This window comes from Elephas maximus, chromosome 7 (genome assembly GCF_024166365.1).
Source record: "Elephas maximus indicus isolate mEleMax1 chromosome 7, mEleMax1 primary haplotype, whole genome shotgun sequence".
NCBI lineage: Eukaryota > Metazoa > Chordata > Mammalia > Proboscidea > Elephantidae > Elephas > Elephas maximus.
The window spans coordinates 117,133,800-117,205,888 of NC_064825.1; the positions used below are offsets into that span (position 1 = coordinate 117,133,800).

A 72,089-nucleotide genomic window follows, 5' to 3' on the forward strand; every position below is an offset into this window, starting at 1 on the left:
AGAGCTAACATCAATTCGGTATTTTTGTTGTGTCAAGTGCTTAGTGCAGTGCTTTAAGTCGACTTTCTCAGTTTATTTTCATAATACCCAACAAAGAGATATAATTCTCTATTCTACCAAAAGAATTGTCAAAGTAGCATTTGTAATTTACTTACATACACATAGCTAACATCTGGAAGAACAAAGATATGAATCTAGTTTTGTCAAACCAGAAAGCTCAATTTTTAATAACTTTTCCATATTTCCAAGTACCTGTACAACGCTGGGATTTTTTTTTTAAATTAGAACTAATTGAATGTAGACTTTTTTTTTTTTACATCAGTACTGAATAATGCAGGGGACTTCAGATGACTAGCAATCGTGCACCATGGAGGCTAAAAAGTAACACTCGGTGACCATGAAGGCAAGAAATGAGCCCAGAAGTGTTACAAAAGCATGAAAAGGAACAGTGTTGCCTTTCAGAACAAAGTTCGCCATCATCTTTGCAGTAATGGCAGAGGAGTAGCAGAGGCCTACCATGGCCTGGTGACTGAGAAAATAGTTCATAGGTATGTGGAGTAGAGTGTCCTTCCTGATTAAGATAATCAATCCAATGTTCCCCAGGACTGTGACCAGATAGATAACTAAAAATACCACAATGCCTTTGAGAATGAATTCAGTGATTTAAGTGATATTAACAGTAGCCATTTATGCCAGCGGACGTTGCAGATTTGAAGAATAAAAATGACAACTCTCGTGGTCCCTGCCAGCGTTGAGGGAAGATGATCACTGATGTCTTATCAGCCTTGAATTAGGTCATCCAATGGGCAAAAAGTGCACCTTAGCTTTTACCTTCTATTCTTGCCCATGGAAGGTTGTCTTTCTTTAATTTCAGAATAGCCTTCTTAAAAGTTATTTTTTGAAGAGGCAGGGCCAAGATGGCAGAATTGCCAGACACTTCCAGCAATCCCTCTTACAACAAAGACCCAAAGAAATGGTGAAAGGATTATGACAAGCTAGGAGCCCTGAACATCAAAGGCAAAGTTTGAAAACAGACTGAGCTGAAGGGGGAGGGAGAGACTGTTCAGAAGTGGAGAGGAGTTACTGGACCTGAATCTCCAGGAAACCTCAGGCACTATGCCCAGAAACAGCTGGGGAGGCTGGTGGTAGTGTTCGGCCGCAGTTTCCTCAGGTAGGAAGAGCCAGCTGCACAGCCTACTCACAACTCCAGAACCAGAGAAGAACAGCGCTCTCGGCAAAAGCTAAGTACTTATGTGTATTTTATTATGTACTTGCCCCCAAGCCTCAATCAGTGGCTGTTAAGTTTCCTGAGCCTGATATAGGTGCTATTGAGCTCCCTGAGCCATCCTCCCAGTCATGGAGAAGGAATAAATTCACAATTAGGGGAAAAGACAATATGCCAGCTCCACTAACCTGGGGAGCTCAGGACAGAAGAGGCTCCTGTCCGGGCATAAAGAGTCTGTGGGCTTTGAATACCTTTCCCCCACGCATGGACATGTGTGGGCTGATTTCAGGAGAATAGCCCTTTTCAGCAGACTGCACCCGTTTTAGCTGTGTGGAGAGTTGGGTGTTAGATGTTTGACACCGCTTTGCCTATTAAACAGGGTCCTCACCTACTCACATCAGGGACCTAAGGGCTAGTGGCTCCACTCAGGTTACCCAGCCACCCATGACAGAGGTCCAAGGATAACTGGTACCTCCCAGTTCTTACAAACAAAAGCATTGGGTGCCCATGGCCCATCTGCAAAACCCACCCACCTGTATGCACTAGGGAACAGGGATGCACTTTCCTCGCAGATACTCGGGGGATGGTTCTCAGCCCCCTGCCTTGTTCAGAGCGTGACCTCCTGCTGCAACCAGATACTGGTACCTACACTGATCATCCCTGCCCCTCTAAGACTGTGGGACAGAAGCGTACCACACACTTGATGACCAACTACCTGGACAACTGAGCTGAATCCATACAAAAAAAGTGAATGGACTCCTAGACTGATACACCTGATAACAGCTCTAGTCATCTGGTGACAGGACATCAGAGCTTCAAAGGTGAAAATAGTCAAGCTAGCTTATTCAAGCAAACCACTTTGGCATATCAAAACAAAACAAAGCAAAAAGCTAGGATGTTGTTCTTGTTGTTAGGTGCCATCAAGTCAGTTCCAACTCATAGCGACACTCTGCACAACAGAATGAAACACTGCCCTGTCCTGAGCCATCCTTACAATCGTTGTTATGCTTGAGCTCATTTTTGCAGCCATTGTGTCAATCTACCTCGTTGACGGTCTTCCTCTCTTCCGCTGACCCTGTACTCTGCCAAGCATGATGTCTTTCTCCAGGGACTGATCCCTCCTGACAACATGTCGAAAGTATGTAAAACACAGCTTGGCCATCATTGCCTGTAAGGAGCATTCTGGTTGTATTCCTTCTAATGCAGATTTGTTCATTCTTTTCGCAGTCCATGGTATATTCAATATTCTTCACAAACACCACAATTCAAAAGCATCAATTCTTCTTCGCTCTTCCTATTCCTTATTCATTGTCCAGCTTTCACATGCATATGATGTGATTGAAAATACCATGGCTTGAATCAGGCACACCTTAGTCTTCAGGGAGACATCTTTGCTCTTCAACTCTTTGAAGAGGTCCTTTGCAGCAGATTTACCCAATGCAACGCATCTTTTAATTTCTTGACTGCTGCTTCCATGGCTCTTGATTGTGGATCCAAGTAAAATGAAATCCTTCACGACGTCAATCTTTTCTCCATTTATCATGATGTTGCTCATTGGTCCAGTTGTGAGGGTTTTTGTTTTCTTTATGTGGAGGTGCAATCCATACTGAAGGCTGTGGTCTTTGATCTTCATTAGTAAGTGCTTCAAGTCCTCTTCACTTTCAGCAAGCAAGGTTGTGTCATTGGCATAAAGAAGGTTGTTAATGAGTCTTCCTCCAATCCTGATGCCCTGTTCTTCTTCTCGTATGGTAAAAGAATACAACCCTGATGCACACCTTTCCTGACTTTAAACCAATCAGTATCGCCTTGTTCTGTCCAAACAACTGCCTCTTGACCTACGTAAAGGTTCCTCATGAGCACAATTAAGTGTTCTGGAATCCCCATTCTTTGCAAACTTATCCATAGTTTGTTAGGATCCACACAGTCGAATGCCTTTGCATAGTCCATAAAACACAGGTAAACATCCTTCTGATATTCTCTGATTTCAGCCAGGATCCATCTGACATCAGCAATGATATTCCTGGTTCCATATCCTCTTCTGAAACCAGCCTGAATTTCTGGCAGTTCCCTGTCGATATACTGCTGCAGCCATTTCTGAATGATCTTCAGCAGAATTTTGCTTGCATGTGATATGAATGATATTGTTCTATAATTTCCACATTCAGTTGGATCACCTTTCTTGGGAATAGGCATAAATATGGATCTCTTCCAGTCAGTTGGCCAGGAAGCTGGCTTCCACATTTCTTGGCGTAGACAAGTGACCACCTCCAGCGCTGCATTTGTTTGTTGAAACATTTCAGTTGATATTCCATCAATTCCTGGAGCCTTGTTTTTCACCAGTGCCTTCAGAGCAGTTTGGAATTCTTCCTTCAGTACCATCGGTTTCTGATCATATGCCACCTCTTGAAATGGTTGAACATCGACTAAATCTTTTTAGTATAATGGCCCTGTGTATTCCTTCCATCTTCTTTTGATGTTTCCTGCATCATTTAGTGTTTTCCCCATGGAATCCTTCACTACTGCAACTCAAGGCTTGAATTTTTTCTTCAGTTCTTTTATCTTGAAAAATGCCAAGAGTGTTCTTTCCTTTTGGTTTTCCATCTCCAGCTCTTTGCACATGTCATTATAATACTTTGTCTTCTGGTGAGGCCCTTTGAAATCTTCTGTTCAGTTCTTTCACTTCATCAATTCTTCCTTTTGCTTTAGCTGCTCGACACTCAAGAGCAAGTTTCAGAGTCTCCTCTGACATCCATCTTGGTCTTTCTTTCTTCCTGTCTTTTCAATGACTTCTTGCTTTCTTCTTGGGTGACGTTCTTGATGTCATTCCACAACTCGTCTGGTCTTTGGTCACTAGTGTTCAATGCATCAAATCTTTTCTTCAGATGGTCTCTAAATTCAGGTGGGATGTATTCAAGGTCATATTTTGTCTCTCGTGGACTTGCTCTGATTTTCTTCAGTTTCAGCTTCAACTTGCATATGAGCAATTGATGGTCTGTTCCACAGTCATCCCCTGGCCTTGTTCTGACTGATGATATTGAGCTTTTCCATCGTCTCTTTCCACAGATATAGTCAATTTGATTTCTGTGTATTCCATCTGGTGAGGTCCATGTGTATAGTCACTGTTTATATTGGTGAAAGAAGGTATTTGCAATGAAGAAGTCGTTGATAGTGTGCAAAAACTCAACTACAGAAAGACAAATAACCCAATTAAAAAATGGGGAAAAGATATGAACGTGTCCTTTGCTTAAGACATTCAGGTAGCAAACAGATAGATACTTGAGGAAATGCTCATGATCATTTGCCATCAGAGAAATGCAAATCAAAAGTATAGTGAGATTCCATCTCACTCCAACAAGGGTGGCATTAATCCAAAAAACACAAAATAATAAATGTTGGAGAGGTTGTGGAGAGACTGGAATACTTATACACTGCTGGTGGGAATGTAAAATGGTACTACCACTTTGGAAATCGATTTGGCACTAAAAAGCTAGAAATAGAACTGCCATACAATCCAGCAATCCCACTCCTTGGAATATATCTTAGAGAAATAAGAGGCTTTACACGAACAGATATATGCACACCCATGTTCACTGCAGCACTGTTTACAACAGCAAAAAGATGGAAGCAACCAAGGTGCCCATCAAACCATGAATGGATAAATAAATTATGGTATATTCACACAATGGAATATTCTGCATCGATAAAGAACAATGATGAATCCGTGAAACATTTTATAACATGGAGGAATCTGGAAGGCATTATGCTGAGTGAAATTAGTCAGTTTCAAAAGGACAAATATTGTATAAGACCACTATTACAAGAGCTGGAGAAATGGTTTAAACAGAGAAGAAAATATTATTTGATGGTTAAGAGATGGGGGAGGGAGAGGGCTTTTCACTAGATAGTAGATAAGAACTATTGTAGGTGAAAAGAAAGACAACACACAATACAGGAGAGGTCAGCACAACTGTACTAAACCAAAAGCAAAGAAGTTTCCTGAATAAACTGAACCCTTTGAAGGCCAGCATAGCAGGGGAGGGGGTTTGGGGACCATGGTTTCAGGGTACATCTATGTCAATTGGCATAATAAAATCTATTTAGAAAACATTCTGTATCCCACTTTGGAGAGTGGTATCTGAGATCTTAAACGATAGCAAGCGACCATCTAAGTTGCATCAATTGTTCTTAACCCACGTGGACCAAAGGAGAATGAAGAACACCAAAGACACAAGATAATTATGAGCCCAAGAGATAGAAAGGACCACATAAACCAGAGACTGCATTAGCCTGAGACCAGAAGAGCCAGATGGTGCCCAGCTACAACCAGTGACTGCCCTGACAGGGAACACAACAGAGAAGCCCTGAGGGAGCAGGAGAGTAGTGGGATGCAGACACCAAATTCTCATAAAAAGACCAGACTTAATGACCTGACTGAGACTAGAAGACCCCAAAGGTCATGGTCCTCATATCTTCTGTTTGCCTAAGACAGCAACCATTCCCAAAGCCAACTCTTCAGACAGGGATTCTACTGGACTGTGGGATAGAAAATGATACTGGTGAAGAATGAGCTTCTTGGATCAAGTAGACATATGAGACTATGTTGGCATCTCCAGTCTGGAGGGAAGATGAGAGGCCAGAGGGTGTCAGAAGCTGGCGGAATGGACATGACAAGAGAGAGTGGAGGGAAGGAATGTGCTATCTCATTAGGGGGAGTGCAATTAGGAGTATATAGCAAGGTTTATATGAATTTTTGTATGAGAGACTGACTTGATTCGTAAACATCCACTTAAAGCACAATAAAAAAAACTTTAAGTTACTTTTCTTTCTAATTTTAGAAAATAAGGGATGATCTTGATTGAAACAAATTATGTATTATCTAATTTAAACCACTTGAGTCAACCACAGCTAGTATGTCAGTATTTTTGCCACCATTATCTTTTCTAGGCTCATAAAAATTTAATGGGAGTTCCTTGGTGTTGCCAATGGTTAATGTACTTGGCTGATAATCGTAAGGTTGAAGGTTCAAATCCATCAAGACGTGCCTCAGAAGAAAAGCCGAATGAGCCATTGCTCAATCTGCTATCGAAGACCCTATGGAGATATACTCTGACACACTCATGGTCACGGTGATTCAGAATCTACTGAATGGTGACTGGCTTTTTTTATGCAAATATGATATTTAAACACATTCAATTTTTTATCACAAAGTCTTTTCTTTCAATTCCAATAATGAAGTTATGATTTGAACCCTAATTGAGGATAATTATAAGGCTACCATTAAAAAAAAAAAAAAAAACTCACTGCTGTCGAGTCAATTCCGACTCATAGAGACCCTACAGGACCGGGTAGAACTGCCCCATAGAGTTTCCAAGGAGCGCCTGGCAGATTTGAACTTAGGCTACCATATAATATAGTAATTAACTAGACAGTCTTCACTGAAAGATGGTGGCAGGGAAGAGGTATATTTACAATGTATCTCTTTTTTTTGTTTGTTTTTGCTTAAAAGAGAGTACACAAGTTTTTCTTTTATTGCTCTTATAAAACTTCAAGATTTATTGTGGTTTTTGTCAAACCAATATCAGAGGAAACCATATGGGGAGATAAAGGTATCAATGAGAACTTTAACTATGGTAGATATTTACTACTAAGTCCTGGTGGCGTGGTGGTTAAGAGATCAGCTGTTAACCAAAAAAGTCAACAGTTCAAATTCACCAGTTGCTCACTAAAAACCCTATGGAGCAGTTCTACTCTGTTCTATATGGTCACTATGAGTCAGAAATGACACGAGGGCAACAGGTTTGTTTTGGTGGCACAAGCACTTTGCAATCATTTGCTAGCCTAAACTTTGGAGGTTCGAATCCACCCAAGGGTACAATGGAAGAAAGTCCTGGGCATCAGCTTCTATAAAGATTACAGTCAAGAAAAATGTATGGAGCAGTTTTACTCTGTAACATATAGAGTTGTCATGAGCTGGAATCGATTTGAGGGAAACAGGTTTGGTTTGGTTTAATAGAGAGAGAGAAAGTAGAGAGATAGACAGACAGACATAATCAGCATATAGATGCCTATTGAGGACATTGGAATGAATAAAACCAAGAAAGTATAAAATGGTAAGGGCAGAAGAGCTTTGGGGAGAACAAAAAAACAGATCATCTAAAGCACAGATAATAGAAAAGGAACTTCTAAGTTAGAGAATCAAAGAAATAGTAAATAAACTCAGCTACCACTTTGCTTGTAGAAACCAAAGGTATATTCGACAGAATCTAATGCTACAGAGCTGCCAAAGGGAAAAAACAAACAGATAAACTAAAAGCCTTCATTGGACTTGGGAACAGGAAGGTTGATAGTGAACTTGGTGAAGGAATTTCAGTGGAATGATGGAAAAGGAAGGTAAATTACACTAGGTTGAGTTCTAAGTATAACTGAGAAAGTGGAGGTAGATGTTACAAGATATTTAATTGAAAAGTGGCAAAGGGGAGACAAAAATTAAAAAAGTAACTGTGATAAAGGTTCTGAGCAGATGGCAGTCAAAGGTTAAGGGAGTGGGATTTTGTTTTATTTTATTATATTTTCTCTGTCTTACAGATCTATGGAAACCCTGGTGACATAATGGTTAAGTGCTACAGCTGCTAACCAGAAGGTCCACAGTTCAAATCCACCAGGCACTCCTTGGAAACTCTATGGGGCAGTTCTACTCTGTCCTATAGGGTCACTATGAGTCGAATCCACTTAATGGCAATGGGTTTTTATGGATCTGTAAGGTGGATGTTGAAGTAATCTGAGACAATGTAATAATAAAGAAAAGTCAAGTCAACTTATCTTCTGCTCTGAATGGGAGTGATTTCAATTCTGTTTGCTTTCAAAATTCAGAACCCAGTTTAAAGAAAAGAAAAACACCCACTGCCATTGAGTCAATTCTGACTGACAGCAACTCTGTAGGACAGAATAGACTGCCCCATAGGGTTCCCAAGGAACACCTGGTGGATTAGAACTGCCGACAGTTTGGTTAACAGCTGTAGCACTTAGCCACTACACCACCAGTGTTTCCTTAGGTTTGTGGAAACATTCTGTGGAATTTAGCTATTTTAAAACACCATCCAAATGCTGTACACTTTATATCATATAGTTGCTTAAAGATAGAGGGTAAAATAATGTGCCTTCAACATCTGAAACTGTTTACAATCTGGAAAATTATTTACTAATATTTATGTTGTAAAAGAGCTAAAGACAGAAAATTAACAATCATTTTTTTTCCTAATATTAGTCTTATAAGTCTATTGAATGAAAAAAAAAAAAAAGAAATTGAAGTAAGCAAAAAAAAAAAGTTTTTTTTGAATGTTTAAAAGTTATACCTAAAGATAAATAGTATTTTGCTTTTGAATTGTCACACTACATTTTCCACACTTAATTCTGGTAATTCATAATTTACTTGCAAGTTAGTGTATTCAATCCATAATATTTTGAGATAAACTTACAGCACAAAAAATCGTTTATATAATATTTTTGAACACCATTCACATTCTTAATGCTCCAATTTTTTTTTTACTATTTTTTGAAGAAAATGCAATATGAGTTTTGCTATATTATTGTTATTTGAAACAGTCTATATCTTCTTTTACAACTCCCCAGTGGATTGGAATTTCTGACTGAACAAAATCCCTTCACACTGACAGCAGAAGTAATGTTTAAACATAACAGAATTCTCCTTCACCAGAATTTAACATAACATCCTGATGAGCCAGGGCCACCTTCTCCTACCCGAATTGATCATTTTCTATAGAATCAAAATTATTCAGACCATACAGCCTGGTGGGTTTTCCTGTAAAATATCTATTGCATGGCCAAAGGCAATTACTCAGCAGTGACTGACTTCATCTTCTTGGAACTTGCAGGCAATCCAGAGGGTCAGATCATCCACTTGGCTGCCTTCCTAGTGACCTCCTTAGTTTTTAGTCATGCATAATCTTGGTTTGGCTGTACTAGTTTCAATTAGCCCTCAGCTTCACACACCCATGTATTTTTTCCACTGTCATCTGGCTTTTGTTGATTTTTATGGTACCTCCTCTATTACCCCAAACATTCTGGTGACCTTTTGGGGTGAATTCAAAAGTACCTTTTTTAAATGTGCAACTCAGGTGTGTTGTTTTATCACATTTTCATTTTGGGAATTATTACCACTGTCATGGTATATGATCAGTATGTGGCCATCTGTAACACTTTATTCTATGTAGTTCTCATGCCTGCAAAACTCTGCATTCCAGTTGGCACTCCAAAAAAAAAAAAAAAAAAAAAAATCATCGAGTTGATTCCAACCCCTAGCAACCCCATAGGATAGATTAGAACTGGCCCGTAGGGTTTCCAAGCAGCTGGTGGTTTAGAATTGCTGACCTTTTGGTTAGCACTGGAGCTCTTTACCACTGCACCGCCAGGAATCCAAATGTTCACTGGTACATATATTTATGGATTTACGGTGGGAGTTATACAGGTGGTGGTTACGTTCCATACGTTTTTCTGTGACTTTAATGTAGTCAACCAGTTCTACTGTGATGATGTTCCCTTGATTGTTTTAGCTTATTCTGATTCACATGTCAAAGAGCTAATGCTGTTAATTATTGCTGGATTCAATGTGTTTTGCTCTCTTATCTTTGTTCGCATATCCTTTGTCTTTATTCTCTTTGCCATCCTGAGGATCCACTCAGCTGAAGGAGGACAGAAAGCCTTTTCCAACTGTGCTCCTCTATGTTCTATTACTATGTACAATGGGACCTTAATGTTTATGTACCACTGGATAAAGACAAATGTGCCTCAGTGTTCTATGCCGTGACGATCCCCACTTTAAGCCTGTTAATCTACAGTTTGAGGAATCGGGAGGTAAGAAAGGCCTTAAATAGAATTATTGAAAAAACGTATTCTAATAATCAGTACTGAGATTCATAGTCACTAAAAAAAAATGCAAGATATAGAGTTAGGAAATTTTTGAGTCAAGGCTTGTACAATGTGGGAACACTTGTCCACTGGAGTTCAGTTTCCTAATGTCTAGTTCCTTGAAAACAGGTGTTTTTCTTGTCCTTTGTTTTATCCTTTTGGATTTACAGACAGTAGGCATTTCACAAATGTCTGTCTAGTTGTTGAATACTAAAATAGAAAAAAGGTGTCAACGCTCTTTGACCATCAGATGTTTCAACAATAGAGATGAAAAATATAGTATCTTGAAATAAGGAATTTTCTTACTTCACTGTGATTGACCATCCACTTCGTGTTTAACATCAATTTATGTGTGGTCATGTTAAACTTTTAATGTTGTAAAATGTATTTCTTCTGAAGCAATATTGTGTAGATTACCTTACCAATGAATATGGCTGTTTTTAAGTGATTGGAGCCCTGGTTGCACAGTGGTTAAGTGCTACAGCTATTAACCTAAGGGTCAACATTACAAATCCAAAGTTAACCAGAAGGTCAGCTGCTCCAAGGAAACTTACGAGGCAGTTCTACTGTTTTTATAGGGGTCTCTTTGAGTCAGAATTGACTCCACGGCAATGGGATTAAGCCATTGGAAGATTCTACTCCCTGGGACACTGCAGTTAGGGAAGGCAGATTCGTATACAAAATGTGTATCAATTCTGTACACTGGTGGATTCCTAGTGATTCATAAATAGTGAGAAATACCCCTGGAGAGTTGGATAAAATACTGGGAGTAATAGAACATGACATTCTGTGAAAGAGAAGAGAAGAGAAGGTGATTTCCATCCATAAAGCAGATCCTCTAATCCTGCTCAAGGTTGCAAATCCCCTCTGCTACACCTGTTCTTTAGTAGTCAAAAATTTATATCAACATGGTTTGTGCCAAGTTCTCTTCCTCAGAATTCCATGTTTTGCAGACTTGTTACTCCAAGTACCCTAACCAATTGTCCAGGTCTGTTTACCACTGTCTATGAATCAGTAAGTCTCCATGCCTTAGGCCATAAGTTCTCCAGCTCAAGTGGGCAGCTAAACGTTTTACCCACTGGGACTATCACATCTAAGTGGATATGGGATGAGACACCAGTTTATTTCTAACCAGTTCTTACATAATGTAACAACCATCTGTGGACTAGGCCCAAATACTAACCGCATCAGTTGGTTGTAGGGAATCCCTAACCCATGAAGTGGATTGACAGAAAGAACTTTGCACAACAAACAACACTTGAGAGATAGATGATATAAACATTTTGACTGCCTGTCCATACAATGTTTCCATATAATCCTGGAAATAGACTTAGTAGTTTTGATAGACAGAGAGAAATTTAAAATATCTTCCTAAAACAATCAAGAGATTCTCAGACCCAAGTGTTTTTCAAGCTTCCTTGAAGTTCTCTCACGTATCTGTGGAAAAACTACAATTAGTGCAATCATTACAGGTTAATTAGAAATTTAAAAAAAGGAAAAAATATATAGTGACTTCTGTAAAATTTCTGTTCAAGATATCTTTGTTCTGGTTGCTAAATCCATGATACCAAGAAAGAAAAACCAAACCTGTTGCCGTCAGTTCCAACTTATAACAACCCTTGTAGGACAGAGTGGATTTGTCCCATAGAGTTTTCCAAGGCTATAATTTTTACAGAAGCAGACTGCCACTTCTTTCTCCCATGTAGCAGCTGCTGGGTTTGAGCAGTGGATCTTAAATTTAGCAGCCAAGCACTTAATCACAGTGCCACCCAGAATACTGTTATTAAGAACCAGAAGAATGTTTCTTACACAAAATATTCACAATAAATAAGATTCATTGTGTGTGTGCGAGTTTGTATAAAAAGAAGGTGTTGATTATGATTTTTCTATCTTCTATTCATTTTTCTACTTATTATTCTATATATACATATATGTCTGAAATGAAATGGAGTTCATTAGTGGATTTGATTTGTATACCATTAAATGTTTTCCAGCACAGTGCAAGAAATAAAATGAGTTCTTTTGAAGTTATTACCATTTGTGACCAGAACTTTCAAGAGTGATTCTCTGAAATTGAACTAAATACACCAGTAGGCCAATAAGAAATTCATGCTAATTGTTAATTGCAACAGGTTCAGTTTCTCATCCAATGTTGGATCTTTGGTACAATCCAAATCATTACTTAGGATTGGGTTAATATACTTTGATCTAATGCATAACATGACCATTTATTGAATTCATAAATTTAATAAGACCAATATTAAAGTCTAAAAAGGTAAACCAAGTACAATTAAACATTTTTCATGTTGTTTTCCAAAGCATTAAAATGATCTTTGTTAATTAATTATTCATTATTAGACTTGGGCTCAGCAAGGTGATCTGCCATTTCAAGTAGATGTTCCTTGACTGTGAGGCAAATTGGATTCCAACAGATCGATCATAAGGTAATTTGTTACGCTCTTGAGACATCATTACTTTGTTTTTCATAAAGTTGAAAGAATGATGTAATACAAGGAAAAGGCCCTAGAGGGACTAACAAACCATACAAAATGTACTAACAGTGCTTAAGTAATAGTAAGTACTGTTGGCTTTCCTGGAATTGGCTTCAACCTTGACTGAATTATTTTTGGATTTGTTGTAGATTACTGAAAGACAGCAAAACAGTAGGAAAAAAATATTGAAGGTAATTAAGATAGTAAAAAAGGGTTTGGAGTAACACAAAATTTGAATTTGTTTGTTCAATTATTCTACAAGTACATCTGCAGTATCTACTAATTGCTGAGTCATACTACGTATTGGAGATAAAACTGGGGAAAACACAGGAGCATCTTGGCTTACCAAGAATTTGAAACTTTGAGTAGTTTACAGACAAATTAACTGGTGGGTCAATTGCTCAGGTGAACACTTGAGAGATAATAAAAGGCTTATAGAAAGAAGTAAAATTTCACATAGGATTGGAAGAAGAAGTTGAAAGAAAGTAGCCAACCAGAGGAGTGAAGGTAAAGAAAGGAGTATTCTGACAAAACTAAGTACAAAATATGTGGTCATATCTGAGAAACTAAAGCCACATGGCTGAGGCATGGAGATTACACGAGGGATGTTACAAGAAATGAGATTAGTATGCAAAGCAGGGGCTTATTTTTCAAGGGTTGATTTAGCCACCTTAAGGACTTTGAACTTTATCCTAAGGTCAGTTGCAGAACAAGCTAAGATTTGCAAGTTGGGAAGAACTTCCAGGCTGCCGTATGTACAGAGGATTCTAAAACTAGACACTAGTGTAAAGGTTACACAGTAATATTTGGGCTTTTCCTCCAGGAAAGACATAATAGAAGTCTAAATAAAGAAAAGAATACATAATACAGAGGACATTAGAGAAAAATCTGGCCTAAATATTTAGATTTGTGCATCATCAGTACATAAATGACAATCGTCTTCGTATCATTAAAGGAGGGCTCTGAACAAGAATGCTCAAAAGGAAAATGAGTCAGCTTAGGGTAGAGCTCTAAAGCAAGAGAGTCATTTAAAATATGGACAAAGAAAGCATAGCCCTCAAAGAGAGTAAAAGTGGACAAGAGTGGAAAAACCCAGAGATTCTGGTGACGTGAAAGCCAAAAGGATAAAAGGAAATGTCAGTGGTGTCCAATGCTACAGAGAAGTCAATATGAAGTCCTCATCGAATTTGGAAATAAGGAGAGTGTTGGTGTACTTGATGAAAGCAATTTCAAAGCAACACTGAGAAAAAACATGACAATAATACAGTAGGTCAAGATATGAATGTGAAAGACAGGGTAAGTGTTGGTGACTTTTCTAGGGTGTTTGGCAATGAAGGAGTGAAGGCAAGAGCAGGGATAGAGGGGTAACTTAGGTAAAGGGAGAGAAACAGAAATGAAAGAACGCTGGTGAGGTTTGACCATATACTTTATTTATAGATCAATGTGAATGGTTGAATAAATTTGCAAATGGAATGCAAAAGAGTATGTGATCAAAATATAAGTTTCGGTATTAGAAATAGAGGTGGGTCTGATCCCAAGCAATGGTATTTTCAGTTGCCTTATAGGTATGTGAAAGTTGGACAATAAATAAGGAAGACTGAAGGAGAATTGGTGCATTTGAATTATGGCAGAGATAGATTGACACAGTGGCTGCAACAATGGGCTCAAACATAGCAATTATCGTGAGGATGGTACAAGACCAGGCAGTGTTTGTTCTGTTGTAAATAGCGCCACTATGAGTAGGACCTGACTTAATGGCACCTAACAACAACATTAGCAATAGAACATTCCCTCCCCTAAAAAAAAAAAAAAAAAAAAAAAAGGAAATGAAAAATGGGGAAGCAGGTAGGTTTGTGGAAATTTTCAAAAGAAGTTGATTTTTTTTTTGTTCTGTTGTTACTTTAAATTTCTCTCTTATCTTGGAATTTTGGCATCTACTGGAAGTAAGGGGCATGGCATAGAAGTGTATGAAGAAATTCAAAGAGTCTAAAATAATAAAAAAAAAAATGGCATAGAAGTGTATGAAGAAATTCAAAGAGTCTAAAATAATAGCTACCTAAAAAGTAAGAGATAGTCGATTTAGGAAAAAAACAATCTTCTGGACACAAGTAAGTAGGTACTTTTGAGTGTGATAAGCTTGTAATTGTTCCCTTTTGTCTGATTGGTTTCTTGGTACTTCAGGCACAATTGTGAAGAGAACATTTCAAAACACTTAGATTTTGGAGTATCTTGAGAAAAATAAGACAAGGGTATTTAGGATGTTGATAAGAATAATTGTAGTAATAAATCATGGAATCTAAGCTATGTAGGGGAAGAATTAAATATAGGAGATGACAAAATAAAAGACAAATAACTAGTGGGAAATAGTGATACGAGTAGAGCTTTGGTATGAAAAGTTGTATTGTCATACTGTGATGTTTATAAAAAAAGCGATGTTTATAGGGAAGAGTAAATGCTTGTGATCTTAAGATAATGTCTTAATTTTGGATATTTAGCATTTAATCAATTTTCAGCTAAAACAAGATCCAAGATGGAGCCATGAGAATGGGAAGTTCAAGGGTATTGGTTTTGGGGTCACTGATACCAAGATTTCAAGAATTCAAGAAGCAATGCATTAAAAGTGTGGTCTGTGTGGGCACTGATGCCAACTTTATGGAAAAGGGACAGAATGATCCTGGTGTTAAAATCTTCAGTACATAAGAAGGAGTGACCTAGGAACACATAAGTGATAACAACGATGATGGGTATTAGCCTCAAAGATTCAGGAGAGTTTACTCAAATGCAAGACGTAACAATAAATAAAAAACAAAGCTCTGAGCATGAATCACGCCTTATCTCACCTCCAAATTAGAAATATGTGGAGAGTTAGAAATTGAGCAGCCTGTACAGAGGTGGCCTGGAGAGAAGTAGGTCTTCAAGGGGGAGACAACTTTTAGTTTAAGCAACCCCCAACCCACCCACTGCCGTCAAGTCGATTCTGACTCATAGCGACCCTATAGGACAGAGTAGAACTGCCCCATAGATTTTCCAAGGAGCGCCTGGTGGATTTAAACTGCCGACCTCTTGGATTGTAGCTGTAGCACAAGCAAGGGAGGATAAAATGATTGAAGATGTTGGAGAATTTGGTCACATCAAAGCAAGGTCTACACATATTTGCAAATACCACAGAGATGTTAGTATTAGAGAGAATAAGAACCAGGAGGGGCAGTGATTCAAGATCAAAAGTTAGCGAGGCAAATGGAGAACAGTTATCAAAATATTGCAAAACAAACTCATACATCCATAACTATGATGAGATTGCACACGTTTCTGCAGAGTAAGCCTCAATGTAAATAATATTAATACTCTTAAGAGCTAAATTTTATTTAGCACATAGTTTTTTGTTTTTGTTTTTTTTTTTATGAGATAGGCACTGTTCTAAGCATTTGACATGGATGTGGGACGCCTTTCCAAAGCTGCTTTGTTTCTGGTCAATGGGGCAATTCTTTCCTCTCTGAAAGGAAATCATTTGAATTAATTATGAGTTGACGTTAGGGATTCAAGGCTGGGACTAGTTAGTGAGTTATTCTTTTTCATGTCATGCTGGTCAAGAGCCATAAATAAAACCTAAATTATCTGCCTGAGTTTGTATATCTCAAAATAAAGATAGCTATATTATCAATCTATAATCTTGATATAAATAAATATAGGGTCGCTATGAGTTTTTTTTATGAGTTGGAATGGACTCAATGGCAATGAGTTCAGTTCAGTTCAGTTGAAATATAATCTGAGACAAAAGTTAGAAAGGCAAATCGCTTTGTGCTCATGCAAAGTTCATTAAAATTGATTGCATTTTAATTAGCTAGAAGGCAGCTTGCATTTCTACAAACTCATCTTGGGATGTTTTTCTTTCCTTGTTTTGCATTTGGACATTGGAAGATCCACCATAAATGAGCTTTCTGAATCATTTAATGCATGTCTAACTTGGTTATACAATTTTCAAATTGAAAGATGCTATCCATATTTCTATGCTATTTTTCTCCTTTAATTCAAAAAGAGAAAAAATACACAACTGAACAAAAAACTAAGAATTACAGGGAAGAGAAAAAAAAAGTATCCTGAATTTATGGTCCAGAGAACAACAGTAGTCAAAATTTTAAATCTGACCTTTTATATGAACTATTTTGGGATGATTTTTTAAATTAATTTCCTTTTAACTGAAATTTATTTTTATTTATTATACTTTTATTAAAGGTATTTCAATAACTTAAAAAAAATTCTGACATCTGTGTTCAAAAAACTCTCCTCCTATTAAAAACAGATAAAAAATAGATTTTTCAGTTATATAAAATTTTAAATAAAATACTACTTTTCTACTTTTATAATTTACAATAATTTCATGTTTTGGAATTTCTGCCTAGAACAGGTGCTTTATTTTGAATGCAGAACTAGCGTGAAGATTCTCCTGGGGGGTCAGAACCAACTTCTAACATCTGCTCGATCTTTGCCAACAGACTCAAGATTACTCGTAACCCTGTTCTGGAGGGGTTTATTGTGATATTTCCATGGCCAAAGGCAACCATTCATCTGTGACTGAGTTCATCCTCTTGGGACTCACAGATAACCCAGACCTTCAAGCCATTCTCTTTAGTGTCTTCCTAGTGATCTACTTAGTTAGTGTCCTGGGTAATCTTGGTTTGATTGTGCTAATCCAAATCAGTCCTCAGCTTCACACACCCATGTACTTTTTTCTCAAACACCTGGCTTTTGTTGATTTTTCTTTTACTTCATCTGTCACCCCAAACACCTTAGTGAACTTTTTGTGTGAAGTGAAAAGTATAACGTTTTATGCGTGTGCCACCCAGGTATGTTGCTTTATCACATTTGTAGTTTGTGAAGTCTACTTGCTTTCCATCATGGCGTATGATCGGTACGTTGCCATCTGCTACCCTTTACTCTATGCCGTTCTCATGCCTAGAAAACTCTGTTTTCAACTGGTTGTTATTACATATGTGTATGCTTTTACTGTGGCTCTTGTACAGACAGTGGTGACGTTCCACTTGTCTTTTTGTGACTCCAATATGGTCAACCACTTCTACTGTGACGATGTCCCTTTGGTTGCTTTGGCCTGCTCTGACACCCAAGTCAAAGAGCTGATGTTGTTAATCATTGCTGGGTTCAATACACTTTTCTCTCTACTGATTGTGTTAATTTCCTATGGCTTCATTGTCTTAGCCATCCTTAGGATCCACTCTGCTGAAGGAAGACAGAAAGCCTTTTCCACCTGTGTGTCCCACCTGACCTCCATCACAATATTTTATGGGACCATCATTTTTATGTACCTACGACCCAAGTCAAGCCATTCTCTGATCACAGATAAAGTTGCTTCAGTTTTTTATGTAGTGGTGATTCCCATGCTAAACCCACTGATCTATAGCCTGAGAAACCAGGAGGTAAAAAATGCACTGAGAAGAATTATAGAAAAGTTGTGTTTGGCTATCAGATAAATGAAGAATCATAGGACAGAGATCTGTAAACTTAGAGTTATGTCTTGTCTAGTGTCACAGTGTTGGTTAATGACAAATCCAAATATCTTACTTCGAGTATTCAAGCACACTTTTTGAGGAATAGCTCTGTAAACTCAAAGCGAGTCTCATATACTGCTTATTCACAATATTTTCCCCATGAAATATATTTTGTAAATTTTATTTTGTTGTTGAAAGAAGGGAGAAAAAGAGAGGGAGGTAAAAAGAAGGAGAGAGAGAAATCCTTTTGCCCATGAAGTGCTTCCTCAACAGAGTATTGGGAAATAGTTATTTTGTCTGAAATCCATGTAATACTGAGAAATTTGTGTTTTAGTAAAATTGACATCTGGTATCTTACACTGAAAAACTGCTGCATAGGTAATCTGGAAAACATGCCAAAATTTAATAGCAGGAATATTGAGTTGGAACACCCTGCATAATTTTCCTAACACTCCACTTTCTCTGCTTCTAGCTGGGAATCGTAACACTAGCAGAGTTATCATGACACTGAACATTTAATGGCACTGATCCTGTATCAGTTTAGCTCATTAGAGGCACTTCAGACCATTAAAATTCACTGCTTGCTATATATGAATGTGTGGTTAGGCCTATTCTATACAAGTGTGTGCTTAGAACTTGGATTCTTCATTCAAACAGTTTGGCTAACAATTTTAGCTTTTCCAATTAATGTGATGAGAGAGAGAGTTCACATTTCTGTATCTCAACTGCTTCATGCACAAAAGGCAGTAAGAGTTCCTCTCTCTTAGAATGATTGTGAGTAGAACTGCACCAGAGAGTTTTCAAGAAGCAGCTGGTGGATTCAAACTGTGGACCTTTTGGTTGGCAGCCAAGCTCTTAAACACAGCACCACCAGGGCTCCGATTGTGTGAATTAGATCAGGTTATAAATTGCACAGTTTCAAGCATAAAAGAAGCAATTTATATATTTTGGCTATTACATTTATTAATATTATAATTGCCTTAATGGTTCCTTTGATTTTGTCTTAGAAAATGGAGTAGCCTTTTTGGAAACAGCTTACCAACATGATATACTTTACTTTAAAATCTACAAAATGAAAGTATAAAAGCTAAAAAATTATTATTTTTTTGCAATCTTTTAAAGCAATGCTATGCTTTTAAATTTCTTTTTGTGTGTATTGATGAACTTATTTTGAATTGATTTTTTATTTTGGGAGGGGCAGTTTCCTCATACCTGATTCTCAATGTTACTCAGTGTTTTCTTCAAAAAAAAAAATCATTTCACTCCTGTCACATCTAGTAAAGTTTAGGTTAATAAATTATTAATTTATTCAGTTATAAATTTTTTAAATAAAATTCGAGCTAGCATCAATTGAGTGTTTTGCTGTAGGGTGTTTAGTGCAGTGCTTTAAATCTATTTTCTCAGTTAACTCTCCATTTTATCAAGAGAATTGTCAAAGTAGTTTATGTAATTTACAAACATACACATAGTTAATATCTGGAAGAACAAAGGATTGAATATAATTTTGTCAAACCAGAAAGCTCAATTTTTAACTACTTTTCTATACTTCTGAGGACAGTTGTATGATGTTGGGATATTTTTAAAGATTGGAACTAATTGAAGGCAGACTCTTTTTGACATCAGTATTGAGTAATGCAGGGGACTTCAGATGACTATGTAGGGGTCATATGCGATGATCATGAAGGTAAGAAAGCAGCCCCGTTGTCTTGCACAAGCATGGAAATGAATAGTGTTGCCTTCCACAGCAAAGTTCATCATCATCTTCCAGGTAATGACAGAAGAGTAGCAAAGGTCTGCAAAGGCTAGGTGACTGAGGAAATAGTGCATAGGTTTGTGGAATCAAGCGACAATCCTAATTAAGATAATCAGTCTAACGTTCTCCAGAACCGGGACCAGAGAGATGACTGAAAATACCACAAAATAATGGGGCCTGGAGCCCTGGCTGGTCTGTAATGCCTTTGAGAATGAATTCAGTGACTTAAGTGAATATTAACAGCAGACATTTATGCCAGTGGATGTTGCTGCATTTGAAGAATAAAAATGGCAACTCTAATGGCTCCTGACAGTGTTGAGGGAAGATAATCATTATTGTCTTATCAGCCTTGAATTATGTCATCAGAGAGGCCAAAAGTGCGCCTTAGCTTTTCCCTGCTATTCTTGCCCAGGGAAGGGGGCGTCTTTCTTTTACTTTCAGAATAGTCTTCTTAAAAGTTGTTTTTCTTTCTAATTTTAGAAAATAAGGAACAATCTTGATTAAAATAAATTAAATATTTTCTAATTTAAACCTCTTTTATCAACCACAGCTAGTATTTCAGTATTTTTGCCACCATTATCTTTTCCATGCCCATATAAATATGATGGGAGTCCCTGGGTGGTGCAGACGGTTAGGTTAATTTACTTGGCTGATAAACATAAGGTTGAAGATTCGAATCCATCAAGAGATGCCTCAGAAGAAAGATCGAATGAGACATTGCTCAATAAGCTGTTGAAGACCCTGTGGAGGTCTAGAACTGCCCCATAGGGTTTCCAAGGAGAGGCTGGTGGATTAGAACTGCCGATCTTTAGGTTATCGGCTGAACTCTTAACCGCTGCATCACCAGGGATCCAAATGTTCACTAGCACATATATTTATGGATTCACCATAGGAGTTGTACAGGCAGTGGGTACATTCCACATGTCTTTCTGTGACTTTAATGTGGTCAACCAGTTCTGCTGTGGTGATGTTCTCTTGGTTGCTCTGGCTTGTTCACATACACATATCAAAGAGCTGTTAATTGTTGCTGGCTTCAATGTGTTTTGCTCTCTTATCATTGTTCTCATATCCTTTGTCTTCATTCTCTTTGCCTTCCTGAGGATCCACTCTGCTGAAGGAAGACAGAAAGTCTTCGCTACCTGTGCTTCTCACCTATTTTCTATTACTATGTGCAATGGAACCTTAAGGCTTATGTACCTATAGCCCAAGTCAAGCCATTCACTGGATAATGACAAATTTGCCTTAGTGTTCTATGCAGTGGTGATTCCCATGCTAAATCCATTAATCTACAGTTGGAGGAATCAGAAGATAAAAAATGCCCTGAAAGGAATTACTGAAAAAATGTATTCTAATGATCAATAGTGAGATTTGTTGTCAAATTCTGGATACAGAGTTAAGAGCTTTTTGAGTCATGGCTTATACAAAGGTACAACTTTGATAAGAGTGGGAACACTTGTCCACTTGAGCTCAGTTTCCTAATGTTTAGTTCCTTGAAAACAGGTATTTTTCTTGTCCTTTGTTTTATCCTTTTGTGTTTACACGTAATAGGCATTTCATAAATGTCTGTTGAGTTGTTGAATTCGAAAATACAAAAAAAGAAAACCAATTATCAGCCCTCTTTGATCATCAGATGTTTCAACAATAGAGATAAAAAATACAATATCTTGAAATAATGAATTTATCTTATTTCACTGTGATTGGCCATCCACTTCATGTTAACATTAATTTATGTGCAGTCATGTGAAACTTTTACTGTGGAAAAATGTATTTCTTCTGAAGCAATATTCTGTAGATTAACTTACCAATGAAAATGGGTGTTTTAAGGGATTGGAGCCTTGGGGGCATAGTGGTTAAGTGCTATGGCTATTAACCAAAAGGTTAGCAGTACGAATCCAAAGTTAACCAAAAGTAAGACAGCACACAATACTGGGGAAGCCAGTGCAACTTGTACAAGACAAGGTCACGAAAGCTCCATAGACACATCCAAACTCCCTGAGGGAATGAATTGCTGGGCTGAAGGCTGTGGGTACCATTGTCTTGGGGAACACCTAGCTTAATTGGCATAACATAGTTTATAAAGAAAATATTCTATATTCTACTTTGGTGAGTAGAGTCTAGGGTCTTAAAAGTCTGTGAGCAGTCATCTAGGATACTCCACTGGTCTCACCCCTTCGGGAGCAAGGAAGAATGAAGAAAGCTAAAGATACAAGGGAAAGATTAGTCCAAAGGACTAATAGGCCACATCAACCACGGCCTCCACCAGACTGAGTCCAGGACAAATAGATGGTGCCCAGCTTCCACCACCAAATGCTCTGACATGGATCACAATAGAGGGTCCCAGACAGAGTTGGAAAAAATGTAGAAAAAAAAACTCTAACTCATAAAGAAAGACCAGACTTGCCAGCCTGACACAGACTGGAGAAATCCTGAGAGCATGGCCCCCGGACACCCTTTCAGCTCATTAATGATGTCACTCGTGAGCTTCACCCTTCTGCCAAAGTTCGGACAGGCCCATAAAACAAAATGAGACTAAAGGGGCACACCAGTCCAAGGGCAAGGACTAGAAGGCAGTAGGGAACAGGAAAGCTGGTAATAGGGAACCCAAGGTTGAGAAGGGAGAGTGTTGACATGTCATGCGGTTGTTAACCTATGTCATAAAACAATATGGGTAAAAAAAAAAAGTACTAACTGTTTAATGAGAAACTGGTTTGTTCATCTAAAGTACAAGAAAAAAAAGAAAAAGTTAACCAAAAAGCCAGCTGTTCTACTCTTTCACAGGGTCTCTATGACTCAGAATTGACTCCATGGCAATCAGATTAAGCCATTGGAAGATTTTATTCCCTGGGACACTGCAGTTAGGGAAGACAAATTCGTATACAAAATATTAATTGATTCGGTATGCTGATGGCTTCGTTGTGATTCATAGACAGTGGGAAATAGCCCTGGAAAGTTGGATAAAGTATTGGTAATATCAGAACATGACATTCTGGGAAAGAGACAGGAAGGTGATTTCCATCTACAAGGCAGATTCCCTAATCCTGCACAAGGTTGTAAACCTCCTCTGCTGTACCTACTCTTTAACCTGTTGTGTCTAGTCAATTCAGACTCATAGTGACCCTATAGGACAGAGAAGACCTGCCCCATAGAGTGGGCAGCTAAATGTTCTACCCACTGGGACTATTCTACCTAAGTGGAGATGGGATGAGACCCCAGTTTTTTTCTAACTAGTCCTTATATAATATAACATCCATCTGTGGATTAGGCCCAAATACAAAGCCCATCATTTGGTTTTAGGGAATCCCTAACCCATGCAACCATGGCATGGATCGACAGATAAAACCTTGTGCAACAAACAACACTTGAGAGATAGTTGATATAAACATCTGGACTACCTGTCATATAATATTTTCACAGAATCCTGGAAATAGACTTTGTGGTTTTGACAGAGGGAAAGAAATTTAAAATATCTTCCCAAAACAATCAAGGAACAGATTCTCAGGCCCAAGTTTCCTTGAAATTCTCTCACATTTCTGTGGAAAAACTACAATTAGTGTAATCATTACAGATTAATTAGGAAAAAAAAAAGAAAATACAAAAATATATAGTGACTTCTGTAAAATTTCCCTTCAAGATATTTTTGTTGTGGTTGTTAAATCCATGACACCGAAAAAGAAATATCAAATCTGTTGCCATCAATTCCAACTCAGAGTGACCCTTGTAGGACAGAGCAGAGCTGCCCTTGAGGGTTCTCAAGTCTGTAATCTTTATAGAAGAAGAAAGCCACATCTTTCTTGCATGGAGTGGCTGGGAGGTTTGAACAGTAGACCTTAAGGTTTGCAGTTGAGCACTTAATCACTGTGTCACCCAAAACGGTATTATTAAGAACCAGAAGAATAATGTTTCTTGCACAAAATAGTCACATTAAATACTATTGATTTTGTGTGTGTGTGTCTGCGTCTGTATACAAAGAAGGCATTGATTATGATTTTTCTATCTATTCCTTTTCCTGTTTATTATTCTATACACATATGTACATGTGAGATGGAACCAATGGAGTTCATTAGAAGGTTTGATTTTTATACCTTTAAATGTTTTCCAGCAAAGCGCAGGAAATATAGTAAGTTCTTTTTAACTTATTATTCTCTGCTACCAGAACTTTCAAGCAGATCTAAATACACCGGTGGCAAAAAAGAAAATCATGCAAATTGTCAATTGCAACAGATTCAGTTTCTCACCTAGTGTTGGATTTTTGGCACAATCCAAATCATTACTTAGTGGTGGGTTAATATACCCTTATCTAATTCATACCAGTACCACTTATTGAAATTCATAAATTTAATAAGATAATATTAAAGTATTAAAAAAAAAGTACAACTAAACATTGTCCATGTTGGTTTCCCAAATGTTAGAATGATTTTTGTTAAGTAATTCTGCTTTATTAGACTTGGGCTCATCAAGGTGATCTGCCTTTCAGGTAGTTGTGCCTTGACTGTGAGGCAAATTGGATCCCAACAGATTAACCATAAGGTAATTTTTATGCTTGTGAGAAGTCATTACGTTGTTTTTCATAAATTTTAAAGAATGATGTAATGCAAGGAAAAGGCTCTAGAGGGACTACAAACCATACAACATGTACTGACAATACTTAAGTACTGGTAAGTATTGTTGGCATTCCCAGAATTGGCTTCAAGATTGATTGAATTATTTGTGGTTTTGTTGTAGGTTACTCAAAAACAGCAAAGCAGTAGGAAAAAAAATATTGAAGGTAATTGAGGCAGTAAAAAAGGGTTTGGAGTAACACAAACTTTGGATATGTTTGTTCAGTTATTCTACAAGTACATTTGGAGTGTCTACTAATTGCTGAGTCTTGCTGGGTATTGGAGACAAAAGTGGAGAAAATATAGAACCATCTGGATTTACCAAGAATTTGAAATTTAGGATAGGTTACAGACAAATTAACTGGTTGGGTGAATTGTTCAGAACAGCACTTGAGAGATAATAAAAGACGACGTGTACTGTAAAAAAAAAATTTTTTTTTTTTTTTAGGAACTGAAATTTCAAATGGGATTGGAAGGAGAACTTGAAAGAAAGTTGCCAACCACAGGGGTGAAGGTAAAGAAGGGAGTATTCTGACAAAGCTATGTACAAAATATGTGGTCATGTCTGAGAAACTGAGGCAACGTGGCCGAGGTATGAATATTACATGAGGGATGTCACAAGAGATGAGACTAGACTGCAAAGCAAGGCTTGTTTATCAAGGGTTGATTTAGCTACCTTATTTTTTTTTTTAAGGACTTTGAACTTTATCCTAAGGTGAGTTGGAGAACAGGTTAGATTTGCAAGTAGGAAGAAACCATACGTACAGAAAAAACCCACTGCCATGGAGCCGATTCCAACTCATAGCGACCCTATGTACACAGAGGGTTGTAAAACTGGAGCCCAGGATAAATGAGAGCAGTATTTAGGCTTTTCCTCCAAAAATGGTGTGATAGAAGTCTAAAGAAAAGGATACATAATATACAGGATATTAGAAGCAGACGCATTGGAAAAAAATTGATTAAACACTTACAAGTGTTCAATAAATATTTTTTGGTGGGGGAAAGAAGGTTCATGAAGTTTTTCTTGGTTTCTCACCAAAATAAATGGCTGGGAGATGGCACCATTCCCTGAGGTAGAAAATATATGCTGTAAGGCATATGAGTGGGTGGGGTCATTTTTGAATCTCTGTTTTTTCTTTTGACCTTGTTAAATTTAGGTGTCTTTGAAATATCTAATTAATGTTTTCTGGAAAATTGTTGAATATATATACCTGGAGCTTAGAGAAAAATCTGGCCAAGATATTTAGATTTGTGCATCATCAGTATATACATGACAGATGTCCTCATATCATGAATGAAAGCTCGCAACAAGAATGCTCAGAAATGAAATGAGTTGGCTTAGGGTAGAGCTCTAAAGTAAGAGTGTGGTTGGAGTAGAGAATAATGAAAGACAGCCATCAAGGGAGAGTATAAATGAACAAAAAGTTGGAAAAACCAAGAGATTCAGGTGACTTGGAAATTTAAAAACTTTTTTTTTTTTTTTTTAGGATAAGGAAATGTCAGCAGTGTTCAATCTACAGAGAAAACAAATATGAAACCTTCATTGTGTTGGAAACAAGGAGAGGGCTGGTGTGCTTGAAATTAATTTCAAGGCAATGCTGAGAAAAACATACCAATAATACAATAGGTCGAGATATGAATGTGAGAGAGGAGGTAAGTTGTTGAAGACTTACCTACGGTGTTCAGTAATGAAGGGGGTAAAGAGAAGAGCAGAGGTAGAGGGGTAACTTAGGTAAAGGTAAAGGCATAGAAAACTAAAATCTCTGCATCGGTTTGTGTGTCTCAAAATAAAGATGATAATTACATTATCAGTCTATCCCAGAACCCAGTGGCGTCGGGCTGATTCTGAATCATAGCGACTGTATAGGACAGACTAGAACTGCCCCATTGAGTTTCCAAGGAGCGCCTGGCAGATTCGAACTGCTGACCCTTTGGTTAACAGCCACTATGCCACCAGGGTTCCTTATCAATCTATAGGCTTGATATAAAGATAATGTAAGAAAAAATAGAAAGGCAAATCACTTTGTGCTCATTAAAAGAGACCTCATTTTAATTAGCTAGAAGCCAGCATGCATTTCTACAAACTCATCTTAGGATGTTTTTCTTTTCCTGCTTTATATTTGGCTCTTGGAAGATAAATAATAAATGTGCTTTCTGAATCACTTAATGCATCTTTAACCTTGTTATGGTATTTTTGTTCTCTAATTCCAAATACTACACAATTGAAGAAAAAACTAAAAATTACATAGAAAAAAATAAAAATCATCCTGCATTTATGCTCTAGAGATGAACAGTATTCAAAATTTTCTCTATGACTTTTTATATTAACTACTCTGATGTCAGTTTTTGGAATTTATTTCCTTTTAGTTATTTTTTTTTGAAAGAATTTAGTATATATTTATTTAAGGTATTCCAATAACTTTAAAAAATATTTTGACATGTGTGTTCAAAAATCTCTCAATATTTATATTCTCTTATTAAAAATAGCTATGGCATAAATTTTTCAATTATATAAAATTTTAAATAAATTGCTATCTTTCTACTTGTAGAATTCCCCTCATAATTTCACGTTTTTGAATTTCTACCTAAAATAGATACTTCATTATAAAATGTGGAACTAGGATGAAGATTTTCCTGGTGGGTCAGAACCAACTTCTAACATCTGCTTGATCTTTGCCAACAGACTCAAGAATGCTCAGAACTGTGCTCTGGAGGGGTTTATTGTAATTTTTCCATGGCCAAAGGCAACCTTTCAGCCCTGACTGAGTTTATCCTCTTGGGACTCACAGATAACCCAGACCTTCAAGCCATTCTCTTTAGTGTCTTCCTAGTGATCTACTTAGTTAGTTTCATAGATAATCTAGGTTTGATTGTGCTAATCCAAATCAGTCCTCAGCTTCACACACCCATGTACTTTTTTCTCAAACACCTGGCCCTTGTTGATTTTTCTCTTACTTCAACGGTCACCCCAAACACTTTAGTGAATTTTTTGTGTGAAGTTAAAAGTATAACATTTTATGCATGTGCCACCCAGGTATGTTGTTTTATCACATTTGTAGTTTGCGAACTCTACTTGCTTTCCATCATGGCATATGATCGGTACGTTGCCATCTGCAACCCTTTACTCTATGCCGTTATCATGCCTGGAAAACTCTGTACTCAACTGGTTGCTAGCACATATGTTTATGGTTTTATTGTGGGTCTTGTACAAACAGTGGTGACATTCCGTTTGTCTTTTTGTGACTCCAATATGGTCAACCACTTCTACTGTGATGATGTTCCTTTGATTGCTTTGGCCTGCTCTGACACCCAAGTCAAGGAGCTGATGTTGTTAATCATTGCTGGGTTTAATGCTCTTTGCTCTCTACTGATTGTGTCAATTTCTTATGGTTTCATTGTCTTAGCCATCCTTAGGATCCACTCTGTTGAAGGAAGACAGAAAGCCTTTTCCACCTGCGTGTCCCACCTGATTTCCATCACAACATTTTATGGAACCTTTATTTTTATGTACCTCCAGCCCAAGTCAAGCCATTTTCTGAACAGAGATAAATTTGCTTCAGTGTTTTATGTGGTGGTGATTCCCATGCTAAACCCACTGATCTACAGCTTGAGAAACCAGGAGGTAAAAAATGCACTGAAGAGAATTATAGAAAAGTTGTGTTTGGCTATAAGGTAAATGAAAAGTCATATGACAGGTATCAGGAAATTTAGAGTTAAGTCTTGTCAAGTGTCACAGTGCTGGTAAATGACAAAGCCAAATCCCTTATTTCAAGTGCTCAAAACTACTTTTGGGGGTATAGCTCTATAGACCCAAGGTGAGTCTCATCCACTGTTTATTCCCAATGACTTCCACATGAAATGTATTTTGTAAATTTTGTTTGGATTGTTGAAAGAAGAGAGAAAGGGAAAGGGAGAGAGTGAGGGAGACAGAGAGAGAGAAATCCATTTTGGCCATGATATTCTTCATCAATAAAGTATTGTGAAATACTAATTTTATCTTAAATTCACGTGATATTGAAAAATTTGGTATATAGTAAAATAGGTCAACATCTCGTATTTTATATTGGAAACCTGCTGCATAGATAATCTGGAAAACATGCTGTCATGGATTGAACTGTTTCCCCTCAAAAATATGTGTCAACTTTGTTAGACCATGATTCCCCATATTATGTGGTTGACCTCCATTTTGTGATTGTAATTTTATATTTAAGAGGATTAAGGTGGAATTATAACACCATCCTTACCCAGGTCCTGTGCTTGAGCCGATGTAAAAGGCAGTTTCCCTAGGGTGTAGCCTGCACCATCTTTTTTTTTTTTTTTTTAATCTTAAAAGAAATAAAAGGAAAGGAAAACAAGCAGGGAGTTGGGAACCTCATACCACCCAGAAAGCAGCACCAGGAGCAGAGCACATCCTTTGGACCTGAGGTTTCTGTGCTGAGATGCTCCCAGACCAAGGGAAGACTGATGACATGGACCTTCTTCCAGAGCCAGCAAAGAAAGAAAGACTTCCCCTGGAACTGACACCCTGAATTAGAACTTTTGGCCTACCTTACTGTGAGGAAATAAATCTGGTGGTGTAGTGGTTAAGTGCTAGGGCTGCTAAGCAAAAGGTTGGCAGTTTGAATCCACCAGGCCCTCCTTGGAAACCCTATGGGGCAGCTCTACTTCGTCCTTATAGGGTTGCAATGAGTCGGAATCTACTTGACGGCAAAGGGTTTGGTTTGTCTTTTTATTTGTCAAAGCCGGCATTTGTGGTATTTCTGTTATAGCAGCACTAGACAACTAAGATACGTGCCAAAGTTTAATAATAGGAGTTTTGGGTTGGAACACTGTGGATAATTATCCTGAAGCACTCTACTTTCTCTGCATTCCACTGGGAAGGATAATGCTATCAGAGTTACCATGACATCAAACATTTAGTGGTACCAAATCTGTATCAGTTTAGATCATTGGAGCCACTTCATACCACTATAATTAACTGCCTGTTATATATGAATATGTGGTTAGGCCTATTGTATATAAGTGTATGTGGGTAGGAACTTAGATTCTTCATTCAGTTTGGCTAACCATTTTAGCTTTTCCAATTAATGTGATAAGAGAGTCAGTTCACATTTCTGTATTTCAACTGCTTCATCTGCAGAAGGCAGTAAGAGTTTCTTTTTCTCAGACTGACTGTAAGTAGAACGGTAACATAGAGTTTCCAAGAAGCAGCTGGTGGATTCAAACTTCAGATCTTTTGTGCTCTTCACTACTGTGCTACTGTCATGGAATGAGTTATGTCCCCCCAGAAATGTGTATCAACTTGGTTAAGCCATGATTCCCAGCATTGTATGGTTGTCCTCCATTTTGTGATTGTAATTTTATGTTTAGAGGATTAGGGTAGGATTATAACACCACCCTCACTCAGGTCAGCTCCCTGATCCAAGGTAAGGGAGCTCCCCTGGAGTGTGGCCTGCACCAACTTTTATCTCTCAAGAGATAAAAGGAAAGGGAAGCAAGCAGAGAGTTGGGGACCTTGTACCACCAAGAAAGCAGTACCAGGAGCAGAGTGTGTCCTTTGGACACAGGGTCCCTGTGCCTGAGAAGCTCCTTGACCAGGGGAAGATTGAGGACAGGGACTTTTCTCCAGAGCCTACAAAGAGAGAAAGCCTTCCCCTGGAGCTGACACCCTGAATTTGGACTTGTAACCTACTAGACTGTAGAAAATAAATTTCTCTTTGTTAAAGCCATCCACTTGTGGTATTTCTGTTATGGCAGCACTAGATGACTAAGAAAGCCACTAAGGCTCTGATTGTGAGGATTAGACCAGGTTATAAATATGAAGGGTATTGCACAGTTCTTAGCACATAGCAAGCAATCATAAATGTTGACTATTACATTTAATTATTAACATTATAATTGCATTAATGATTCCTTTGATTTGGTCTTAGAAAATGGAGTAACCTTTTTGTAAATAATTGCCAGAATGATGTACTTCATTTTAAAAATCCTCAAAATGGTACTATAAAAGCCAAAAAGTTATTTTGTAGTGATCTCTTAAAGCAATGCAATGCTTTTAAATTAATTTTTATGTGAGTTGATGAACATATTGTCAATTGATTTTTTTATTGGAGAAAGCAGTTCCCTCATACCTTCTACTCAATGTTATTAATTATATGCATCATTTTCTAAAAAAAATCATTAATTATAAATTATTAATATACTCAGATACAAACATTTAAAATAAAATTAAAACAAACATCCAGTGAATCTTTTTGTTGTTTCAAGTGCTTAGTGCAGTGCTTTAAATTAACTTTCTCAGTTAATGTTCATAATACCCAGCTGTGTTATGAACAAGTTATTATTCTCATTCTATCAAGAGAACAAAGTAGTTTATGTAATGTACTAATATTCACATAGCTAATATCTGGAAGAACCAAGATTTGAATTTAGTTTTTTTCAAACCAGAAAGTTCAATTTTTAATTACTTTCCTATACTTGCAAGTACAGTTGTAGAAGGTTGGAATTTTTCTTTTTTTTTTTAATTGAATGCCGAGTCACAGAACATATATTTCTATAAAAATTTTTTGTAAGTTTGAATGCTCAAAAAGGTATGTGAGCCTGAGTCTGGTACAGAATCTAGACTCTTCCCCCATGTAGCTTATATATTCACAAAAAATAAATAAAGGGGAAGGTCACCACACATAGGGGCAGAGAACTTCTGCCTTTATCATTCTTTTGTCTATCAGTGACGTTAATTTCAAATGTGTCTCGGAATCTCCCACTTGTTTCCACAGCCAGATTCTTAGCTGTTGCTATAACGTATAACCAAATTCCACCTTGACACTTTGATGTCACTGGGTCCCGCTGCTCAACTGTCTTTGTTTAGAACATGAGAAAAGGACCCTAAACAACTCTGAGGTACAATTTTCTTAACTATAAATTGGGTCCTTAGGAGAAATAATCTCAAATGGGTCTCAACCTGTGTGATCAGTAATCTAGTAAAATGCCAACTTCCTATGCTTAGTAACAGACCAAACTGAATGCCAAGAGGAAGGAATCAATATATATGTATAGTATATATGTTATCACCAGTAGTTTGAACCCATCCAATGGCTTTTCAGGAAAAAGACCCGGAGTCTGCTCCCATAAAAACTAAGATTACAGGCAACAAAATCCTATGGGGCAATTCTACTCTGACACAGGGTGTCTATGAGTTGGAATCGACTTGAAGGTACCTGACAACAACAGCAACACTAGTTATTCATTGTCTATAATACTGAATATACCACGGACTGCCAAAAGAACAAACAAATCTGTCTTAGAAGAAGTACAGCCAGAATGCTCCTTAGAGGCAAGGATGGTGAGACTTCGTCTTACAAACTTTGGTCATGTTGTCAGGAGGGTTCAGGCCGTGAAGAAGGACATCATGCTTGGCAGAGTGCCGGGTCAGTGGAAAAGAGGAAGACCCTTAACAAGGTGGATCGACACAGTGGTTGCAACAATGAGCTCAAGCATAGCAACGATTGTAAGGTTGGCTCAGGACCAGGCAGTGTTTCGTTCTGTTGTGCATAGGGTCGCTATGAGTTGGAACCGACTCGACGGCACCTAACAACAACAACAACAATACTCCAATATTACTTTGAGGGGATAAAAAATCTGTACAAAGAATATGGGCTTCTCTAAACTAATTCTTAAATAAGAAATATATTTGAAGGAATATGAAGGCGTTACAAACTAGTCCACAAAAAAGGTGTAAATGAAACTCTATGAGAATAGTTACATTCTAAAATATTCCCAAAAAATTATCTTAAAATAATTTTATAATTATATTAGAGCATACTTTTAAGGAATTTTAACCTCATGCATTTTTAGATTATATATTTTTTGATAAACAGGTTAAAGACCACTTAATTTATCTATCCTGTTAATCCTATTTTTCACATATTGAGTTTGAATATGTGACTATGATTTATCAGCTGTGTAATGTTAGATAACTTCTTTACTTTGTCCATATTTACTTTCACATTTATAAAATTGTAAATAATAGCTGTATATACTTCTTAGTATTAATAAGAGGATTAAATGATTTGATAAATGCTACCCACTTAGAATGGAGCCAAATAATGGCGAACATTGAATGAATGTTAGCAATTTTATTATTATTATTACAAATAGTACAAAAATTTTAGCACTTGGTGATGCTCTTTTACGCAAATATGATATTTAAGAATCTTATGTTGTATGGGGAGGAATCTGTTCTGTTTAGAACAAGGCAGTCTTTATTCAACCAGCTGATAAGGGTTGAAAACCAGCTAAGGCTAAAAAAAAATCTAATACAAAGTCTAAAACTTTTAACATCAATATCCAAAAACTATCACTTTGACTTTTATTCATATTATACTACTAAACCATTGTAGATACAAAATAATAATACTTTCATTTACAAGAAAATTTCATTGTGATATGGTTAATGAAGCAGGCAATATTGATAATAAAGTTATTTATTTAAGTCTCTCTTAGTTTTCATCCATTTTGCTAAGGTATTTACATAGATTTCTATCTGAATTTTTACACCCGGACATGAGTTGAAATCAACTGCAGACTCCACAGGAAGAGATTACATCTCACTGAACTCTCAGGCTTGTTTGATTAGAATTAGTAGGACTGCTTGATTAAATACCTGGCGTTAGAATGCCACCAGGTTGTGTCCCTCTTAGTTAAATACTGATAAATGTTTGAGAGGTCAATGAGCTCATCTATTATTACATGTAACAAACATTTACATATCTAACATTCATTTAAAGGACATTTACATAGCACTTTTTATCACAGATTTTGTTCTAAGCAATTCATAGATTAGCCTATTTAATCCTTAAAAGAAACAACTGAGTCGAGCCTTATTATTTCCAAAACTGGGTACAGAGGACAGTACAGTTTAAGTCAGTTCTCCAAGAATACGCAGCCAATAAGGAGAGGAAATGGCAGTCAAACTCGGTCAGCCTTATTCCTGAGCACAGAGGTCTTACAAAAACATGCTGCTCCCTTTGTTTTGGATACACTTGTGTGTTTTTCTTTTCATGTCTGTGTTTGTATTTGACCACAATTTCACTAGCCTGTAAAGGTGTTGGTGGCTGGAACAGGAATCTAAAGTATACTGACTATCCAAGTGTGACCCTGATAGCTACAGATAATGACGATGTCTGTTGAAATAACAGTCAAATTTTCAGTCAGTTGGGAAAGAATTATAAAAAATAAAAGCAAGAGATTCCTTTCCCTACTTTTATGTAACAAAGATTTTTATTATTATTTTCTTAATTGCAACATCTTTAAAGTTTCATAGCCTTTATCTAAGACTTACTTCAAGGCTTCTTTTACCTCCTCGTTCCTTAGACTATAGATGAGAGGTTTGACACAGGGATCACCACAGTGTAAAAGACAGAAGCCATTTTGTCTGTGTCCAGGGAGTGATTTGATTTAGGCTGTAGGTACAAAAAGACTAATGTGCCACAGAAAATAGTGACAGCCACTATATGACAGCTACAGGTGGAGATGGCCTTGCATCACCCCTGAGTGGAACAAATACTTATGATGCAGATAATGATAAAGGTGTAGAAGAGTACAATCGAAAAGTAAGGGGTCATATAAAGCCAGTGAAAGAAAAGGTCAGAATTTCCTTCATATGTGTGTCTGAACAGGACAGAGCTAAGAGAGGAACGTCATTGTAATAGAAACCTCAATTTTATTGGGGCCACTGTAAGTTAGACAGAAGGCGATAATGGCATGGAAAAGGGCAACTAGAAAGCTATATATATATAAAATGGAACAACAATTAACTGAATGCAGGCTCTTTTTGACATCAATATTGAATAATCCAGAGGACTAGAGATGGCCATGTAGCTATCAGAAGCCATAGACACTCAAAGGACTCACTCAGAGATCATGCATCAAGTAGCCCAGTTGTGTTTCACAAACATGGAAAGGAATAGTGTTGTGTTCAACAACAAAGTTCACCATCATCTTTAGGGTAATGGCAGAAGAATAAAAAAGTACTACAGATTTCCAGCCAACATGGCGTTATAGAAAGAACCACCAGGCCGTCCCTCCACAGAAAAGACTTGAAAAACTAAATGAAACAGAGACAAGCATCAATCCTGGAACCTGAAGTGTCAAATGAAGAGAATAAGAACTCAGCCAAGCACTGAATGGAATAAGAAACTGACAGAGAACCGGGAGCAAGGAGAGATACGTGCAGAGGTACCCCGTCTGCTAATGAAGCTCGGGTTCCCCAGCCTGGACTCCTGTTGGAGATCAGCGGACAGGGAGCATAGGAAAGCAACTTCACAGAGCTCTCAGCAGGAGACAGAGCACCAGGTAACTAGTGATACAGACATTTCCACCTCCCATCCTCTTCCCTGCTGTTCCTTTACACTTTCCGGCTGGCAGCAGTGGCTTGGCCAGCCAGGAAGTGCAGCACCCATGCCACTTGGATTCACCCCACCCACATCGAGATCAGCCGACAAAGAGTATGAGAAAGCAGTTTCACAATATTCCCAGCAGAAGACAGAGCACCTGGTAGCCAGCGATATATGCTTTCCTAATATCCACCCTTCCTCCTTCTGAGTTGGCCTACTCTACTTCCTGCCAGCCACAGTCTCTTTGCCAGGAAGCAACCGCTTAGGCCCTGGGCTGCTAGGATTCACGCTGCCCACACTGGCCAGTTTCCTGAGTGCCATTTGTCTGTTGCTGGAGTTGCTTTTATCCATTTCTTTTGGTTTCTTCAGTGCCTTCAAGCACCTCTCACTCGTTTCTCTCAAACACATGGCACCATGTGCCATCTTTGCTTCTTCTTGAAAGGCTGTGAAGTTCTGCTCAACTGGGAAACCACTCTCCCAGCCCCCCACCCACAACACGAAGCTGGTGGGTTCCCTGGGGCTTTGTTTTGTTTTGCTTAGTTCTTGTTTGTTTGTTTTCTTTTTCTTTTCAAGGCTTGGGAGCGTCCTCTAGCTGGGCCTCACTGCACGGCTTAGGAGCCCCTTTCCCAGTTAATGCAGCCTTGTCGGCGGGATCCCTGGGGGCATTTCTTTTTTCTTTTCTTTTTCTCTTTTTTCCTTTCTGTCTTTCTTCATTTCTCAGTTCTTCTTTCTCTATACTTACCTTCTATCCCTGTCTCCTGAATACCTGGAACTGTGTGGCATCTATCCCCCTCTAGCCTGGCTATATGGCTCAGCCTGGGAGATGCTTTCCCAATCTTCACAGCTGCAACAGTGGGACACCTGGGGGCTTTTCTTTCTTTTTTTATTCCAAATTTTTACCCAGTTATTTTTTCCCATTTTTTTTCTTTTTGTTTTTCTCCATTTCTTTGTTTCTCATCTCTCCACACCAATGGCAAGTTCCTTTAACACAGTTTTTTTTCTTTTTTTTCTGTTTTCTGGCTCATGTTTCCCCTCTCTCCTCTTCCCCATAACCATGTAGGCTTCACACATCACAATCTCCCCCCTCCTTCCTGCCTACCTGCACCATGTGCTGAATATCTCACCTGCAAGCAGCAGAGGCATGGCCTACTGGAACCTGCCCACACTGATTCCTGGCCTGACCTGTTGGCCTGAGTACTGCCGCAAACAACCCAGCCCAGTCCCTTCCCTTCAGCTGGACCTGACCTGTTGCACCATAGCTTAGCAAATGGCTCAGCTCATTGGACAAGGAGGTGAAAAGTGCTGTGACCACAGATGAGCAAACATCAAAGAACGCACAGCCCACCTGCTAAGACATAACCAAATAAACCAAAAGGCAGGGTGAAACAAACAGATCTACAATCAATAAATGAAGAAAATACTACTGAATGTCCTAAAGACAGCAGAAAATATCAAAACATTAAAAAAAAAAAAAAAAAAAAGGCAAGGATGGTTCTAGTGGGCATCCAAAATAAAACACTGGTTGACTTTCCAGGAAAAGAAAAGGCCCTAGAACTACCTGATGTGGAATTCAAATCTCTAATATTCAGAGTTATCCAAAAGTTGAAACAAAAAGCAGATAAAAATGAGGAAAAAAATAGAAAAATTCATGGAAAACACAGAGGAAAAAATGAAGAATTTGGGGAAATAATAAATCAAAATAAATTCGCAAATAGAAATCATACAAAAACAATAATTAGAAATCCAGAAGATAAAGAACAAGATTTCAGAAATGGACAGGTTCATAGAAAGGCTGAGAAGCAGGTTTGAAATGATGGAAAACAGAATCAGAAAATTGAAGGCAAACAATTGGATACAACTCGGTTTCAGGAAAAATCAGAACAAAAAATGAAGAAAAATAAGGAAACCCTGAGAATTATGTGGGATACAATCAAAAGCAAAAATTTGAGAGCAATCAGAGTTCCAGAACAGGAGGATAAACAGAAAGCACAGAGAGGATCATTGAAGAACTGCTGACAGAAAACTTCCCTAATATCATGAAAGATCAAAAGTTGACCATCTGAGAAGCTCAACAAACCCCATATGGAATAAACCTCAAAGAAAATCACCAAGGCATGTCATAATCACACTCGCTAAAACCAAAGACAAAGAAGGACTCCTGAGAACAGATCAAAAAAGTAAAAAACAAAAAGTCAGATACAGCAGAAAAGAAATAAGATTAAACTCTGCTTATTAGGCAGAAATCATGCAGGCAAGAAGGCAATGGGGTGACATATATAAAACCTTGAAGTAAAGAAAAAAAAAATTGACAACCAAGAATTATATGTCCTACAAGACATTCTTTCAAATATAGTGGTGAAATTGGGGGATTTCCAGATAAACAGAAAATGGAATATATAAAAACCAAACGAAACTTACAAGAACTGTTAAAGGGAGTCCTTTAGTCTGAGAGTGAACAGCATCAGACCACAGCCTGAATCTAGGACACAAGATTGTACCAGACAGATACCAACCTAGGAAATGAACTCTCAAGGAGTATCCAAAACCAAAAGAATTGGAACAAGGAACCAGAGAAGTTAAACTGTAAATGACCACAATGTCAGAACAATAAAAGAGAGAATGAACAGGGTAGGTACAGAACTTTCTTATGGAGAGGAAGGCAAGATGATACCAAGTAATAATAGACTGCTTCAAACCTAGGAAGATAAGGGTAGATTTCAAGGTAACCACAAAGGAAGTTAACAACTCTGTTCATCAAAATAAAGAAGAAAAACATAAAGTCTCAATAAAAACAAAGAAATCCACAAACAAAAGGAATTCAGCACAGGAGAGTAAGAGGAACAAAGAAAATGTCAGCACCAAAAAATAAAAAGCACTACAAAATGACAGCAGTAAACTCACACCTATCAATAATTACACTGAATGTAAATGGCCTAAATGTACCCTTAAAGAGACAAAGAGTGACAGAAAGGATAAAAAAGAAACAAGATCCATCAATATGCTGTCTACAAGAGGCACACCTTACAAACAAGGACATAAATTTATTAAAAATCAAAGGATGGAAAAAAAAATCAAGCAAATAACTACCAAAAAAGAGCAGGAATGGCAAAGCAAATCTTAGATAAAATAGGCTTAAAAAAAAAAAAAAAAGATAAAGAAGGACACTATATAACCATGAAAAGGAAGATTCATCATGAAGACTTAACCATAATAAACATTTATAGACCCCATGACAGGGCTCCAAAATACATAAAACAAACTCTAACAGCACTAAAAAGAGAAATTGACAGTTCCACGATAATAGTAGGAGACTTCAACACAACACTCTAGGTAAAGGACCAAACATTTAGAAAGAAACTCAACAAAGGTACAGAAGAGCTAAGGAGCACAATCAGCCAACTTGACCTCATAGACATATGTGGAACACCCCACCCAACAGAAGCAAAGTACACATTCTTTTCCACAGTACATGGAATGTTCTTCATAATAGACCTCATCTTAGGCCACAGAGCAACCCTCGACAAAATCCAAAATACTGAGATAATACAAAGTACCTTCTCTGACCAAAAAGCCATCAAAGTAGAAATTAACAACAGGAAGACCCAAGGGAAAAAAAATCAACTACTTGGAAACTGAATAATGCCTTGCTTGAAAGCTACTGGGTAATAGAAGAAATCAGAGATGGAATCAAATTATTCCTAGGATCAAACAAGAATGAAAACACATCATAATAAAACCTTTGGGTCATAGCAAAGGCTGTGTTCAGAGGTCAGTTTATAGAAATACATGCACACATCAAGGAACAAAATCAAAACATTAACTACGAAACTTGAACAAATGGAAAGATAACAGCAAAGGAACCCCACAGCCACCAAAAGAAGGAAATAATAAAGATCCGAGCAGAAATAAATGAAATAGAGAATAAAAAAATAATAGAAGGAATCAATAAAGCCAAAAGTTGGTTCTCTGAGCGGTTCAACCAAATCAACAAACCACTGGCCAAGCTGACAAAAGAAAAGTAGGAAAGGATGTAAATAACATAAATAAGAAATGAAATGGGGGACGTTAAAACAGACAGAATTGGAATAAAAAGGATCCTAACAGAGTATTATGAAAAACTATACTTCAACAAATTTGAAAACCTAGAGAAAATAGACAAATTTCTAGAAACCCACTACCTAACCAAACTAATACAAAATGAAGTTGAAAATCTGAACAGAACCATAACAGATAAGAGACTTAAAAAGGTAAAAAAAAAAACAACAACAAAAAAACTCCCACCAAAAAAGTCCTGGCCCAGATGTATTCACTGGAGAATTTTAGCAAACATTCAGAGAAAAGCTTAAACCAATACTACTCAAACTATTTCAGAACATAGAAAAGGAAGAGATACTTCCAAATTTATTCTATAAGCCAGCATAACCCTGATACCAAAACCAGGCAAAGACGCCACAAAAAAAAAAAAAAAAAAAATTACAGAATATAGATGGAAAAATTCTCAACAAAATTCTAGGCAATAGAATTCAGCATCATATCAAAAAAATAATATACCACCACCAAGTAGAATTCATACCAGGTATGCAAAGATGGTTCAACATTAGAAAATCATTCAACATAATCTACCACATAAATAAAAGGAAAGAAAAGAATCACATGATCATCTCAATTGACTCAGAAAATGCACTGGACAAAGTTCAACATCCATTCCTGAAAAAAAACTCTCAATACAGTAGGTATAGAAGGGACCTTTCTCAACTTAGTAAAGGGCATCTATGCAAGACCAAGGGTCAACATCATTTTTGATGGTGAGAGGTTGAAAACATTCGCCCTGAGAACAGGAACCAGACAGGAGGCCCTTTATCACCACTCCTATTTAACATTCTGCTGGAAGTTCTAGCTATAGCAGTAAGGCAAGAAATAGAAACAAAGGGCATCCAAATTGGTAATGAAGAAGTTAAGCTGTCCCTATATGCGGATGATATGGTACTGTACATAGAAAACCCAAAAGACTCCATGGGAAAACTACTGGAACTAATACAAAGATTCAGCAGACTAGCAGGATACAAGATAAACATACAAAAATCAGTTGGATTCCTATACACTAATAAAGAGAACGATGAAAAGGAAATCACAAAAACAATATCATTTATAATAGCCCCTAAAAAAAATAAAATACTTAGCAATAAGTCTAACCAGTAATGTAAAGGACCTATACAAAGAATAGTACAAAACACTACTGCAAGAAACCAAAAGAGATCTACATAAATGGAAAAACATACCATGCTCATGGATAAGTAGACTCAACATTCCGAAAATGACAATTCTACACAACTCAGTTTACAAATACAACACAATCCTGATCCAAATACCAACAACATTCTTTAGAGAGACGGAAAAACTTATCACTAACTTTATATGGAAAGGAAACAAGCCCCAGGTAGAAAAGCCTATTGAAGAAGAAGAAAAAAGTAGGAGGACTCCCATTACTGATCCTCAGAACCTACTATACAGCTATGGTATTCAAAACAACCTGGTACTGGTATGACTACAGATACACTGACCAGTGGAACAGAATTGAGAACCCAGATCTATGGTCACCTGCTCTTCGACAAGGGCCCAAAGTCCATCAAACTGGGAAAAGACAGCCTTTTTAACAAATGGTATTAGCAAAACTGAATGTCCATCTGCAAAAAAATGAAACAAGACTTAATCTCACACCATACGTCTTGGATTGGATTATGTCCCCCCAAAATGTGTATATTAAATTGGTTAGGCCATGACTCCCAGTATTCTGTGGTTGTCTTCTATTTTGTGATTGTAATTTTATGTTAAAGAGGAGGAAGCAGAGTTGCTATCTTAGTGGGCCTGGAAGGTGGAGCTGAAGCCCAGGGCCAAGGGGCCTCCACTTAGAATCTAGACAGTGTGGCCAATACCTGGAATCTGGAGGGCAGGGTTATCCTGTAAATTGTTTCAGAGAACAGAGAATTATTTTGAAAGCTTTGAGGGCTAACATAATATGTCCTGCTGATTTGCTTGGTGCCTGCTATGCCTTTTCCTCCCAGTTTCTTCCATTTATAATGGAAATGTCTAGCTTGTGCCTGTTCTGCCATTGTTCCTGGAAGCAGATAACTTGTATTCTAGATTTCACAGATGAAGAGGAATTTTTGAATTTTGGACTTGGAGTTTAGGCTTTTGCTATGATCTGATGGGGTGGATATGTTTTGCATGTTGCAAGGATGTCATTTTTGGGGGATCAAAGGTGGAGTGTCATGGATTAAGTCATGTTCCCCCAAAAATGTGTGTATTAACGTGGTTAGGCCATGATTCCTGGTATTCTGTGATTGTCTTGCATTTTGTGATTGTAATTTTATAAGGTGGGATTGTAACACTGCCCTTACCCAAGTCACCTCCCTGATCCAAGGTAAAGGGAGTTTCCCTGGGGTGTGGCCTGCACCACCTTTTATCTTAAAAGAGATAAAAGAAAGGGAAGCAAGGAGAGAGTTGGGGACCTCATACCACCAAGAAAATAGGATGAGGAGCAGAGCACGCCCTTTGGACATGGGGTCCCTGCCCCTGAGAAGTTCCTTGACCAGGGGAAGATTGAGGACAAGGATCTTCCTCCAGAGCCAACAGAGAGAGAAAGCCTTCCCCTGAAGCCGACACCCTGAATTTGGACTTGTAGCCTACTAGACTGTGAGAAAATAATTTTCTCTTTGTTAAAGCCATCCACTTGTGGTATTTCTGTACGGCAGCACAAGATCACTAAGAAGCCATACGAAAAAAACTAATTCAAAATGGATCAAAGACCTAAATATAAAGCCAAAAACTATGAAGTTCATAGAAGAAAAAATAGGATCAATGCTAGAGGCCCTAATACATGGCATTAACAGGATACAAACCACAACCAACAACACACAAACTCCAGAAGATAAGCTTTTAGATACCTGGCATCTTCTAAAAACTAAACACTTACACTCATCAAAAGACTTCACCAAACGAGTAAAAAGGAAACTTACAGACTGGGAAAAATTTTTTGACTATTACAAATCAGACAAAGGTCTAATCTGTAAAATCTACAAAAAATTCAACACCTGTGGGAAAAAAGGCAAATAATTCAATTAAAAAATGGGGAAAGGAAATGAACAGAGAATTCACTAAAGAAAACATTCAAGTGGCCAACAGACACGTGAAGAATTGTTTGGGATCACTAGCCATTAGAGAAATGCAAATCAAAACCACAATGAGATACCATCTCACCCAGGTATTACTGGCAGGAATCAAAAAAAACCAGGAAATAACAAATGTTAGAGAGGCTTCATGGAGATCGGATCTCTCATGCACTGCTGGTGGGAATGCAAAATGATAAAAACAGTTTGGAAAATGACATGTGCTTCCTTAGAAAGCTAGAAATAGACATACCACATGAACCAGCAAGCCCACTCCTAGGAATATGTTGTTGTTATTGTTGTTAGGTGCCATCGAGTCAGTTCCAACTCATAGCGACCCTAGCACAACAGAACAAAACACTGCCCGGTCCTGCGCCATCCTTACAATCGTTGTTATGCTTGAGCTCATTGTTGAAGCCACTGTGTCAATCCACCTCGTTGAAGGTCTTCCTCTTTTCCGCTGACCCTGTACTCTGCCAAGCATGATGTCCTTCTCCAGGAACTGATCCCTTCTAACAACATGTCCAAAGTATGTAAGACAGAGCCTTTCCATCCTTGCTTCCAAGGACCACTCTGCTCGCACTTCTTCCAAGATGGATATGTCCATTCTTTTGGCAGTCCATGGTATATTCAATATTCTTCGCCAACACCACGATTCAAAGGCATCAATTCTTCTTCCTTCTTCTTTATTCATTGTCCAGCTTTCCCATGCTTATGATGCGAATGAAAATACCATGGCTTGGGTCAGGCGCACCTTAGTCTTCAAGGTGACATATTTGCTCTTCAACACTTTGAAGAGGTCCTTTGCAGCAGATTTACCCAATGCAATGCATCTTTTAATTTCTCGACTGCTGCTTCCATGGCTGTTGATTGTGGTTCCAAATAAAATGAAATCCTTGACAACTTCAATCTTCTCTCCGTTTATCATGATGTTGCTCATTGGTCCAGTTGTGAGGATTTTTGTTTTCTTTATGTTGAGGTGCAATCCATATGAAGGATGTGGTCTTTGATCTTCATTAGTAAGTGCTTCAAGTCCTCTTCACTTTCAGCAAGCAAGGTTGTGTCAGCTGCATAACACAGGTTGTTAATGAGTACTCCTCCAATCCTGATGCCCCATTCTTCTTCATATAGTCCAGCTTCTCTTATTATTTGCTCAGCATACAGATTGAATAGGTATGGTGAAAGAATACAACCCTGACGCACACCTTTCCTGACTTTAAACCAATCAGTATCCCCTTGTTCTGTCCAAAGAACTGCCACTTGACCTATGTAAATGTTCCTCATGAGCACAAATAAGTGTTCTGGAATTCCCATTCTTCGCAATGTTATCCATAATTTGTTATGATCCACACAGTCGAACGCCTTTGCATAGTCAGTAAAACACAGGTAAACATCCTTCTGGTATTCTCTGCTTTTGGCCTGGATCCATCTGACATCAGCAATGATATCCCTGGTTCCACATCCTCTTCTAAAAGTGGCCTGAATTTCTGGCAGTTCCCAGTTGATATACTGCTCCAGCCATTTTTGAATGATCTTCAGCAAAATTTTGCTTGGGTGTGATATTCATGATATTGTTCTATAATTTCCACATTCGGTTGGATCACCTTTCTTGGGAATAGGCATAAATATGAATCTCTTCTAGTCAGTTGGCCAGTAAGCTGTCTTCCCTATTTCTTGGCATAGACGAGTGAGCACCTCCAGCTCTGCATCTGTTTGTTGAAACATCTCAATTGATATTCCATCAATTCCTGGAGCCTTGTTTTTAGCCAATGCCTTCAGAGCAGCTTGGACTTCTTCCTTCAGTACCATTGGTTCCTGATCATATGCCACCTCTTGAAATGGTTGAACATCGACTAATTCTTTTTGGTATACTGACTCTGTGTATTCCTTCCATCTCCTTTTGATGCTTCCTACATCGTTTAATATTTTCCCCACAGAATCCTTCACTACTGCAAACGAAGGCTTGAATTTTTTCTTCAGTTCTTTCAGCTTGAGAAACACCGAACGTGTTCTTCCCTTCTGGTTTTCCATCTCCAGCTCTTTGCACATGTCATTATAATATTTAACTTTATCTTCTCGAGAGGCCCTTTGAAATCTTCTGTTCAGTTCTTTTACTTCATCAATTCTTCCTTTTGCTTTAGCTGCTCGAAGTTCAGGAGCAATTTTCAGAGTCTCCTCTGACATCCATGTTGGTCTTTTCTTTCTTTCCTGCCTTTTCAATGACCTCTTGCTTTCTTCAAGTATGATGCCCTTGATGTCATTCCACAACTTATCTGGTCTTTGTTCACTACTGTTCAATGTGTCAAATCTATTCTTGAGATGGTCTCTAAATTCAGGTGGGATATACTCAAGGTCATATTTTGACCGTCGTGGATTTGGTCTGATTTTCTTCAGTTTCAGCTTGAACTTGCATATGAGCAATTGATGGTCTGTTCCAGAGTCGGCCCCTGGCCTTGTTCTGACTGATAATATTGAGATTTTCCATCATCTCTTTCCACAGATGTAGTCAATTTGATTTCTGTGTGTTCCGTCTGGCGAGGTCAGTGTGTATATTCACTATTTATGTTGGTGAAAGAAGGTATTTGCAATGAAGAAGTCGTTGGTCTTGCAAAATTTTGTCATTTGATCTCTTGCATTGTTTCTATCACCAAGGCCATATTTTCCAACTACTGATCTTTCTTCTTTGTTCCCAACTTTCGCATTCCAATCACCAGTAATTATCAATGCATCTTGACTGCATGTTCAATCAATTTCACACCGTAGCAGCTGATAAAAGTCTTCTATTTCTTCAACTTTGGCCTTAGTGGTTGGTGCACAAATTTGAATAATAGTCATATTAACTGGCCTTCCTTGTAGGCGTTATGGATATTATCCTATCACTGACACCGTTGTACTTCAGGATGGATCTTGAAATGTTCTTTGTAATGATGAATGCAACTCCATTCCCCTTCAAATTGTCATTCCCAGCATAGTAGACTATATGATTGTTCAATTCAAAACGGCCAATAACAGTCCATTTCAGCTCACTAATGCCTATGATATCGATGTTTATGCCTTCCATTTCATTTTTGTCGATTTTCAATTTTCCTAGATTCATACTTCATATGTTCCAGGTTCCTATTATTAATGGATGTTTGCAGCTGTTTCTTCACAATATGAGTCATGCCACATCAGTAAGTGAAGGTCTTGAAAGCTTTACTCTATCCATGTCATTAAGGTTGACTCTACTTTGAGGAGAAATATGAGTCAGCACACAAATAGACATACGCACATCCATGTTTATTGCAGCATTGGTCACAGGACCAAAAAGATGGAAACAACCTAGATGCCCATCAACAGAGAAAAGGAAAAATAAACTGTGGTATATACCCACAATGGAGTATTACACATAGATAAAGAACAACAATGAATCTGTGAAGCGTCTCATAACATGAATGAATCTGGAGGGCATTATGCTGAGTGAAATAAATCAGTCATAAAAGGACAAATATTGTGTGAGACCATTATGGTAAAAACACATGAAAAGGTTTACATACAAAAAGCAACAATCTTTGATGGTCGAGGGAGGGGAGGGGAAAAGTAGGGATGGAAATACACTAAATAGACAATAGATAAGTGGTAAATTGGTAAGGGGTAAGGCACTACACAATACTGGGAAAGCCAGCACACCTTTTACAAGGCAAGGTCATGGAAGCTCCATAGACACAGTCAAGCTCCCTGAGGGACTGAATTATTGGGCTGAGGGCTATAGGGACCATGGTCTTGGGGAATATCTAGCTCAATTAGCATAACATAGTTTATAAAGGAAATGTTTTACATTCTACTTCTGTGAGTGAGGACTGGGGTCTAAAAGCCTGTGAGCGGCCATCTAGGGTACTCCACCGTTCTTACCCCCTCAGGGGCAAGGAAGAAGAAAACTAAAGATGGGAAAGATTAGTCCAAAGGACTAATGGACCGCACCTACCATGACCTCCACCTGATGGTGCTTAGCTATCACCTCTGACTACTCTGACATGGATTACAATAGAGGGTCCTGGATAGAGCTGGAGAAAAAGGTAGAACAAAATTCTAACTCAGACTGAAAGACCAGACTTGCTGGTCTGACAGATACTGTGAAACCCTGTGAATAAGGCCCCCGGACACATTTTCAGCTCAGTAATGAAGCCACTCCTGAGGTTCATCCTTCAGTCAGATTGGGCAAGCCTATAAAACAACATGAGAGTAAAGGGGCAGACCAGCCCAGCGGCAAAGACTAAAAGATAGGAGAGGACAAGAAAGCTGGCAATTGGGAACCCAAGGTTGAGTACAGACAGTGTTGACATGTTGTGGGGTTGTTACCCAATGTCATAAAACAATATGTGTACTAACTGTTTAATGAGAAAATAGTTTGCTCTGTAAACCAACATCTAAAGTATAATTAAAAACAAACAAAAAGAAAAAGGTCCTCAAAGGCCAGGTGGCTGAGGAAATAGTACATAGGTGTGTGGAGTCCAGTGTCAATCCTGATTAAGGTAATCAATCCAATGTTCCCCAGAATTGTGACCGGATAGATGACTAGAAGTATTACAAAATATCCGGCCTGGAGCTCTGGTTGGTCTGTAATGCGTTTAAGAATGAATTCAGTGACATAAGTGTTATTAACAGTAGCCATTTATTCCAGTGGATGTTACTGCAGCTGAAGAATAAAAATGGCCACTCTCAGGGCACCTGACAGTGTTGACAGAAGATGATCACTGATGTCTTGTTAGCCTTAAATTACATCATCTGATGGGCAAAAAGTGCACCTTGGCTTTTACCTGCCATTCTTGCCTCAGGGAAGGGTGTCTTACTTTAAGAATAGTCTTCTTAAAAGTTATTTTTCTACCTAATTTAAAAAAGTGTGTAATGATTTTGCTTATATCAAATTAAATCTTATCTAAATTAAAACACTTGAGACAACCACACCTAATATTTCGGTATTTTTGCTGCCACTATCTTTTCTTTGCACATATAAGCACAATGAGAGTCCCTTGGTAATACAGACGGTTAATGTGCTCAGCTGACAAGCATAAGGTTGGAGGCTTGAGTCCACCCAGAGCTGCCTCAGAAGAAAGCCTAAGTGACCTACAGCTCAAAAATTATCCATTGAAGACCCTCTGAAGATCTGCTCTGAAATACACGGGGTTACTATGATTCACAATCTACTGGATGGCAACTGGCTTTTTCACTCACATAAGGTATTTAAAAATACTCAGTTTTTTATCATAAAGTCTTTTCTTTCAATCTCAACCATGATGTTATCATTTGAACACTAATTGAGGGTAATTATAAGGCTTCCATATAATGTAGTAATAAAATAGACCATCTTCTCTGAAAGATGGTGGCAGGGCAAGAGATTTATTTATAATTTATCTCTCTTTTTTTTTTTTGCTTAAAAATGGAAGCACATAAGTTTTTCTTTCATGGCTCTTATACAACTTCAGGATTTATTGTGGTTCCAAGGTGCCTGTCAAATCAAAATCAAAGGAAACCATACAGGAGATAATTGTATCAATGAGAACCTTAACTATGGTGGACATTCACTACTAAGTCCTGGTGGTGCAGTGGTTAAGAGGTCAGCTGGTAAACCAAAAAGTTGGCAGTTCAAATACTCGAGCCACTCCTTGGAAACCCTATCGGGCAGTGCTACTCTATCCTACAGGGTCACTATGACTCAGGATCCACTTGACAACAAGTTTGGTTTCGTGGCACAAGCAGTTTGCAATCAGTTACTAATCTAATCCTTGGAGATTCAAGCCCACCCAATAATACCATGGAAAAAAGGCCTAACGATCAGCTTCTATAAAGATTACAGCCAAGAAAACCTTATGGAGCAGTTCTACTCTCTAACATACAGCATCATCATGAGTCAGAATCTACTTAAGGGAACCAGGTTTTGTTTGATTTAATAGATAAATGGAGAAAGACAGACAGACAGACAGATAAAAACAGCATAAAGATGCGTATTGAAGACACTGGAGAGGATAAAATCAAAAAAGTATAAAAAGGTAAGGGCAGAAGAGCTTTGGTGAGAACCTGAAAAACAAATCATCTAAAGCACAGATAATAGAAACAGAACTTCTAAGTTAGGGAATCAATGAAATAGTAAATAAACTCAGAGACTGGTTTGCTCTGGAAACCAAAGGTATATTCAACAGAGCCTAATGCTATTGAGCTGTCAAAGGAGAAAACGCAAACAGAAAAATGAAAAAAACAAAAAACCTTCATTGCATTTGAGAATAGAGAGGTTCATAGAAACCTGGTGAGGAAATTTCAGTGGAATGATGGAAAAGGAAGGTAAATTACACTAGGTTGAGTTATAAGTGTAATTGACAAAATGGAGATAGATGTTCCAAGATATTTAATTGAGAAGTGGTAAAGGGAAGACAAAAGATAAAAGAGTAACTTAGATAAAGGTTCTGAGTAGATGGCAATCAAAGGTTAAGGGTGGGGGGATTATATTTGATTTTATTATATTTTACCTGTCTTACAGGTCTATAAGTTGGACGTCGAAGTAACCTGGGACAATATGGTAATAAAGACAAGTCAAAGTAACTTATCCTCTACTCTGGATGGGAGGGATTTCAATTCTGCCAGCTTTAAAAATTCAGAACCCAGTTTATGTTTGTGGAAATAGTCAGTTGAATTTTGTTTTTTAAAACTCATTCCAAATGCTGTATACTTTATATCATTTAGATGCTTAAAGATAGAGGGTAAAATAATGTGTCTTAGTCATCTGGAAAGTGGTTTACTAACATGTACTTTGTATCTTAAAAGATATAAAGACAAGAAATTAAAAATCTTATTTTTTCTTTAATATTAGTATTGTAAGTCTACCTGAGAAAAAAAAGAAATGGAATTAAGCAAAAAAAAAAAAAAAGTTTAAAAGTTATACCAAATTCAATACCTAAAGATAAATGGTATTGATATTTTGGTTTTGAATTGTCATATTACATTTTCCACACTTAATTCTGATAATTCATAATTTACTTGTGAATTGATGTATTCAATCCATAATATTTTGAGATAAACTTAAGGCACAAGATAACATTTTATCATGTTGTGAAAACCAATTATATTATTAATGCTGCAAAGTTTTTATTATTTTTAAAGAAAATACAACAGAGAATTCACAATTTTATTGCCTGTAAATTTTAATTGGAACACTCTTTCTTCTTTTGTAATTCCCTGGTGGGCTGCAATTTCTGCCTGAACCAAATCCCTTCACACTGGCAGCAGAAGTAATATCCAAACATAACAGGATTCTCCTCCACCTGAGTTTAACAAAACATCCTGGAGAGCCAAGGCCATCTTCTCATATTGATCTTCATCTTCTCTAAATTGATCATTTCCTACAGAATCAATATTATTAAGACCATGTGGTCTGGAGAGATTTCCTGCAGAAGAGTTGTGTATCTATTTCATGACCAAAGGCAATTATTGAGCAGTGACTGAATTCATCCCCTTGGGACTCACAGACAATTCAGAGCTTCAAATCATTCACTTTGGTGCCTTCCTAGTGATCTCCTTAGTTACTAGTCATGTTACTCCAAGTACCGTAACCAACTATCCAGGCCTCTTTACCACTGTCTATGAATCAGTATGTCTCCATGCCTCAGACCACAAGCTCTCCAGCTGAAGTGGGCGCCTAAACTTCTACCCACTGGGACTATTACATCTAAGCAGAGATGGGATGAGATACCAGTTTATTTCTGAGTTCTTACATAATCTAACATCCATTTGTGGATTAGGCCCAAATATTAACCACATCAATTGGTTGTAGGGAATCCCTAACCCATGCAATGGACTGACAGAAAGAACTATGTGCACAAATAACACTTGAGAGATAGATGATATAAACATCTGGACTGCCTGTCCATACAATATTTTCATATAATCCTGGAAATAGACTTTGTGGTTTTGACAGAGGGAAAGAAGTTTCAAATATCTTCCCAAAACAATTAATGAACAGATTTTCAGGCTCCAGAGTCTTTCAAGCTTCCTTGAAATTCTCTCACATTTCTGTGTAAAGACTACAATTAGTGTAATCATTACAGATTAATTAGAAATAAAAAAATGCAAAGATATATAGTGACTTCTATAAAATTTCTGTTCAAGACATCTTCGTTGTGGTTGTTAAATCCATGATATCAAAAAAGAAAAACCAAACACGTTGCCATCCATTCCAACCTTATAGTGACCCTTGTAGGACAGAGAAGAACTGCCCCATATGGTTTTTAAAGGAGTAATTTTACAGAAGCAGACTGACACATCTTTCTCTCATGGAGCTGCTGCTGGGTTTGAACAGTGGACCTTAAGGTTTACAGTTGAGCACTTAATCACTGTGCCACCCAGAAGGGTATTATTAAGAACCAGAAGAATAATGTTTCTTTTACAAAATATTAACACTGAATACGAATAATTTTGTGTGTGTGTTTGTGTAAAAAGAAGTGGTTGATTATGATTTTTCTATCTATTCATTTTTTATTGATTATTCTCTACACAAATGTATGTGTGAAATGGGATCAATGGAGTTTGTTAGAAGGTTTGATTTGTATACTTTTAAATGTTTTCCAGCAGAGTTCAGGAAATATAATGAGTTCTTTTTAACTTATTATTCTTTGCAACCAGAACTTTCAAGCAGAATTCTCCGAGACTGAACTAAATATACCAGTGGCAAATAAGAAAATCATGCCGATTGTTAATTGCAACAGACTCAGTTTCTCATCTCCTGTTGAATCTTTGACACAATCCAAGTCATTACTTAGTGATGGGTTAACATACTTTATCTAATGCATACCATGACCATTTATTGAAATTCATAAATTTCATAAGACCAATATTAAAGTATAAAAAAGTAAGTCAATTACAATTAAACAACTTCCATGTAGTTTTCCAAAATCTTAGAATAATATTTGTTAAGTAATTATTCTTTATTAGACAGGCTCAGCAAGGTGATCTGTGATTTCAAGTAGCTGCTCCCCGCCTGTGCCACAAATTGGATCCCAAAAGATCAACCATAACATAATCTGTTACGCTTGTGAGACATCATTACATTGTTCTTCATAAATTTTAAAGAATGATGTAATATAAGGAAAGGAAAAGGCTCTAGAGGGCTTAAAAACCTTACAAAATGTACTGACAATACTCAAGTAATGGTATTGTTGGCATTCCCTGAATTGGCTTCAAGATCTATTGAATTGTTTTTGGTTTTGCTGTAAATTATTCAAAAACAACAAAGCAGTAGAAAAGAAAATATTAAACATAATTGAGGCAGTAAAAAGGGTTTGGAGTAACAAACTTTGGATTTGCTTTTTCAATTATTCTACAAGCACATTTGGAATGTCTACTAATTGCTGAGTCCTGCTGGTGTTGGAGATAAAAGTGGGGAAAATATAGAACCTTCTTAAATTACCAAGAATTTGAAATTTAGAGTAGGCTACAGACAAAATCACAGGTGGGTAAATAGTTCAGAGCAACACTTGAGGGATAATAAAAGGCCTATAGAAGGTAATGAAATTTCAAATGGGATTGGAAGAAGTTGAGAGAAAGTAGCCAACCAGAGGGGTGAAGGTAAAGACAGGAGTATTGTGACAAAACTATGTGCAAAATATGTGGCCACATCTGAGAAACTGAGGCAACATGGCTGAGGCATGGAGATTACATAAGGGATGTTACAAGAAATGAGATTAGCCTGCAAAGCAGGGGTTGTTTATAGGAAGTTAATTTAGCCACCTTAAAAACTTTGAACTTTATCCTAAGGTCAGCTGAAGAATAAGCTAGATTCGCAAGTAGGAAGAAACCTCTGGCCGCTGCCATGTGTACAGAGAGGGTTGTAAAACTGGAAGGCAGGATAAAAGTTTGAGAACAGTATTTAGGCTTTTCCTCAAGGAAAGGTGTGAATGAAGTCTAAATAAAGAATACTTAATATAGAGAAAATTAGAAATGTATGCATTTGAAAAAAATGGATTATATAGAAGTGTTCAATAACTAAATAATTTTTGGTGGGGGAAAGATGGTAGATGCAAGATTTTCTTGGTTTCTAACCAAGAAAAATGGCTGGAAGATGGCACCATTCACTGAGGTAGAAAATATATGCTCCAAGGCATATCAGTGGGGTGGGGTGGTTTTTGAATCTATGATTTTTCTTTTGAACATGTTAAATTTAGGTACCTCTGAAATAGCTAACTAATGTTATCTGGAAAGCTGTTGAATATATGTACCCAGAGCTTAGAGAAAAATCTGGCCTAGATATTTAGATTTGTGCATCATCAGTACACACATGACAACTGTCCTCATATCTTTAACGAGAGCTCTCAACGAGAAAGCTCAAAAATGAAATGAGTTCACTTAGGATAGAACTCTAAAGTAAGAGTGTCATTAAAGTAGAGAAAAAGGAAAATAGTCATCAGGGGAGAGTAAAAGTAGAAAAAAGATGGAAAAACCAAGAGATTCTGGTGACGTGGAATTTAAAAACTTTTTTTTTTTTTTAGGAGAAGGAAAAGTCAGTGGTGTCCAATCTACAGAGAAGTCAAACATAAAGTCTTCATTGGCTTGGAAATAAGGAGAGTGTTGGTGTTCCTGATGAAAGTAATTTCAATGTGATGCTGAGAAAAGACATGGCAATAATACAATAGGTTGAGATATAAATGTGAGAGCGGAGGTATGTGTTGATGGCTTTTCTAGGGAGTTTGTTGATGAAGGAGTAAAGAAGAGCAGAGGTAGAGGGGTAACAAGTAAAGGTAGAGGAATAGAAATGAAAAATCACTGGTGAGGTTTTACATATATGGTGTTATAGATCAAAGTGAAAGATTGAGTAGATTAGCAGAGTGAGAAGATATGAAATGCAAAAGATTATGTGACTGAAATATATGTTTAGTATTAGAGGTGTGCCTGACCCCAAGCCATGGTATTTTCAATTGTTTCATATTTATGTGAAGCTGGAGAATAAATAGGAAAGAATGAAGAAAAAGTGATGTGTTTGAACTCTGGTGTTGATGAAGAATATTGAATATACCATTGACTTCCAGAAGAATGAACAAATCTGTCTTGGAAGAAGTACAGACAAAATGCTCCATAGAAGCCAGGATTTGGACCAGCACCTGAAGAAGGACAGCATGCTTGCTAAAGAAGAGGGTCAGCAAAAAAGAGGAAGACCCTCAAACCTCAACCAGATGGACTGACACAGTGGCTTCAACAATGGGTCCAAACATAGCAAAGATTGGGAGGATGGCACAGGACCAAGCAGTGTTTCGTTCTGTTGCACACAGGATCAATATGAGTCAGAACCAACTCGAAGGCACCTAAGGACTACATTAGAAATTGAGCACCCCCCTACTAGGCACCTCCAAAAAAAAAAAAAAAAAAACAGTGAAATGATAAATGTGGAAGCAGTTAGATTTGTGCAACTCTTCAAAAGAAGTTGAATTTTATTTTTTATTTCATTTCTTTAAATTCTTCTCTTATGTTGGAATTGTTGGCATTTACCCAGAGTAAGGGAGGTGATTTAGAAAAGTATGAAGAAATTCAAGGGGTTTGAAATAATAGCTACGAACAGACTAAGAGATAAAACGTTGAATTCGGTACAAACCAATCTCATGGACAAAAGTAAGTTACTACTTTTGAATATGATAAGTTTGTAATTGCTCACTTTTACTGGTTGGTGTTCTTGGTAGTCCATATACAATTGGGAAGCTCAAGGACATTGGTGTTGGGGTTAGCGTTATCAAAATTTCAAGACTTCAAGAAACAATGTATTAAATGTGTGATCTGTGTGGGCACTGGTGCGAACTTTATGGAGAAAGGACAGAATGACCTTGGTACCAAAATCTTCAATAAATGAGGAGTGATCTAAAAATACATAACGAACAACAAAAAAGATGGGAATCAGCTTCAAGCATCAGGAGAGTTTACTTGAGTACCAGATATAACAATAAACTAAAAACAATGCCCTGAGCATGAATCATGCCTTATCTCACTTCCAAAATTTGAAATACCTGGAGAGTTACAAACTGAGTAGAATGCAGAGAGGTGGCCTGGGAAGAAGTAGGTCTTCAAGGGGGAGCCAAGATTTACCTTAAGCAAGGTAGGATAAAATGATTGAATATGTTGGAGAGTTTGCTAATAACAGAGCAAGAGATGCACGCATTTCAAAACAACACAGGGATGTAAGTACTAGAGAGAATAAGAGCCAAGAGGGGCAGGGATTCAAGACTAAAAGTTAGTGAAGCAATCAATGGAAGAACCCTTTTCAAAATATTGCAAAACAAATAAACTCCTACATATACAACTGTGATGGGATTGTGTACATGCTTCTGCACAGTAAGTCTCAATGTAAATAATATTAATACTATTAAGAGCTAAATTTTACTAAGCACATAGCATGAATTAGGCGCTGTTCTAAGTATTTGACATGGACATGGATCACCTTTCCAAAGCTGCTTTGTTTCTGTTCAGTGGGGAAGTTCTTTCCTCTCTGAAAGGAGATTATTGGAATAAACTATAGGGTCACTATGAGTCGGAATCGACTCAACGGCAGTGGGTTTTTTTATAAGTTGAGTTTAGGGATTCAAGGCTGGGAGTTATTCTTTTTCAACCCATGCTGGTCCAGAAACATAAAGAAAACTAAAATCTCTACATCAGTTTGTATATCTCAAAAAAAAAAAAAAAAAAAAACAAGATAGCTATATTATCAATCTATAGGCTTGATATAAAGATAATGTAAGAAAAAATAGAAGGGCAAATCACTTTGTGCTCATGTAAAGTTCATTAAAAAAAGATCTCATTTTAATTAGCTAGAAACCAGCTTGCATTTCTACAAACTCAACCAGGATGTTTTTCTTTTCCTGCTTTGCATTCGGAAGTTGGAAGATACATGATAAATGTGTGTTTCTGCTTCTCTTGATGCATCTCTAACCTTGTTATGCATATTTCAAAAAGAGAGAGACTTTTCATACTTCTATGGCATTTTTCTCCTCTAATTCCAAATACTACGCAATTAAAGAAAAAACTAGAAATTACATGTAAAAGAAAAACATAAAAATGAGCCTGAATTTATGGTCCAGAGATCAACAGTATTCAAAATTTTACATATAACTGTTTATATTAAATTTTCTAGAACCAATTTTTGAGATTTATTTCCTTTTACTTATTTTTTCAAAGAATATAGCATACACTTACTCAAGGTTTTCCAATAACTTTAATAAATATTTTGACATGTGTGTTCAAAAATCTGTCCACAGTTAGTCTTATTAAAAATAGCTATGACATAGGTTTTTCAATTATATAAAATTTTACATCAATTACTTTCTACCTTTACAACTCCTTTCATAATTTCATGTTTTTGAATTTCTGTCTAAAACAGATGCCTTCATCCTAAATGCAGAGCTAGCATGAAGATTCTCCTGCTGGGTCAGAGCCAACTCCTAACATCTGCTTGATCTTTGCCAACAGACTCAAGATACTCAGAACTGTGATTTGGAGGGGTTTATTGTAATATTTCCATGGCCAAAGGCAACCATTCAGCAGTGACTGAGTTCATCCTCTTGGGACTCACAGATAACCCAGACCTTCAAGCCATTCTCTTTAGTGTCTTCCTAGTGATCTACTTAATTAGTGTCCTGGGTAATCTTGGTTTGATTGTGCTAATCCAAATCAGTCCTCAGCTTCACACACCCATGTATATTTTTCTCAAACACCTGGCCTTTATTGATTTTTCTTTTCCTTCATCTGTCACCCCAAACACCTTAGTGAACTTTTTCTGTGAAGTTAAAAGTATAACATTTTATGCATGTGCCACTCAGGTGTGTTGTTTTATCACATTTGTAGTTTGTGAACTCTACTTGCTTTCCATCATGGCATATGATAGGTATGTTGCCATCTGCAACCCTTTACTCTATGTCATTCTCATGCCTAGGAAACTCTGTATTCAACTGGTTGCTAGCACAGATGTTTATGGTTTATTGTGGGTCTTGTACAGACAGTGATGACATTCCATTTGTCTTTTTGTGACTCCAATATGGTCAACCACTTCTACTGTGACGATGTTCCTTTGGTTGCTTTGGCCTGCTCTGACACTCAAGTCAAAGAGCTGATGTTGTTAATCATTGCTGGGTTCAATACACTTTTCTCTCTACTGATTGTGTTAATTTCCTATGGCTTCATTGTCTTAACCATCCTTAGGATCCACTCTGCTGAGGGAAGAAAGAAAGCCTTTTCCACCTGTGTGTCCCACCTGACTTCCATCACAATATTTTATGGGACTGTCAGTTTTATGTACCTACAGCCCAAATCAAACCATTCTCTGAACACAGATAAATTTGCTTCAGTGTTTTATGTGGTGGTGATTCCCATGCTAAACCCACTGATCTATAGCTTGAGAAACCAGGAGGTAAAAAATGCACTGAAGGGAATTAAGGAAAAGTTGTGTTTGGCTATCAGATAAATGAAGAATCATAGGGCAGGGATCAGGAAACTTAGAGTTATGTTTTGTCATTTGTCATTTGCCACAATGTTGGCAAATGACAAATGACAAAACCCCCTTACTTCGAGTGTTCAAGCACAGTTTTTAAGGAATAGCTCTGTAGACTCATGGTGAGTCTCACCCACTGTTTATTCCCAATGATTTCCACACGAAATGCTATTTGTAAATTTTAGTAGAGTTTTTGAAAGGAGAGGAAAGGAGAGGGAGAGAGGGAGGAAAAGAGAAGGAGAAAGAGAGTGAAATCCTTTTTGACCATGATATTCTTCATCAATAAAGTATTGAGAAAGTTATTTTATCTGAAATCCATGTGATATTGAGAAACTTGATTATAGTAAAATAGATAAACATCTGCTATTTTAATTTGCAAACCTACTGCATAGATTATCTGGAAAACATGCCAACATTTAAAAGCAGGAATTTTGGGTTCGAATACTCTGGGTAATTTTCCCAACACTCTACTTTCTCTGCATCCCACTGGGAACAGTAACACTAGGAGAGTTACCATGACACTGAACATTTAGTGAGTGACACCAATTCAGTATCAGTTTAGCTCATTGGAGCCACTTCCTGTCATTATAATTCACTGCCTGTTATATATGCACGTGTGGTTAGGCCTAGTCTATATAAGTGTGTGGTTAGAACTTGGATTCTTCATTCAAACAGTTTGGCTAACAATTTTAGCATTTCCAGTTAATGTGATGAAAGAATTAGTTCACATTTATGTATCTCAACTGCCTCATCTGCAGAAGGCAGTAATAGTTCCTTTCTCTTAGACTGATTGTGAAGATTAGACCAGGTTATAAATATGAAAGCCATTGCACAGTTCATAAATGTTGGCTACTACATTTAATTCTTATCATTATAATTGGATTAATGAGTCCTTTGATTTGGTCTTAGAAAATGGAGTAGCCTTTTTGGAAATAGTTGCCAACGTGAAGTACTTCATTTTCAAATCCACAAAATAAAACTATGAAAACCAAAAAGTTATTTTCTTTTGATCTTTTAAAGCAATTCAGTGCTTTTAAATTTATGTTTATGTGAGTTAATGGACATCTTTGAACTGATTTTTTATAGGGAGGGGCAGTTGCCTCATACCTGCTACTCAAAATTATTGATAATATGAATCATTTTCTGAAAAAAAAAATCAGTTCATTCTTGTTATCTTTAGTAAAGGTTAGATTAATAAATTATTAATTTACTCAGTTATGAGTATTTAAAATAAAATTAGAGCAAACATCAATTGGATTTTTTGTTGTGTCAGGTGTTTAGCACAGTGGTTTAAACCAATGGTCTCAGTCAATTTTCGTAATACCCGGCTGAGATAAAATTCTCCATTCTATCAAGAGAATATAGTGGTTTATGTAATTTACTAACATGCACATAGCTAATATCTGGAAGAACCAAGGTTTGAATCTAGTTTTGTCAAATCAGAAAGCTCAATTTTTAATTACTTTTCTATACTTCCAAGTACAGTTGTACAATGTTGGAATATTTTTTAAAAAGTGAGTGTTGATTCACAAAATCACTCAGAAAGTATATTTCAGTAAAAATTTTTTGTAAGCTCAAAAAGATATGTGAGCCTGAGTCTGGCACAGAACCTGGACCTTCCCCCCATGTTACTCATATAAATTGAAAAATAAAGTGAAGGAAGAAGTCACCATACATAGTGGCAGAGACCTTCTGTCTTCTTTATCACCCTATTGTCTATCAGTGACGTTAACTTCAAATGTGTCTGGGAATCTCCCACTTGCTCCCATAGCCAGATTTGGTATATATTATGAAAACTGAATTCCACTTTGACACTTTGATGTCACTGGGTCCCATTTGCTCAACTGTCTTGGTTTAGAATATAAGGAAGAGACGCTGAACAACCCTGAGGCATGGTTTTCTTATCTATAAGTTGGGTCTTTAGGAGAAATGATCTCTAATGGATCTCAAGCTGTGTGATTGCCAATCTAGTAAAATGTCAACTTCCTATGCTTAGTAACAGACCAAATAAAGTGCCAAGAGGAAGGCATCTGAATATGGATGTCTCTAAACTAATTCTTAAATAAGAAATACATTTGAGAAAATATGAAGGAATTACAAACTAGTCTACAAAAAAAGTGTAAATGAAGCTCCATGAGAATAGTTAAATTCTAAAAGTATTCCCAAAAACTTATGTTAAAATAATTTTATAATTATATTAGAGCGTATTTTTAAGGAATTTTACCTTCATGCATTTTTGGATTATTTATTTTTTGATTAAAGATTAAAAGCCCACCAAACCCACTGCCATTGAGTCAATTCTGACTCATAGTGACCCTACAGACAGAGTAGAACTGCCCCATAGAGTTTCCAAGGAGCGCCTGGCGGATTTGAACTGCTGACCTCTTGGTTAGCAGCCCTAGCACTTAACCACTACGCCACCAGGGTTCCCAAGGGATTAAAGACCACTTAATTTATCTATTCTGTAAATTCTCATTTTTCACATATTAAGCTTGAATACGCGACTACGTCTTATTAGCTGTGTAACATTGGATAACTTATTAACCTTCTCTGTATTTCACTTTTCACACTTATAAAATTGTAAATAATAATTGTATGTACTTCTTAGTATTAATAAGAGGACTCAATGAATTGATAAATGCTACTCAGAAAAAAGTCAAGTAATGCTAGCAATTTTATTGTTATTATTACAAATAGTGTAGAAATTTTAGACCTTGCTGATGCTCTTTTATGCAAATGTGAGGTTTAAAACTCTTATGATGTATGGAGAGGACTCTGTTCTGTTTAGAACAAGGCAGTTCTCATGCAACCAGCTGAAAAGTGTTGAAAAGTAGCTAAGGCTAAGAAAGTCTTATACAAAGTCTAAAATTTTAATATCAATATCCAAAAACAATCAATTTGATTTTTATTGAAATTATACTGCTAATCCATTGTAGCTACAAAATAATAATTCCTTTGTTTACAAGAAAATGTCATTGTGATATGGCTAATGTAGCAGGCAATATTTATAATAAAGCTATTTACTTAAGCTTCTCTCAGTTATCAGCCACTTTACCAAGGTATTTGCAGAGATTTCTATCTGAAATTTCGTGTGTAGACATGAGTTGGAATTGACTTCAGAGTCCACAGCAAGGGATGATATCTCACCAACCTTTTAGGTTTGTTTGATTGGAATTAGTAGGGCTATTGATTAAGTGCCTGGCAGGTAGTAGAATCCCACCAGATTGTATTCCTCTTAGTCAAAGACTGATAAGCCTTTGAGAGCTCAATGAGCTCATCTTTAATTACATATAACAAACACATATATCTAACAGTCACATAAAGAACACTTACATAGAACTTTTTACTGTAGATTTTGTTCAAAGAAATTCATAGATTAATCTGTCTAATCCTCAAAGACATCATACACGAAGAAAGCAAAAGGTCGTTAAAAAGACAGGAAAAAAAGACCAAAATGGATGTAAGAAGAGACTCTGAAACTTTCTCTTGACTGTCAAGCAGCTAAAGCAAAAGGAAGAAATGATGAAGTAAAAGAACTGAAGAGAAGATTTCAAAGGGCAGCTTGAAAAGAAAAAGTGTTATAATGACATGTGCAAAGACCTGGAGATAGAAAACCAAAAGGGAAGAACACTCTCAGCGTTTCTCAAGCTGAAAGAACTGAGGAAAAATTTAACCCTCAAATTGCGATAGTGAAGGATTATATGGGGAAAATATTAAAACACGCAGGAAGCATCAAAAGAAGGTGGAAGGAATACAGAGTCCTTATACCAAAAAGAATTGATCAGCAATCAAACATTTCAAGAGGTAGCATACGGTCAGGAACCGATGGTACTGAAGAAGGCTTGGCATTGGCAAAAAACAAATCTCCAGGGAATTAACAGAATATCAACTAAGATATTTCAACAAATGGATACAGTGACGAAAGTGCTCACTCGTCTATGCCAAGAAACGTGGAAGACAGGTACGTGGCTAACCAACTGGAAAAGGTCCATATTTATGCCTATTTCCCAGAAATGTGATCCAACTGAATGTGGAAATTATTGAACAATAACATTAATATCACATGTAAGCAAAATTTTGCTAAAGATCATTCAAATGGGGGTGCAGCAGTAGATCGACAGCGAACTGCCAGAAATTCAGGCCAGATTCAGAAGAAGACATGGAACCAGGGATATCATTGTTGATGTCACATGGATCCTGGCTGAAAGGAGATAATAGCAGAAAGATATTTACTTTTGTTTTATTGACCATTGAAAGGCATTTGATTGTGTGGATCATAACAAATTATGGATAACATTGCAAAGAACGGGAATTCCAGAACACTTAAGTGTGTTCATGAGGAACCTGTACACAGATCAAGAGGCAGTTGTTCTGCCAGAAAAAGGGGTATTGCATGGTTTAATGTCAGGAAAAGTGTGGTTCTGGGTTATATCCTTTCCCCATACCTGTTCAAACTGTATGCTGAGCAAATAATCTGAGGAGCTGGAATATGTGAAGAAGAATGGGGGATCAGGACTGGAGGAAGACTCTTTAACAACCTGCATTATGCAAATGACACAACCTTGTTTGCTGAAAGTGAAGAGGACTTGAAGTACTTACTGAAGAAGATCAAAGATCACAGTCTTCAGTATGGATTACGCCTCAACATAAAGAAAATAAAAATCCTCACAACTGGACCAATAAGCAACATCATGCTAAACGGAGAAAAGATTGAAGTTGTCAAGGATTTCATTTTACTTGGATCCATAATCAATATGCATGGAAGTAGCAGTCAAGAAATCAAAAGACTCACTGCATTGGGCAAATCTGCTGCAAAGGACCTTTTTAGAGTGTTGAAGAGCAAAGATGTCACCCTGAAGACTAAGGTGCACCTGACCCAAGCCATGGTATTTTCGATTGTATCATATACATGCAGAAGCTGGGCAATGAGTAAGGAAGACAGAAGAATAATTGACACCTTTGAATTGCAGGGTTGGCAAAGAATATTGAATGTACCAAGGACTACCAAAAAAACAAGCAAATCTGTCTTGGAAGAAGTACAATCAGTATGCTCCTTAGAAGCAAGGATGGCGAGGCTCTGCCTTACATAATTTGGACATGTTATCAGGAGGGTTCAGTCCCTGGAGAAGGACTTCGTGCTTGGTAAAGAACGTGGTCAGCAGAAAAGAGGAAGACTCTTAATGAGATGGATTGACACAGTGGCTGCAACAATGGGCTCAAGCATAACAGTGATTGTGAGCGTGGTGCAGGACCGGGCAGTGTTTCGTTCTGAAGTACATAGGGTTGCTGTGAGTCAAAACCAACTCAACGGCACCATAAAACAACAACAATTCTCAGAAGAAACCAAGTAGTTGAGTTCTACTATTTTCCAGAAGTGGATACAGAGGAACACACAGTTTAAATCAGTTGTCCAAGAATACACAGCTAATAAAGGAAGGAAATGGCATTCAAACTTAGGCAGTCTTATTCCTGAGCTGAGAGTGCTAATAAAAACATGCTGCTGCCTTTGCTTGGGATACTCCTGTGTGTTTTTGTGTATGTGTCTGTGTTTGTATAACACAATTTTAGTAGTCTATAAAGCTGTTGATGGCCTGAAAGGAATCTAAAACATACTGACTTTTCAAGTGTGCCCCCAAAAGTTACAGAAAATGACAGTGTCTGTTGAAATAACAGTCACATTTTCATTAAGTTGGGAAAGAATTGTAAGAAATACAAGCAAGAGATTTCTTTGCATGCTTTTAGTTAAAGCATTTTTATTATCATTTTCTTAATTGCAACATCTTTAAAGTTTCACAACCTTTATCCAAGGCTTTCTTCAAGGCTTCTTTTACCTCCTTGTTCCTTAGACTATAGATGAGAGGGTTCAACATGGGGATCACTACAGTGTAAAACACAGAAGCCATTTTGTCTGTGTCCAGAGAGTGGTTTGATGTAGGCTGTAGGTACATAAAGATCAGTGTGCCATAGAAAATAGTGACAGCCACCATATGAGAGCCACAGGTGGAGATGACCTTGCGTCGCCCCTGGGTGGAGTGAATCCTTAAAATGGCGGCAATGATAAAGACGTAGGAGATGAGTACAACTGAAGAGGAACAGATCATATCAAAGCCAGAGAAAGTGAAGATCAGAATTTCCTTCATATGTGTGTCTGAACAGGACAGAGCTAAGAGAGGAAGGTCATCGCAATAGAAATGGTTAATTACATTGGGTCCGCAGTAAGTTAGACGGAAGGTAATAATGGTATGGAAGAGGGCAACCAGAAAGCTATATATATATGGAATAGCCACTAATTGAAGGCAGACTCTTTTTGACATCCGTATTGAATAATGCAGGGGACTACAGATGGCTACGTAGCGATCATACGCCATAGAGGCTAAAAGGAAACACTCAGTGATCATGAAGGTAAGAAAGCAGCCCAGCTGTGTTGCACAAGCATGGAAAGGAATAGTGTTGTGTTCTGCAACAAAGTTCACCATCATCTTTGGGGTAATGGCAGAGGAGTAACAAAGGTCTACAAAGGCCAGGTGGCTGAGGAAATAGTACATAGGTGTGTGGAGTCGAGTGTCAATCCTGATTAAGATAATCAGTCCCAAGTTCCCCAGAACTGTGACCAGATAGATGACTAAAAATACCGCAAAACACGGGGCCTGGAGCTCTGGCCGGTCTGTAATGCCGTTGAGAATGAACTCAGTGACATAAGTCATGTTAACAGAAGCCATTTATTCCAGTGGATGTTGCTGGAGTTGAAGATTAAAAATTGCAACTCTCATGGTTCTTGCCAATGTTTAGGGAAGATGATCATTGATGTCTTGTTAGCCTTGAATTACATCATCAGATGGGCAAAAATGCAGCTTAGCTTTTGCCTGCCATTCTTGCCCCAGGATAGGGTTTCTTTTACTTTCAGACTAATCTTCTTAAAAGTTATTTTTCTTTCTAATTTTAGAAAATAAGGAGTGATCTTGGTTAAGACAAATTAAATATTGTCTAAATTAAACCACTTGAGACAACCACAGCTGATATTTCAGTGTTTTTGCTGTCATTATCTTTTCTATGCTATATAAGTATGACAGGAGTCCCTGGGTTGTGCAAATGGTGAATGTGTTCAGCTGATAAGCAAAACATTGAAGGTTTAAATCCGTTCAGAGGTGCCTCAGAAGAAAGGCCAGGTGATTTACTGCTGAAAAATCAACCATGGAAATCTGCTCTGACCCACAGGGTCACCATGGTTCGAAATCTTCTTGATGGCAACTGGCTTTTTTACTCCCATATGGTACTTGAACATGTTCACAGTTTTATCACAAAGTTTTTATTTAAATTTTAACCGTAAAGTTATGATTTGAACCCTAATTGAGGGTAATTATAAGACTACCATATAAAATAACACAGTTAAGTAGACCACCTTCACTGAAAGATGGTGGCAGGGGAAGAGGTTTATTTATAATTTATCATTCATATATATATATTTTTTGCTAAAAATTGAAACTCATTTTTCTTCTATTGCACTTATAAAACCTCAAGATTTATAGTGGTTCCAAGGTGCCTTTCAAATCAAAAGCAGAGAAAACTATATGGGGAGATTAATGTATCAATGAGAATATTAACTACGGTAGATATTTACTGCTAAGTAAGCTGAATATTTAAGTACCCCATTATTGGTAAAGAAAAAGAGGTACAGTGGAGTTGTATAAGAATATAAAAAAAATTAATTCCTAAGATCAATAAAGTGAAAAATGACGTAGAAACAAAATTCCCTATAAGATTCTGCTAAATTTTGTCTGTAAATTTTGAAAACCCTATGGAGCAGTTCTACTCTGTGTATATAATTTTACATTAATGGGTTCGCCATGAGTCAGAATCAACTCAAAGGCAACTAAAGACAACATATATTTCTAGATTATATTATCAATTCCTATAATTCTTTAAAAGTATTTTTTCTATGACCTTCAATTAGTTTCTCCACCAAACAAGTCTCACCATCTATTGAATCATTTCCCCATCTCTCAATGTTGAGGAGAAATGCTTAAAATTATTTATACATTTTACCCTCAGGGTGCCCCAGTAGCCATTGTTTTCTTTGCTTGATAGTAAGTTGCTCAAAATAGTGATTCTCAAACTTGGCTGCTCATTGTAATCATCTAGGGAATTTTTAACATCTCAGTGCCTAGGCACCTCATACCAATTCAGTTGGAAACTGAGGGAGTGGTATCCAGGCATTAGTGTTTTTAAAGCCCTCCAGATGATTACAATGTACTATCCTTGTATTATTTAGCCTAAATAATGAATTCATTTACGGCAATGGCAACCTGAGCTCAGCTACATCCTCAAAATCATTGATTTCTTTTTTTGGTTTTATTTGAGTTACCTGTAGCTAAATTGGAAATCCTGGTGGCATAGTGGTTAAGTGTTACTGCTGCTAACCAAAAGGCCACCGCTTCGAGTCCACCAGGCACTCCTTGGGAACTCTATGGGGCAGTTCTACTCTGTCCTATAGGGTCCCCATGAGTCAGAATCTACTGGACGGCAACAGGTTTGTTTTTTGTTTTTTTGGTATGGCTAAATTAGTTTGAGTACATGACTCCACTTAGCTAAGGGAATTCAAATTGGAGTGTGCTTATTCCTGTTTACATGAAAAGACTCACCAAGGGTTATGTGGACAAGGATAATTTTAAGGAAATCAATTTCTCAGTTGTCCATGTCCGTACCTACTCCTTTCTGAAACTGATTTGACTAAGGCACCTGTTCTCTTAGCTCTTCTTGGCCCCCCTGCTCACAATCTGCCCTTTATCTATTTTATGAAGGAAAAGCATATATCTCACTAGTTGGGAATCTTACTATGAACCTTTGCTCCAGAGATAAAAATATCTGGGGAGCTAAACAATTTGAATTGTTTTTTTTTTATTGTGCTTTAAGTGAAACTTTACAGCTTGTTAGTTTCTAATACAAAAATTTATACACACATCGTTATGTGATCCTAATAGCTATGTCTAGAATATTTCAGCACACTCCTCCTTTGCACCCCCGATTTCCTGTGTCCATTCAACCAGCTCCTGTCCCTTTCTGCCTTCTTGTTCAATTTCAGTAATTTGATGATTCCTTTCAAGATATTGTAAACACAACCCTCAACTCATTAAAAGTGAAATTTAAAGCTTAAACTTATTATTTATCAAAAGAGGAAATATATATAGATAGATAGATAGATATACCTACCTACTTGGTGGTTTAGTGGTTAAGCAGTACTGCAGCTACAGCTGCTAACCAAAAGGTTGGCAGTTCGAATCCACCAGGTGCTCCTTGGAAACTCTATGGGGCAGTTCTACTCTGTCTTTCAGGGCCACTATGAGCCAGAATTGACTTGATGGCAATGGGTTTGGTTTGGTTATATATATATATATATATATATGTTTATAAATCATTCCTTTACTAAGAGTGATTGTAATTCTATATATTTGATTTATAGATAGTAAGGTAAGACAGGAAACCCTGGTGGCTTAGTGGTTAACTGCTATGGCTGCTAACCAAAAGGATGGCAGTTCAAATATGCCAGATGCTTCTTGGAAATTCTATGGGGCAGTTCTACTCTGTCCTCTAGGGTCACTATGAGTTGGAATCAACTCAATGGCAGTGGGTAAAATAACCAATGAAACACACTAAATAATAAAAGTATATTACATTAGGATAGCTTTTTGGGGGGAAAATGTGGTGGAAATACGAATACAAGGGAAACAAAGAAATATTTTATATTATCTAACTCTTGAAAAAGGAGTCCCTGCGTGGCGGAAACAGTTAAGCACTCAACTACCAGCCAAAATGTGGGCGGTTCAAATCAACTTAGAGGTGTCTTAGAAGACAGGTTTGTTGATTTGTTTTCAAAAGGTCACAGTCTTGAAAACTCTGCAGAGCAGTGATAGTTTGCATATATGGGGTTGCTGGGAGTCGGAATGGAGTTGGAGGCAACTAACAGCAACTCTTGAAAAGGAGTTTTTTTTTTTTCAATAATAGCAGTATCAGTTACTATATCTATATTCTTATTGGTGCATTTAATATTTAGAGTAAAAAATTTTAAAGTGCCAATCTTTATAAACAGAAAAATTATATTTTTTATGCCTATTTAAACTACTAAAGAACATTTTTAGATGTTTGCTGAAATATGTAGAAAAAAATAGTTTTTTTCAAATTTTTTGAGTGGACACCAAAAATTATCATCTATTCATATTTTTATTCCTTGTTGGTAGTTGATTAATTCTTTAAGAACAAGCAGTTTAACTTATTTAGTTTTCTCCTAGCCTTTGCAGATTCTAGTTTGTCCATCTAGATTTTTAATATATCACTGCTGAAAAAATTAAATTTTTCTTTATGCTAATTATAAAAAGCTTTTGAGGACATATCTCTGAAATTTCTGTAGACACTTTGACACCTAAGATAATGGCAAAGCTTCACACAGAAAGTACTTGATAATATGGGAGAAGGATATGATCACTGGGTAACCTCCTCTGTCTTAACCGCTGCTCTGTTGGTAAAGATATTTCCCCATTCTTTTACTGCCTGGTGTTATCCAGGCCCTGTCCTATGCTTTATAATGGTCTGCAGGTCTTTTCCAAGCCAGAGCACTCTTCCATTTCTGGCCTGTGCTTTGGTTTCTTTGCCAGATCTTACCAGCCAGGCTGCAGAGCCATACTGTTTAACACCAGTATGCTCCAGGTAATAAATTAACGAGCCGTCGGATATTTCCTCCATACGTCCCAACACGCATACACACATTAAGCCATGACATGGAGTTAAGCCTGTGGTTTGAGTCCTATTGCCTTGGAGCCCTTCTTGAGGTCAAACATCTTCTCTGAGAAGCCATATCAAGGAAATGAAATATTAAGGGGTTTCTAATTTATTTCAGGATTCAAAAGTTACGGTGAGCATCCATTCTTTATTTTAGAGGGAAAAATTTACCTTTATGTTCAGCATTTTCCAAGAAGCCAAGGATTGATTTTTAAAAACACTGTTACCAGAGCTTGAGTGGAGAGCCATTCATGATGACCTGCCTTCATTGGAGAATTTAGACAGGAAACCTCACCTGCCTCCAAATCTGTCCTCCATGAGCCATGTAGTATTAATTTTTTTGTTTGTTTACTGTGTGTGTGTGTGTGTACTACTAAAGAAGGGAGTGCAAAGTCTAGGAGGTTGTTTGTCTAACTCAATTTGGAGTCAATTAAGGATTTTGTTTCTGTGTGTGTGTGTGATTGATGAAATAGAATTTTAACTGTAAATATATGTTGCCCTAAAAATAGAGTAGAAAATTCTAGAAAGCAGAGAGTATGAAGGGAAGAAGTGTAGTTAAAATGTTAGAGGTATTATTTCTGAATGTAGCCTGTTTGACTTAATACCATAGCTCACCAAGTAGAAAGATTTGTAATGGGGAGATGGTGCTTGGGTGTAGGGTTGGCAATTGGCTCTATATCAGACTCCATCTGACTCACCTGCTTAGCAGGGATCCTGGCTCCCAATAAGCTCATTCTGAATTTGTTTGGGAAATTTATTGGTTCCTGGGTCCCTTTGGATCTAAACTTGAAACTCTAGAGATATCTGAATGCTGTAATATTTCCTTCCATGTTTCTCTCAAAGTGAGATGAACTAGATAAATTATATTGAGGATTTGAGAATATTACTACTAACTACCTGTATTCCTGAAGGGATCATACTTCGAATATACTGATCAGAAATTCCCATGAAGGTGGAGTTAGGCTATACTACTGGAAACAACGTAAAAAGATTATAAATAAAACTTGGTTCATTAGTTAAGGGCACAATGAAGCTTTGTGAAAAATAAGACCAGCACTTGAATCCTGAATAACTTATTTATGAGATCTTGGATAAGGACTATATTCTTTTTAAGCCTCAAATTCCTCATTTGTAAACTATAAGTAGTAATGTGACCTTCTTTATAGTGCTTTTATGATATTGGATAAGTTAATGCATGTAAAGGGCTCGGTAAATTCTGGAAAGTAGTAAGTACTCACAAAAGATTTTTAAAACAATAAGAGAGAATCAGATCCATAAATAACATCAAGATACCCCAATAATCTAAGTGAAAAATAAAACTGCTTCTACCACAGCTTCAGTCTCTTTCTGGTTGTCATCGTGTCATCTTTAATGGAAAATAATCTTTCCACGTTCCTCAGAACTCACTTCTCTGTATAAATCTATATATAACTCATCATTCCGAGGTCTAGGTCTAGTTTCCAGAGGTTCTTACTGTTCATTGCAGCTTTGCCATTGAACCTATTATCTTTTTTCTCATTAAATTGCCTTTCCACATCTTCTATGAAAACCCTGGTGGCGTAGTGGTTAAGTGCTACAGCTGCCAACCAAAAGATCGACAGTTCGAATGTACCAGGAGCTCCTTGGAAACTCTATGGGCCAGTTCTACTCTGTCCTATAGGATCGCTATGAGTCGGAATCAACTCCATGACAATGGTTTAGCATCTTCGATATGCATTATTTAACAGAAAGGAATAATACTTTTATTTTCTTACTTGCCTTTGCTTGAGACTATTAGAAGACGTTAATTTCAGAGTATATGAAGATCAACCCTTACTGGCTCATTTTGTGATTATTTTTCTAATTCAAAATTGAAAGAAAGGAAACCTGTTATTATTGACGGTGAAATTCAGTTTCTTTTCAAATAGAAAATGATTAGATAAGTATATATGCACACATACATTTATGAAACGTGTGCTTCACAAATGTATATGTGGATATATACCTATCAAATCATTTTCTAATTTGAGAAGAAACTTAATTTTATACCTACTAAATTTTATGCCTACTGGAAGCCCTGGTGATGTAGTGGTTAAGTGCTACGGCTGCTAACCAAAAGGTCAGCAGTTAGGGTCCGCCAGGGACCCCTTGGAAACTCTATGGGGCAGTTCTACTTTGCCCTATAGGGTCGCTATGAGTTGGAATTGACTTGACAGCAGCGGGTTTTGGATATATATATATATATATATATACATACATAAAATATGTGTGTATGTATGTTGTGAGTTGTTTTTCATACATAGTAGCCAAAACAACATTTTTGAAAACTTGTCTACTATTTCCAATTTCTCATAATCTTTTGCTCTTTCTGTTCCAACTTTCCCTCCACCACTAAAAGTAGCATTTTTAAGTTATTGACTATCATGCTATTGATAAAGACAATGGATATTTAAAAATTTTTAGTTGGTTTTCCTTTGGAATTTTGAAACTCTTGTACATTGCCTCATTCTCTGTCTTTTTTGGCACTACACTTTCTTTATTTTTCTTCTAACTCTCTTGATTACAGTTTTAGCATTTTCTTTTTAGCTGTTAGTTCTGCTAGTACATGACTCTCTTCTAGATCTTTTTTGTTGTTGTTTTTTGCCCACATTCTCAATTTTTAAAAATATTTTGTTGTATTTTTGATGTAAGTTTACATAGCAGGATAGGTTCCCGTTTGACAATTTCCACACAAATTGTTCAGTGACATTAGTTACATTTTTCACAATGTGCCAACATTCTCTGTTTTCTGTTTGTTTCATTTCCAGTACTCTAGTTTCCCTCCCACTTTATCTTCCTTCTAATCTTTGCTATTAAGTAAATGTTGACCTTTTGGTCTCATACAGATGGTTTTTTTAGTAGAGCACTGTTCTTAGAGTCAATATCCTTTATTTTGTGTGCCACTCTACTATTTCCGTAAGAGGTAATCTCAGGGGATAATTTTGGTTCAGTGTTTAAACAGTGTCTTGGGGAGATAGTTGTAACCAGTCCTTTGGTCTCAACTGGTCCAGATAGTAGGGCTTTTTTAATAAATCAAGTTTTGTTGTACATTTTTCTCCCATTCTATTTGGGACCATCTATTATGACCTGGTCAGAATGGTCAGTGGTGTAGTGAGACACCATCTAGTACTTCTGGTCCCAGGATAGATGAGGTCATGGCTCATACACATTATCAACCCGATAGACTTGTTCCTTCTCTGATGTTTTGGTTACTTTCTTTTGCTTCTGATGAATATAAACCAATAGTTGTATCTTAAATGGCCATCCACATGCTTTAAAGACACAAGATGCTAATGACTTCAGTAGGATACAGAACATGAACTTTGTGAACTATATATGCCAATTAACTGAGTTGTCCCATAAGACTGTGATCTTAAGCTTTCAAACCTAACAAACCCATCTTGGAAGCTGTTTGGTTATGTCTGAGGAGTATCTGCAGTAGTGTCTTCAATGAATATGTGTGACTGCATACATGTATCTTTATTTACACATGTCTAGAGATCACTTAATTTTCAATGAGTCTCATATTTATTTCTCCATTTTAGACATGTTCTTTCAGCTCCAGAACCTTATAGCCAAGTACCTAATACCGATGTTTCATTGTTGTTTTTGTCAGGTGCCTTCATGTTGCTTACAACTCATGCTGACCCTACATACAATGGAACAAAACACTGCCAGGTCCAGTACCATCCTTACACTCATTGCTATGTTTGGGCCCATTGTTGCAGACACTGTGACAATCCATCTCATCGAGAGTCTTCCTCTACTTTACTATGCAATATGTAATTTTCCAGGAGCTGCTCCCTCCTGATAACATGTCCAAAGTATGTGAGACGAAGTCTTGCCATTCTTGTTTCTAAGGAGCATTTTGGTTGTACATCTTCTAAGACAGATTTGTTGGTTCTTCTGGCAGTCCATAGTGTATTTAATATTCTTTACCAACATCATAATTCAAGATCATCAATTCTTCTCCTTTTTCATTCTCCAGCTATTGCAAGATACAAGGCAACTGAAAACACAGTGGTTTGCGTCAGGCACACCTTAGTCCTCAAAGTGACATCTTTGCTTTTTAACACTTTATAGAAGTCTTTTGAAGCAAATTTTCCCAATGTGATAATATATTGATTTCTTGGCTGCTGCTTCCATGGGCATTGATTGTGGATCCGAGTAAAATGAAATTCTTGACAACTTCAATATTTTCCCTTTTTATCATGATGTTGCTTTTTGGTCCACTGTGAGGATTTTTGTATTCTTTATGTTGAGGTGTAATTCATACTGAAGGCTGTGGTCTTTGATCTTCATTAGTAAGTGCTTCAAGTCCTCTTCACTTTCAGCAAGCAAGGTTGTGTTATCTGCATATCACAGGTTGTTAATTAGTCCTCCTCCAATCCTCATGCCATAGTCCTGTTCATATAGTCCAACTTCTTGTATTATTTGTTCAGCATACAAAATGGAAAGTACGGTGAAAGGATAAAACCTTGACACACACCTTTCCTAATTTTAAACCAGGCAATATTCCCTTATTTTCTTCAAACTACTGCCTCTTGGTCAATATACAGATTCCTCCTGACCACAATTAAGTGTTCTGGAATTCCCATTCTTCACAATGTAGTCCATAATTTGTTATGATCCACACAGTCAAATGGCTTAGCATAGTTAATAAAACACACGTAAACATATTTCTCCTTTCTCTGATTTTGGCCAAGAGCCATGTGACATCAGCAATGATATACCTTGTTCCACATCCTCTTCTGAA

The 72,089-nt window shown here is 37.3% G+C and overlaps 3 protein-coding genes and 3 pseudogenes across 3 annotated transcripts; 4 read left to right on the forward strand and 2 right to left on the reverse strand.

The window, feature by feature from the left end:
• Positions 1–9,062: 9,062 nt before the first annotated feature.
• LOC126080539 (olfactory receptor 5AL1-like) lies at positions 9,063–10,153 on the forward strand (annotated as a pseudogene).
• Positions 10,154–17,186: 7,033 nt separating this feature from the next.
• Positions 17,187–18,128, forward strand: LOC126079399 (olfactory receptor 5AL1-like). Its single transcript, XM_049890390.1, has one exon. It carries the CDS (start codon positions 17,187–17,189, stop codon positions 18,126–18,128), a length of 942 nt encoding a protein of 313 aa, XP_049746347.1.
• A 9,103-nt stretch (positions 18,129–27,231) lies between these two features.
• Positions 27,232–28,235, forward strand: LOC126079454 (olfactory receptor 5AL1-like). The gene has a single exon (XM_049890450.1). It carries the CDS (start codon positions 27,232–27,234, stop codon positions 28,171–28,173), a length of 942 nt encoding a protein of 313 aa, XP_049746407.1. The 3' UTR covers positions 28,174–28,235.
• Positions 28,236–33,782: 5,547 nt separating this feature from the next.
• LOC126078705 (olfactory receptor 1038-like) lies at positions 33,783–46,708 on the reverse strand (annotated as a pseudogene).
• Positions 46,709–55,577: 8,869 nt separating this feature from the next.
• Positions 55,578–56,518, forward strand: LOC126079712 (olfactory receptor 5AL1-like; annotated as a pseudogene).
• Positions 56,519–62,304: 5,786 nt separating this feature from the next.
• On the reverse strand, positions 62,305–63,264 carry LOC126079295 (olfactory receptor 1038). The gene has a single exon (XM_049890220.1). It carries the CDS (start codon positions 63,262–63,264, stop codon positions 62,305–62,307), a length of 960 nt encoding a protein of 319 aa, XP_049746177.1.
• Between the last annotated feature and the right edge of the window lie 8,825 nt (positions 63,265–72,089).

Excerpts from the sequence above, each read along its gene's own strand:
- LOC126079399 (XM_049890390.1), top strand. The coding sequence starts at position 17,187 with ATGGCCAAAGGCAACCATTCATCTGTGACTGAGTTCATCCTCTTGGGA.
- LOC126079454 (XM_049890450.1), top strand. The coding sequence starts at position 27,232 with ATGGCCAAAGGCAACCTTTCAGCCCTGACTGAGTTTATCCTCTTGGGA.
- LOC126079295 (XM_049890220.1), bottom strand. The coding sequence starts at position 63,264 with ATGGCTTCTGTTAACATGACTTATGTCACTGAGTTCATTCTCAACGGC.